The sequence below is a fragment of the Fulmarus glacialis genome, unplaced genomic scaffold (genome assembly GCF_000690835.1).
Source record: "Fulmarus glacialis isolate BGI_N327 unplaced genomic scaffold, ASM69083v1 scaffold11050, whole genome shotgun sequence".
Lineage (NCBI taxonomy): Eukaryota > Metazoa > Chordata > Aves > Procellariiformes > Procellariidae > Fulmarus > Fulmarus glacialis.
Genome location: NW_009188419.1, coordinates 13063 through 76791, shown reverse-complemented (window position 1 = coordinate 76791; position 63729 = coordinate 13063). Strand labels below are relative to the sequence as shown.

General features: G+C 36.3%; 1 protein-coding gene across 1 annotated transcript; it reads left to right on the top strand.

Annotated features, from left to right (window-relative positions):
• Nucleotides 1–4763: 4763 nt before the first annotated feature.
• Nucleotides 4764–56979, top strand: LOC104077373 (A disintegrin and metalloproteinase with thrombospondin motifs 6; the record flags this gene model as incomplete). Its single annotated transcript, XM_009578585.1, has 13 exons — nucleotides 4764–4909; nucleotides 7197–7260; nucleotides 16498–16600; nucleotides 17750–17883; nucleotides 19839–19962; nucleotides 21058–21138; nucleotides 25898–26061; nucleotides 27761–27899; nucleotides 38596–38725; nucleotides 42132–42336; nucleotides 48774–48950; nucleotides 50168–50324; nucleotides 56323–56979. Coding segments are annotated over 13 exons (1734 nt in total), but the record flags the coding sequence as incomplete, so codon positions are not given.
• Nucleotides 56980–63729: the final 6750 nt, after the last annotated feature.

The following is a 63729-nucleotide window of genomic DNA, read 5'->3' as shown; positions in this document are numbered from 1 at the left end:
ATTACATTTATATTACAGTCACGCCTAAAGGCCACAACCAAATTAGGTTCTATTTTGCTGGGCTCTGTCCAAATACATAATAAACGACGTTCCCTGCTCTAAAGGCCTAGCAAGATCTCCGAGTACTTCATCATATTTGGAGGGTCAGTTTCTGCTTTTAGTTACACTAATGTAAATTCGGTGTAACTATTAACTCAAAGCAAAATTTGATGCAATGTACATTAATATGTTATTGGCAGAGTTGGGAGGGATTTCTACAATTAAAATGGACTGACACTCTATTATGAAACCTTCTTTCAGTTGCTTGTATAAACCTGCCAAACTTTTAACTCTTTGGGTTGAAATTTTCCACAGTAGATGTCTGCCTGTGCCTGAAGGTTTTTTGAGTGTTTTCCATAAAAGTTACTCAGCTGTTTTCTGCATACGGGGAAGGAGAGTAGAGTGGTTTCTTGCTACTGATGGAACTTGTACATCTGTTCTGTTTTGAAGCTTTAATATGTTTATGCTTTAGTGAAGGGTTTTACATATTGTCTAGGTTCAAAAAGGTACATTTTTTCCTAATTTGTAATAATAATTTTAAATATACATGAAGTTTCTCTCTGGTATACCCAGAGATGTGTTTGTGAAGGTAAACTAACTGATAGATTTTTAAAAAGACTCTGATGAAGAAATGGTGCATATGAAACAATAAGACAAAACTGATAGGAATGTTTATTTTGTCTTTGAATTTAAAGTAATAAAAAAAGTAACCTTTTCTAACGTCATTGTTTAGATCCATGCTAGGGATGTAAATGAGGAGCAAATATGCAGAAAGTGAAAACACAGTGTGCTGAAAGGACAGTTTAAAAAGCTAGATTATGTGATGATTTAGGTTACTATTGGACATTAATATAAGGTAAATTTAGGTTATTTTTGGAGATAAGTTTTCTTGAGAATAATTGTAGAAGCAATGATTGAAAATACATTGTTAAAATTGAGATGGCAAATTTAAATTGAATTAATATTTTTTTCCCCTACAAAAGATGAAATCAATTTTCCTCAATATTAAGAGTACCTGCTGTGTGAGTTTTCTAAAAGCATACTATTGTAAATCTTAGTTCTGTTAAATAGCTGATATTCATATAAAAGTGATCACAAATGTGCCACAATATCATGTTTTATTTTATTGTTAATGATCACTGTAAGAAAAATTTCAGACTGCTTACATTATTCACAGAGTATTTTGCACATTTTATACATATTCAAGTGCATCACCACTGTCTTTCTAATTGAACTAATGGAAAATTATTTATTCAATGTTAGAGAAGAACTAACATTTCAGTTCTAAACCTTTCATGAAGGATTGTTCTTTTAAAATAGCTGTTACCTCTTCTTGTTTCTTCATACTCTTTACTCAATAGTCCTTACCTCATTATAGCAGGTGAGGTTGCTATAATTTGTGAAGGAAGCATATTTCTGTAGTCCCATTAGAAATAATGAAGATTTTGGTCATTTTGAATGTCTCATCTGACAGAGATTCTATGCATCACTGCCTTCTGGTGAAAGATAAATTTTCACTAGAAAAGAAGAGACACCAAAGTGAGCAGTAAGTCCTCAGATTTAACTTCAGTAGAGGAGAAAAAACAGCATTTAAGGATTTTTTACAGGGGAATAAGGCAATGTGGAAGACAATGTTTGCATGACAGAGGAGATTACAGAGTACAGGGATTTTACACAGCTTTGGGAAAATAAAGCAGGTAAAATGCACCTGCTTATTGTATACAGTCATAATAGTATAGAGTTAGGATGGTTTGCATGTTCTGTTTTATGTATGTGATATCTTGTGCATTTAACTCTGAGTGTCTTTCATTTAATTTCATTTCTTGACTTTGATTTTGACATGTAATATATATAATGTATTTTTAATTAAATTTTTAGCATACATTTTTACTCTTAGAAGCGTTTTAATTTTTAGCTTTTGACTTTAGCGTTAGATAACTGCTCATGTACTTGTGTGGCATTTTAAATAGAATGCTGCAAGGAGATTATTGTCTTTAGTTAATAAAATCATTATCACTTAATTTATCACTATAATGAGAAGAAAACCAGAAGATTTTAATCCCTCATGTGTAATTCACATAAATACTTCATCCTCCATCATAATAGTACCATTAGAGACATTGCAAAACACTGTGCCATATGGATGTACCTATCTAGCTAAAAATGTGAGTTACTATATGGACTGCATTATGTGTTATGCAGACATTCAGTGATAGTCTGGATTTAAGAGAAGCTCCATATGAAGGGTACATTCCTCTGATGGATGCCTGCTTGTTGGCATAAACCTCCAGTTTGTAAATTTAGAACTCCCAAGGTGGATAAACTCTCCTTTCCTCAGCACAACTCCATGAAACCTTGTGTCTTTGTATTTTTTTCTGAGGAAGGGTGTGGTGAGTTGACCCCATCCAGCAGCTAGGCCCCCACCCAGTCGCTCGCTCACTGCCCCCCCAGGGATGGGGTAGAGAATCAGAAGGGCAAAAGTGAGGAAAACTCATGGGCTGAGGTAGACCATTTAGTAAGTGAAGGGAAAAGAAAGAAGAAGCGAACAACAGATCAAAGTCACTCACTCACTATTTCCCACCAGCAGACTGTTGCCCAGCCAGTCTCTGGGCAGTGGCTACTTTGGAAACACCCCCACCCCAGTTTTACTGCTTAGTATGATGTTATAGGGTATGGGATATCCCTTTGGTCAATTTGGGTCAGCTGTCCCTGCTGTGTCCCCTCCCAGCCTCTTGCCCACCCCCAGCCTACTCAGTTGGGTGGCAGGTTGAGAAACCAAGAAAGCGTTGATGGTGTGCAAGTACTGTTCAGCTTTTTACTGGCCAGACCTTACAGAAGAGGCAACACATTTTGAACTTGAGATTTAAGATAGCCTATTTTATCTTTTCTGTAGACACATTAATGCTTTTTTTTTGTTTCTCTAACTGATAGAAAATGAGGCTTATAAACAGAAATGTGCTGGATTATAAGAGCTGTGTTTTAAAACAGGTACAGCACATACAGAGAAAAAGAGGTCATGGAGGATAAAAGTGTTTTGAGAGAAGAAACAAGAATGAATGTGGCTAGAAAAATAATGCTACAGGTTACACTTATTAATGCAGAAATAACAAGAAAATAATATAATAAGGAAATATATTAAATGGTAGCATGTGTTTGTATGCAAAGCTATGTTGTGTCTAGATGTATTTGCTGATGATAAGCTACACATTTTAATGTTAATGTATCATTTTAATGTATGTTCTTGAGAGCTACACGCTTAGACTCTGACACGTCTGACAGTCTAGAAGTATCTTTTATTCAAAATGAAATTTCTAACAAAAAAATAAGGATTTTTGCTCATTTTCTTTAACTGACACTCTATACAATCCTTGTTCATATCAAACTCCTGTTAATTCTTTTTTTTTTCCCCTGAGTAATTACTGAAGGTTAAATTCTTTTTTCAGTTGCTTTCAGAAAAATCTGGAGTAATGCAGGTCATTGTGCATGGCTGTATTTACTTGTTTATGTATGTCACACATTACTGGGACTGAGGCTTTAGGTGAGCCTTAGGACTCAGGACAGGGGAAAATTTGGCTTTGCTGTACCTATTAGTATAAATTCAACACTGGGTCTTCCAGTAGTGCTTATGGGTGGACAGGGATATGTCTATCTGTCCATGTCTTCTGTGCATGTCTCAGTGCTTTTTGTCAAATTCAGATGGCTGACTTTAGACACAGAAGTTGTCTGGGTTTCCTTTTAGAAAGGGTCAATACTGTGGCTGATACGGGAATTCTGCTGTTAAACAGCAGATGCCCACCTTTTGGAAGTGAAATGTGCAGATTCAGGTCACAGTAGACCTGAGGCCATGCTCTAGTCTGTCACCTAAGCCGGTGGAAAGAGTTATCTAACTAAGCTACTCCAGATTCTCAGTGATGCAGTAGACACCAGAATGTGGATCAAACTATGAGCTCCAGGGTTATTTCTGAACGGTTTAGAAAAGGTTTCTGACTAAGGAAATGATAAACTTACTTTAACAATTAGCCGTTTGTGCGAATTGTCTGTCATTTTGTATGTCCAATGTAAGTAACAATATTGCAAAGTTTAAGTGTTTGCATGAGTGAAGTACGCGTGTTCATTCTGTCCCTGAACAAGTGGCCAGTCGCTATTATATAATGATTTTCTGTACCATGTCTAATGCTTTGGCACTACTTCTATTATATCTGTACGTTAGTATAAAAGAAGTACTGCAACAAATTCTTCTTCCATTGTCCAGATTTTCATTTTTTAAAGTGTAAGGGAATACTTTCTTAAAAATACTATCAGGGGGAATTTCTCATTTTGCATAATAAAGCCCCTACATGAATCCTATGTGGAGGGTGTTTTACTAAACTAATCTTAGAAATGAATCTTAGTGTTTAAAAGAATGTAAGCAACTTGCAGTTCCTTGAATGTGAAACATTAAGGAGGATGTATGAAGAAAAAAGAAAATCTTTATTTTAAGCTTGCTTTAACTTCTGATGTGTGTTAGGGACCTATAATTCAGGACTTAGTGAAGACAATTAACAAATCACACACACCCTCACCAATGTCTAAACATGGCTAGAAAAAGTAAAATATTAGTCTTGTTATCTATACAGAGAATGCTAATGCCTATAATTGGTCATTGCCTGACCCTTATATTTTTCTGTCCTGATAACTCTGTCAGCCTGGAAGCTAATTTTGTGGTTTTTTGTGAAATCTTTCAGTGGTGTTATCAGGGAGAGTGCGTACCTTTTGGCACTTGGCCCCAGAGCATAGATGGGGATTGGGGTCCGTGGTCAATATGGGGAGAGTGCAGCAGGACCTGCGGGGGAGGAGTCTCCTCATCTATAAGACACTGTGACAGTCCAGCGTAAGTAGCTAAAGTAAGCCGGAGCCAACAAAAAGACACATTTGGAAATTATTCAAAACTGTGGTTTCACATGTTATCTGTAAAAATATTTTGCTAGTTTGCCAACATTTGTCTTCAAAATAGCACACAGAAACACTTAAACAGGAGAAGTTCACTAGACATACTTTTAACATTTTTAATGTATCCTATGTACTGCAAACATAGCTGGATTTATATTTAGCAATAACCAGAATGGTTTTCTTTCTGCAACTTGCTGTTAATGCAAAATATATTTAAATTATGCCTTAGATAGATTGCTTTCTTAAGACATACTACCGCTAATGCTTGTCTAGGATATAAAGTAACTATTGCCAGTTACTTATTAAAAAACCAACACAGTATTTCCAAGCTTTTGCATACAACTGCTTACATATAAAGCACAGTTAGTAATATTATGTTGCATACAATACATTTATATGCTGTCATGTCCAACACTTAGTTGTGACTTCCCACTGACTCTTAAAACAATTCAGCAACTTTTCTCCTTGCCACTATTCCCTATTGGTCCATCTACTCTCTCTCAAGAGGGGGCAGCTTCTCCACTACAGCTTGATCTGTTGTGTGTATCTGTACTGGCCCTGTCATCTGTCTGCTTTCCAATGTCGTGAGCACTGTTCCAGAGGAGGTCGGTCAGGTAAGTCTCTGTCACTCCTCTCTCTGTCACTAACACTTCTCGGATGAGGAATGCGTACTTATTTCCATTGCTGTTCTTTGCTGAATGAATCACTGTTTTTTTCTGTTGCTGCTTGCCCTGTTCTGGTTACCTCCTCAGAGCTATAGGTCTTTGCAGAAGGATAGTTTTATTACTCCATGCTTTGTTCTTGTCATGTCCTATAATCGCTATTTCCATCACCATTACTAGTTTTTAAGACTACTTTTTCTTGAAAACATAAAGATTTTGTGCTTCTTTCATGAAAATCCATTCTGTGGCTTTTGTCACTCCTTCCTTATCTTCTGCTCTCTGTACACTTAGGTTCTATGTTGCTTATACCCATGTTTTGCAAGCCAGGCTGTGTATCAGCTTTCCACTGCGCTCTGTAAGACAGACACCATAATGTCACATTACTGCTGCTTAAGGTGTCTGTTCACCTCCTGTCATTAGCAATAACTATCAAATCTGGCAAACAGCACTACTTACTGAATGGATTAAAAAGCAAAAATTATCCATATGCATCAATAACATGTCAGACTATGTTACTGAGAGAATAATAAATTAAATTTTTTTTTTTCACAGCAGTGTGTAAAAATGCTAGTGAAATGTTTGTTTGGAGCATGAGTAATTTCCTAAGGTTTTTTAACTACTCCTGTCACCACGTATATGGGTTGGTATGTTGAAATGTGATTAAATTTTAAATGCTTAACAGTACAGCAAGCAAGTGTATTTGCGGGGGTGGGGTATGTCTGCATTAGGAGAAAAATTCCTTTTAGTTCAAGGTTAGTGTTGCCTGGTTAAATATCTGTAATGTGAAAAATAGTATTGATTTTCTTTTTAGTTAATTGTAAATTCTTTTATTTCTTTATTATAAAACAAACACCAAGTGTTTTTCCTTTCTGCTTTCAGTTATGAGCCAAAGAGTTGATGTCTGATTAATCTTCCATTTAAGACAATGTTAATTCATTATTTGATCTCTGTGGAAGATAGATAAGGTTCTTGAACACTTTGGGAATTTAAGAGCCAATGTCTTATTCACACTAATTAGAAACTTGCTTACTCTGGAGTTTCCTCAGATTTAATACTGCTTAATTCAAATCAGAATCAGATTCTTGAACTAGAAAACGCAGTCTTTGCTGGCTCCAGTATTTAGCAGGCAGTGTTTCTTCATTTTGTTATATTTTCAAGTGTAATATGAGAAGATTTAAAAAAAAAAAAATCCCATAGGTTGTTTACACATTTCTCATTCTAGTTTTACAAAGCAACCAAATAATTAAAAACAATGCCTTTTTAGTATGTTCAAAATACAGTTAAACTGTATTGCTTGGGATCTCTGCAAACTAGGTGAATACTATGAGAGTGACGATTTTCAAGTACCCAGTATTGTTTTGTATCTGCTCCAATTCAAGTCAATGCTACAATTCTTACTAAAAAAAATATTTTAAAATCTCACCTTAAAAGTTCCATGTACTTTTATTTTTATTTATATAATATATATCTGTTGGACTCATGTTTATACTAATAATGCATTAGTATCTCTCACGAACTTGTGTTTGTAGTAATACATATACTAACACATAAAACATGTTTTTCCAGGCCTTCAGGTGGAGGCAAATACTGTCTTGGAGAAAGGAAGCGGTATCGCTCCTGTAATACTGATGTAAGTAAATTTTGTTCATTGGATGCATTTTTTCTCAGTTCAGAAAAGCTGTGAATTCTCCATTTTATTGGCAAACAGCCCTGTAGGGCACTTCTACATAGCAGGCACCCTACAAGTTCTGCTAAATGTTAGGATCCCTATCTCAATGTGACGCCCAGCTGGTATCTTCGCGTTAAGGAATGAGTTCAACTTGAGCATCCATGTTAAAGATTAACAAGGAGCATTCCACATCGGAGCAAAGGTCTGTCTAGCCCAGTGTCTTGTCTCTCAGCAATGGCCAATTAACAGGTGTTTAGGGAAAAATTATAAACTTTTGGCAGCCAAGGCATGACTTTCCATGGATATACTGTGTGAGTTTCCAGAAGCTGGGTGCCTAAAGATTTCTTGAGCTCCACATCATATCTGTACCACGTTAACTGCCACAAATGGAACTATCCTCCATGAATCCGTTTTTAAAGCCTCTTGCCCTTTTTATACCTTTATAGCTTCCTTACTAATGTGTTACACAATCCTCTTATACATTCTGTGAAAATGTATTTCTTTTGATGTGTTTTAAACCTGCTGTTTTGCCATCAAGTATCCGCTGGTTCTTGTCTTACCAGAATGATCATGCAGTTTTATTTTAGAGCTGAGCCCATCAAATAATGAACTACCACTGAGAGGGTGAGGCAGAGTATAAATGTATAAAATCGAATTATGAACCTAGATTACAAATTCAAGTAAGTTAAAAATTGAACCAGAAAATCATACACACCAATAAAGAATTTCACTAGAAAGTTTCCAAGTCAATAGCACTACAAACATAAACAGGCTTTCATGTTATTCTTCAAATTCGTCTTAATTTTCTTCTTAAATCAAGAAAATTCGTAACAGTGGGAGAGTCTGTACCTAAAGGTGTTGTTTCACTTGTTTATCTTTTGATGTATTTCAAGAAAAAATACAATAGTTAATGTGCTGATGCCTTGAAAAAAACTTGTTTTTATGATTGTTACTAATTATCATAAGTAATAGTTCTGCAAAATTCTCTGTGGAGGTTATTCTCATTATTAGGCAGTATTACAAATTTCCGAATTAAAAATTACTTTCCTACTGCTAATCACAGCAGCTTTGTTCACACAGCCAAAAAGTGTGTTAGGCCTTTTGCCCACAGTGTTGTAAGAGAAACTGAAGCTGCTTGTCCAGTAGGAGCTGTAAAACTTCTCCAGTCATACAACCTTCCAAATTACAGTGCACCGTTCTGAAACTTTGACCATCTTTTTTTTTTCTGTAGATGTGTATCTTTGCGCTTGGCTGTCTTTGTGCAATTTTCATTTGAATGGATCACCTTATCAGATGATCCGCTGTAATTAATTTACCTTCCTCTTTATTTTCACTCAGATGGTCTTTTTGTAATTGGAAGACTACATAAGCAAGAAATTTTTTCATAGTGCCAATTCACAAGTGTAAATATTGAGTAACGCTGAGTGTGTTTCTTATTCTTACAGTTGATAGGAAATTCACCTACGAATTCACTAAGTGATGATTCCTTATTGAAATCTGTCAGTTGAAATCTGTCAGTCAATATTTAATAAATTTAATGTATGCTTTACTGGACTAGTACAGGTTTGTTTCTGTTTTTTTCAGTCAGGATGTTGTGTACTAAGTTAAGTGCCTTATCAAAATCTAAGCATATCCCATTATCCTTTTAGTTTAACCAGGAATTGTAAAAGATTTTAGTTGATGAAAGCTATTCTTATACAAAGTACTGATTTGTATTATTATTTATCATTCTTTTAAACCTGTATCTGCCAACTTTTCTGTGTATTTGGGATTGATATCAGGCAAACTGCAACCTAGAATATTCTATTTGTCCTTTTCAAATAATGACCTTTTTACATTAGCATTGTTTCAGTTTGTACACACAATCTAAGATTTGTTAAAAAATTCACATTGGCACCCTGGAGCCCTTCTCCCTTAACTCTCTGAGGACTCTTGTGAGGTAATTGTCCAGGCATTCTTACTTGAAATGTTTATCTCCAATAGATATTATTTAGCGTCTGCCACAGTAACTAGTATACAAGAAAGTTTACATAATATGTAATGCTGCTCTCTCACAAATATACAACAATTTTTTAATGCTTTTTTATTATTAACAATCATACCATAGCTACCTAGTGATACCGTTGAAATGTTGCTAGGATTTGTTTTACTCTTATCATATTTTCTTTCTTATTGTCAGACACTTTTCAGTCAGTTTTATTCTTAGTTTGTTCCTTATTCTCTCTTTATTTGTTTATTACGGAGAGGAAGCTTATAGGGTCACAGAAGGAACATGTAGAAGGTCTAAGAGGAGGCTGTTCACTGGCTCAAAGGCAGAATTAACTGTCTTTAAACTGTTCTTAATTGATGGTTAGGCAGCTGACCTGTTTTGAAATACTTCCAGTCTGGGAGATATCATTAGGATTCTTCAATATCCTTACAGTCAGGACAGTTTTTATAAAATACAGTGTATGTTTTCCCATCCTTTAAGACTCTTACTTGCTCTTTCCCCAGTAAGAAGACAGCTGATAATATTCCCTCTATGGGAGCCTTTCCTGTATTTGCAGACTACTATCATATCTCTTCTTAGTCTTCTTTACATGAGACAGTCTCTGTGTTAATAGCCTTTGAGATCCCAGTAGCGCACATCTTGAAGCGTGGTGCGCAATCCTCTGGTCAGGATTCTAGCTGAGACCTGTCAGAGATAAGTGTAACTTTGAACTTAGTCTGTCATCTTAGTGATGGGATTCCATTTATTCATTTTAGTATTGTGTTCATTTTTCTTACAGGAGTGACAGTATTCATTTAGTCTGTGTTGTTCCGTAATACCCAAATCCCTTTCCTAAGAGCTGCTGTTTAGGAAGTCATTCCTCAGTTGTGCTTGCACAGTTGATTGTTCCTACTCAAGTGTAGTAATTTGCATCCATTGCTTTATTTCAAATCACTGCTCCAATTTATCAAAATCTTTTAAAATTATAGTCCTCTATTCCAAAATGTTCGTTCCCTACCTATACTCAGATTTCAGTCAATAATTTAAGCAAGAGTATTGGAAAGGAAACTTTGCATTTCATTGTCTAGGTCTTAAAAACAAATCTTGAACAATTGCAGACTCGGGCCAAGCAATTTGGAAATGCCATTCTTACAGTTTGACTGTGAATCTTTTTTTTTTGCATATTTTTTGGGTATGATTTCCAGTATGTAAACATACTGGTACTTACAGAAGTTTAAATTTACTGCCTTAATGGTTTTGATGATTGTAGTCTATTTCTTTTATAGTAATATTTAGGGTTCTACATAACTAAGAGTTGCTGAGACTAGTAGGTTTTGTTTCAAGATTTATGATAGTCCTTAGTGCTTGACATTTTTAATGGAATGGTATGTTTGATTAATGTAGCGTTAAAAGTATGCAAATCTGTCAGTTTTTATGAAAAATGTGTTGTTTGTACATCTTTTCTGTTGAGGTTTATTTTGCCGTGTCAACATCCGTTGCCCATCTCTAATTTTCAACATAGCACTCCCTAAAGCTCCTACTATTCATAAAAAAAAAAAACCCTCCTTTTGACTTCATTTTTCTTTCAGAGATGAGTTAGTTCTGTTGCCCTTTCTTTTGACCATTTTAATTCTTTGGAAACAGTGCACACACTCCTACTAGGCTTATTTCTCATCAAACACTTCCAAAGCCATATATGACTTCTTAATTCAAAAGGCATCTGCTAATGGAAACATTGAGATCAGCAGAAAAGAACATGAGCTAATGAGTTCTGGAAACAAAAGGGTGGTAGGAAGAACACACTCATCAGAAACTTATTTTCTACCACCAACCACACTATCTCTAACGAAAATACATTTTTTTTTCCAACCAAAGTTATTTTAATTTAAAAAAAAATACAAAATGCTAATAGAATTGCAAGGCGCATAATTGCTCAGTTAAAGTAACTCATTGTCTGATTTAAAATACGTATAGGATGTGAAGCTTAATTTGATATAAATTTAAAACTGTAAAAGCCTCCCAATGTTTTATATATGATAAGAAACATGTTTTGCTTACAAGTTCTGTGAATGCTTTATCTATATAAAAGTATGTATGTAAGGTATGTAAAGGTATGTACCTTTACAAGATTCTTGTTCTTCAGTCTTTTCTCTCAATAGAACGTAGGCAAATGGTTTTTTTTGGTTCCTTCCATTATGCATACATTCACAGATATTGTTTGTTGCTTTCATAATTTTAATATTTTCAAGTCTATTTTTTCTCAAATGCATTCATGTGAGGAGCTACGTCTTGGAACAGTACCTGAGTTTCAATTGTCACCCTTCTGGCTGTGTTTCTCATCTTCTGTGAGGTGTAGTATAGCCCTTTGTTAACAGGAAACACAATGAGTTCAATTACTGAAGTCTGCCTGACTTTTAAGCTCCAAGATAAACAGATTTCTGTGAGATAAGATGTTTGGTTTTGCGTCAATGTCGGTTCAATGATTTGTTAATACTCTTTAGGCGATTTATTTTTGCTTCAGTCTTCTTATTTTTTATGTTCTTACTAAAGTCAAGGCTTTTTTTAGCTCAAAATTTTAATTATTTCATCATCTTCTTCTCAGGACCTTCTTCAGACTTGATTTTAAGTTCTTATACATTTGTTAGATTCCTATCTCATGATTTGCAGTCTCCAAAAAGAGCATTTCGAAACACGAGCATCCTGTTGCTTGACAAGAGTTATCCATGTGCTGTAACTGCATGAAAAAGGTGAAATATCTTACCCAATAAAGAGAAGTAGTTATTGCACGTTTGCTTTGGGAAAAGAGTACATACACAAAGAGACAGTGGCAAAGAGCTGACATTTTGTAAATGCGTATTGTAGCTTACCTTGCAGTAACGTTTTCGCATTTCTATACCAATGATTTTCATAGAATCATAGAATACCATATTGGAAGGGACCTCAAGGATCATCTGGTCCAACCTTTCTTGGCAAAAGCACAGTCTAGACAAGATGGCCCAGCACCCTGTCCAGCTGAATCTTAAAAGTGTCCAATGTTGGGGAATCCATCACTTCCCTGGAGAGATTATTCCAATGGCTGATTGTTCTCATTGTGAAAAACTTTCCTCTTGTGTCCAATCCGAATCTCCCCAGGAGTAACTTGTATCCATTACCCCTGGTCTTTTCCATGTGACTCCTTGTAAAAAGGGAGTCTCCATCTTCTTTGTAGCCACCCTTTAAATACTGGAACATGGTTATAAGGTCTCCCCTAAGCCTTCTCTTCTCAAGGCTGAACAAACCCAGTTCTCTCAGCCTTTCCTGATACGGCAGGCTTCCCAGCCCTTGGATCATCTTTGTGGCCCTTCTCTGGACCCTTTCCAGCCTGTCCACGTCTTTTTTGCATAGCGGGGCCCAAAACTGAACACAGTATTCCAGGTGTGGCCTGACAAGGGCTGAGTAGAGTGGGACGACTTCTGTGTCTGTGCCGGTGATGCCCTTGTTGATGCAACCCAGCATCCTGTTGGCTTGCTTTGCTGCAGCAGCACACTATTAGTTCATATTGAGCTTGTTGTCCACCAGGACCCCCAGGTCCCTTTCCACAGAGCTGCCTCCCAGCCAGGTAGATCCCAGCCTGTGCTGCACTCCTGGATTATGTTTTCGCAGGTGCAAGACCTTACACTTGTCCTTGTTGAACTTCATAAGGTTCTTGTTAGCCCACTCTTCCAGCCTATCCAGGTCTTCCTGCAGGGTGGCTCTCGCTTCTGAAGTGTCCACTTCCCCACTCAGTTTGGTATCATCAGCAAACTTCATCAGGATACACTTGATCCCATCATGCAGATCACTTACGAAGATATTAAACAGCTTTGGGCCCAATATCAATCCTTGGGGGAGCCCATTTGGGACAGGTTGCCCGTTTGAAAAGGAGCTATTTATCGCCACCCTGCAACAACAACAACAACAACAAAATTTACAAGTTGCATTTTATGCTTCAGATTACAGAATGTTGCAGGTTTCAGGCTATCATTTGGTAATTGCAGTCTTCAGAAGGACTTCCTTAAACTGAAAACTTCACTAAATCCACCTGAAAGCGGGATTCATACTCATGATTTGGACAAAGAGCAAGATCCTGAGATGAGGGCTAGACTTGTCAGTATTCACTGAGGGGAACTTAGCCACTAAAATGAAACTTATTTTATTGCAAATGTTACCAAATCTGCCTATGGATTGATGGATTTGCACTTTTAGAGCTAAAGGCATGGGGTTATGTAAAAGTTTTGATATCATTGGTATATCAGTTTGTGAAATTAATTTAACAGTACTTGCAGTATAGGAAGCCAGGATTTAATCTGCAGGACTACCAAAATCAGATAAAATATCAAGAAAACAGGAACACTGTATGAGGGGCTTTGCTCCCACAGTTCCTTTAGCTGCTCCCAGGTATTCCCAGCCTTATCTGCTGTTCTTGTTAGCAGTGAGATTGCAGGCTATGCATAGTTGTGTGTAGCTGGTTTTCTGTTAGACTGCCAGAGCTGTGTTCAAGAAGAAAAGAGGGTACAAACAGTGATTTTAGCAGTTTAAATTGTGGCAAAAACTGAATCGGTATTGAATAGGGTAAAAGAAGACCTTTGCTTTGCTTACAAGGGGACCTCTGGACGTCATCTTGTACGGCCCCTCTTGCTCAAACCTCAAACAGGTTGCCCAGGACTGTGTCCAGACGGCCTTTGAATATCTCCAAGGAGGGAGATTCCACCACCTCTTTGGGCAACCTGTACAAGTGCTCGGTCACCCTCACAGTGAAAAAATGTTTCATGATGTTCAGGAGGAACCTGTGTTTCCATTTGTGCCCATTGCCTCTGGTGCCATCACTGGGCACTGCTGGAAAGAGCCTGGCTTCATCCTCTTAACACCCTCCCTTCAAATATTTGGATATATTGATGAGATCCGCCCCCTGAGCCTTCTCTTCTCTAGGCTGAACAGTCCCAGTTCTCTCAGCCTTTCCTCATATGAGAGATGCTCCAGGCCCTTCGTGGCCCTTCGTTGGACTCTATCCAGTATGGCCATATCTGTCTTGCACTGAGGCACCAATGCTGAGTAGAGGGGAGGGATCACCTCCCTGGACTTGCTGTTGACACACCTATTGCAGCCCAGGATACAATTAGCCGCCTTTGCCGCAAGAGCACATTGCTGGCTGATGTTCAACTTGGTGTCCACCAGGGCACCCGGAGCCTTTTCTGCAAAGTTCCTTTCCAGCTGGTTGGCCCCCAGCATGTATTGGGGCATGGGGTTGTTCCTCCCCAGGTGCAGGACTTTGCCCTTCTCCTTGTTGAACTTCATGAGGTTCTTGTGGGCCCATTTTTCCAACCTGTCAAGGTCCCTTGGACGGCAACACAACCCTCTGGCGTATCAATCACTCCTCCCTGTTTTGTGTTATCAGCAAAATTGTTGAGGGCATACTCTTCCCCGTTATCTAGATCGTTTATGAAGTGATATTGTTGCCTCAAAATACATCCAAGATCACCATCAAACAAGGGAAGTAAGACCTACATCTCAAAGATCAGATTGCGAGAATTTTTTTTAAGAGTATAAATATGGAATTCTTGATCCTTCTTTACTAAAAAGGATTTCATTGCGGGGGGTGATTTAATTAATTTGTAAGGGGAACTTGGTGTAGTTAAAATACCAGCCATATAAATTAGTACCTAAGCAAGTGAAGAATAAGGTGTAGTGACCAGTATCAGAGAGATTCGGACTCAAGCTTTGAGATGGATCAAGACTGATCCTTCTACTGCTTGAAGAATACGATGCAGAGAGGCAAATTTAATTTGTGTAACTTTTAAAAAATCTTTTAAACAGTCTTATTTTATTTACATAGTTATTTTTTATTCTCACTGTTATCATCTGAAGGATTATTGAGTTAAAGTAGTTACACTATTTTTTTTCACCAGTAAATGTATTATATTCAAAAATGTATTTTTAGTTAGAAGGAGGTAATAGAATGATTTATAGAGAAAATTTAAAATTTAAATACTGTCTAATGTCCACTATTTTAATTTATATCACAACAGCTTCAAAATTGGAGAAAAAATTTCTGGTTTCTGAATCATAGTGCAATGGGCTGGCTGTTATAAGAGCTTGATTAATGTATACTGAGAAGAATAATTATTATGTTAATATTTGCAGTAAATTTTTATCATCCAGGTTTATAGAGACCGTTTCACTTGAATGCATTTCAGATTCCTGAACAGTGCTAACTGGCTTAGGTACATAGGATGACAAGCAAAACTGCCATAAAATGGACTGTTCTGTTGCTCATATAATAGTAATATTTATTAACACCTCTGATTTCTGTCAAACAAATTCTTTTCTCTTTCAGTCTAAAAATTATTTTAATCTGTATTTCAAATACTTTGTCTGATGAAGCTTGCAACTTCAGCAGGTACTTAAACACTGATAACAATGTTTAATGTGCTATCTAAATTCTGGGTGTATTCAAGATTAGTTGTCATTATTATTTTGAACCTGCTGTTGAAAAATGTGAAATAGCAAAGAATTCTGTTTTTCCTATAATTCTTTCCAAGATTAATTTCACTTACATCTACCCTTATTCCAAGTAAAAAAGATACTTTACAGTTTTGTAATTGGTAATGCAAAGTAATGAAAATTTAGATGAAAGCATTTTTTATTTCTTCATGCTTGGAGACTGGTAAAAATCAGAGCCAAACATGGTATCTTCTCATTCTCAGCCTTAACACAATGCTTTTGTCAAGGCTACAAGTGAGCAGAGGTGATACAGCTCTCTAGAAAGTGCTTTAATTTTTTTCTTGATGTCTTAATAACATGCCTCAGTACAGCTGCTTAGTACAGTGTAACTGAGCCTACACCTCTTACCAAAATGATTTTGTTTTAATTTTTTCAAGTGTTTTTAATGTGTGTTTATAAGGAGGTAGCTGATAGGTTGATTATGAAGCATAGTTTGATGTGATTCTGATTGTCCAGTTTTATGGAAACTGTTATGTAACACTTAACCTTTGTTTAAATCACTTCAGTTACTTCCTGCCAGCCTAAGATTGCAAAATAGACACTTCAAGTGTAAAGCAATAAAGCAAGTTTCAGAATTAGAGCCACAAGATAAAGCAGGGAACCACCTTCTAGTCTCTTGCATGATTATGTTTGCAATATAAGTATATAAGCATTTATTTTTATGTTGGTATTTGAAAGAAATTAACCTTTTTTTGTCTTTATTCTTTTAGCCATGTCCTTCAGGGGCCCGTGATTTTCGGGAAAAGCAATGTGCGGATTTTGACAATATGCCTTTCCGGGGAAAGTATTATAACTGGAAACCCTACACTGGAGGTAATGGTTAGCTTTGCAAAAGTGTTATTATATGTGAAGTCTTCAAAATTATATAAATGTTTTATAGGGAGTAATGTTTGTAAATATAATGTTTTGATTAAAATATAATGAGCTAAGTTTGCTTAGCTTGTAGTTTTGTCTATTGCTAAAAATGTTGCAGAAGAGCCATCTCTATTCTGGTAGAGTTTTGTTTTATTGTGAAGGGGAGTAAGCATCGTTGTAGGGACCCCACTTCAAAAATATGGAGCCCTTCTCCACCTGCAGTTGCAATAGAATTAGAGATTCCGTAGATGATCTGTAAGTGCCTTTTATGCTACATTGATGAGTTCAGAATAAAAAAAACTCACAGTAAGTTTTCTTTTCTTAAGGTTAGAATATTAGGAAAAGGAGAAACAAGTAAAAGCATTTATAAGAGTCTCTAAAGACTACTTCAATAATTGAATTATAAATAATTGCACTGTGCAATAAAAGGGTATTTTGCAGCAGGGAAGAGGGTTGTAATTTCTTTTTCCTTTTAAGACAGTTTAATCAAGTTTAGTTATGTTTCTGTTGTAGTTCAAAGTTTGTAGGTTGCCCTTTTATTGTTTTGTTTTTTCCTGTTTTAAACCCTGAGTGAATAAGTCCATGTTCCCCCTTGTGTTTTGGTATTTTATTGACTTGAATGGTTTTAGTCTTAGTTTTTTAGATTAAAAACCTTAAAAGGATCATTGTGATCACATGGGCTGAGCTGTAATGTAATTCAATAGGACTAAATTCCTGATTGAAATAGTCTGATCTTGGTTTTGAAATTTATCCTGATATACTTTTAGCAATACGTTCTTTTGTTATTCTTGTTTTTCAAATGGTGAAGTGGTATCCTTATTGTTTTGAATTGTTCAATAATCATTAGGGTTGTATTAACATAATGGAATCATTATGGAGCCAGCCAACCTTGCCATATCTTACTATGCGAAATAATCTTTTTTGCAAGAAAGAAGAGTCAAGTAGAGCAATCAATAAAGGGAAGTTAAATAAAGTGTATACATTATATACGTCAGGTATGAGATAAGATTATATATTTCAGATCTGCTTATGCATATAAATTTTTAACTAATTGTTAACTTTTCAAGATTTCTGTTGGTTTTTTTTCCATTCATTTTTATTGTCCAGGTGGGGTTAAACCATGTGCATTAAACTGCTTGGCTGAAGGTTATAATTTTTATACTGAACGTGCTCCTGCAGTAATAGATGGGACTCAGTGCAATGCTGATTCACTGGATATCTGTATCAATGGAGAATGCAAGGTTACAAATGTTTTATAAAGTACTTATGGATTACTTTGTTGTGTCTGATATCTCCTACATTTAATTATGGTACTTGTTTGTTACTTACATGAAATGGGAGTGTTGACAGATCAAGTTGTTAATGAAGGAGTAAGATTGAGACAAGAAGATAAAAAACGTATTGCATAAATTAGACAAATTGTTTGAATTTCAGTAGCTTCTCACAGACATTCACAGATCCTTCGTTTTGTCTTCTTTTTTCTTACTTTATGGTTTTTGTTGAAGAATCAGTAGAAAGGGCAATAGGAGATGAACAGATTCCTTGCACTGTTCCAAGGCCTGTTCCATCATTCCAATTAGAATACCACTCTGGCTGAAAAACAGTAAATGTGAACATATTAATCTGTTTCTCTCTAACCAGTTCATCCTGTTGCAAACAATTCTGCTCTTAATGTAATTGAAACAGAAAGTTGTCAGTATTGCGCTGTAGTTGTAGGAAAAAGTCTATAATGATGCGAGGATTTGCCATTTACTAAAAATCTGATTATCTTGTAAGATTCCTGTAGAACTGCATTACATGAATTTGAATAGAATTGGAGGTCTGTGCCATATTTTCGGTTATATACATCCCACTGCTTCTTCAGTTTAGCAAAGCGCTTAATTATGTACTTAAGTCTGGACATCTGAACAGTGCTGGTAACTCTAAAAATTATTTGATTTCACTGAAACCACTAACATAACTAAAACTTAACCCGATGCTTAAGTTCTTTGCTAAAGTGAGGGCTGAAGATGTATATTTATTGAATAATGTGATGAGATCAAAAGCATTTGCCATGTATTAGTAAACTAACAAAAAAAAAGCACAAGAAATAACCTATGGAATTCTGGTGTACTTTATACATAAGATTTTAGTAGTTCTGAGAAATCTTTTGAAACTGATAATCAGACTAAATCTCAAGTTGAGAATGAGCTATGTAATAAAGTTGGGCCTCTGTCTTGATGAATCAGAAAGTCGAAATGTAAATGGTTAGAATAATACTATTCTGTCAATTATTTAAAATGTTATAACTTCTCTTCTGACCTATGTATACCTGTTTACAAGGTGGTAGATAATATTGCTAGGCAGTAAACAAAGTTATGTAGCTGCCTCCTTTTTTGTATAAATCCTGGAAAGAATTGGCAAGATGCAATGTCCATTCTGTTTACATCCTACTTGTTCATTCTCTTTTTTTTTTCCTTAAGAATCTAGCTGTCTCTATTCTCATTAGCTTTGTAATAATGTTGAATCAGTAAGTTATAAGGAGTTAATAATTGTTCACTGTACCTAGATTTCTCAAGTAGATAATCGGAAATGTAATGTACTTTTTATGATCAGTTATAGACACCTCTTTTTTTCCAAAGGCTTTTGAATCCTAATACAGCATGTAATTCAGCCTTTCACTATGTTTCATTCTGCATTAATTCTTACAGTGAAGTCATTTACAGTTTACATTCAAACTTCTGAAAAGAGGATATGGAAATATGGTCTATGAAGCGGTAAATGCCTTTGGGAACAATAAAACTATTTATGCTGCATAAATGTTTAAGGAACACACAGCAAATGTTTACCTTAACAAAGCAATATAGGTCGAACATAGTTAGCTGTTGTAATATTAAATAAAAACATCACTAATCATTTATTGTTAACTGTAATAATTACATTGTTTGTAAAAAGCTGTGAGATCCCTTCCTGAAAGTCACAGTAGAAATGCAAAGTACTTATTAATCAAGATTTGGTAACAACCCAAAATTTCTCCTTTTTAATTTTCTTTTTCTGGTAAGTGAAAACCCACTTAACGGTAACAGGTATCAAAAACAGAGTAGATAAAATGAAGCACAGAATATCTCAAACTTCAGAGAAACACTTCAAAAAAACTATGAAGATAGTGCTGCAAGACCATCATCCTGTTAAAATACTTGTTCTTATCTGTTCTCAGCATGTAGGTTGTGATAATATTTTGGGGTCTGATGCTAAGGAAGATAGATGTCGTGTTTGTGGAGGAGATGGGAGTACATGTGAAGCCATTGAAGGCTTCTTCAATGATTCATTGCCCAGAGGAGGTATGCATATATTTGTCCATTCTATTGCACAATGCATTTAGATGACGCTCTAGCAAATACCGGTGCTGCATTGATTTCCAGCATGGCATTGCTGCTGGTCGTTCAGTTTGACTCTTTTGCCTTGTTGTTTCCTTTTTCTGTATTAGTTTGGATTTATGTCAAATACAACAATATGTTTCATTACTTAGCTCTCATGCTCTTTAATGCCCTTAAAAAGAAATGGGTGGGGGTTTTGGTGAGGGTTTTTTATTATTATTTAGTTATGGTGGCATAGTAAGAGTAGTGTTGTGTATGATTTTAATGTGTATGGTAAAATCTGATATATTGTCGTACATGAAATTTTAGAATAGAAAGAATCCAGAAGTGTCTCTTAAATTCATCTTATTAAGAACTCGGGAAATGTGTATGGGCTATTAATTTAAAACTTAGCTCAAAAAAGACAACATTAGTGTTGCAGTCTTAGTGTTATCAGTTTTGGGCTCCCGAATACAGGAAAAGGATTGATGAACCGGAGTTAAGTGCAGTTCAGTGCGTACATGGTGGGAGAAGAGACAATGGCTATAAATTGAAACAAGACAGGTGCTGACCGAATGGAAGCAAAACTTTTTCGCCAGGAGGACAGTCCAGCAGTGGATCAGGTTGCCCAGAAAGGTGGTACAGTTTCCATCTTTGGAGTTTTTCATGACCCAGCAGGAAAAAGCGCTAAGTAACTTGGTCTGATCTCCTAGCTGACCCTGCTTGTAGCAGGAAGTTGAACTAAATGACTGTCTGAGGTCCTCTCTAACCTGAATTACCCTATGATCCCAAGGTCATTTTATATATTAATTACTTGTGATACACTGTTAAAAAGACTTTATTAGCATTTTAAAAAGGAATTTCTGACTCCATGGTAAGTTCTTGCTATCCCTTTCAAATTTTTGTGTGAAATGTAAAGAGTTTTCTTTTACATCACATGAAGAAAATGTTCCAAGTACCTTTGAGTCTCATAGTATCTGACTGTAATTTTTAGTAGTAAATAATTTATTAATGGTTAGTTTCATGACTAATATTGATTAATGTAAACAACTACAAATAAAATTTACCTTTGTCATATAGGCTATATGGAAGTGATTCAAATTCCAAGAGGTTCTGTGCACATTGAAATAAGAGAAGTGGCCATGTCAAAGAACTACATTGGTAAGAGCCTTGTTTAAATAGCAGTCTGTTACTAATTCAGAGTTTGTGTTGTGATTTGAAGGTACATTTTCTGGTTTGGCAAACTATACACGTAGTAGAAGCAGCAGGAGGAATTATTAACTGTTAATGTTGGGTTGTGATCAGACAGTTGCAGCAGTTGGTTAGGATGTATTCTCTTGAATGGTGCTAATGAAATACATCATGTGATTCCTCCTTGTCCACTCAGTGCAAAATCAGGTCAACTTCACTATAGTTATAGTTATAGACTTGAGCTGAAGTGGATGAGGAACACTCAAATGATCTATTGTCCCACTCTGAGGTAGTGTCTTCCATCTGGGAATTCTCTGATCTTGGGGGATTATACCATTTTAAAAAACGATTTTATTCTTGGAATGATTATTCGTCAACAGCCATACTTACGTAAACGCTAACAATACTGTCTCCTTATCTTACGGCAATTTAATGTATTAATTCCACAGTGTTTCTGTGTTGCTGTGTTGTAGGGACTAGATGCCATCCCTGATTTATGGATAAAGAAAATGAGATGCAGAAAAACTAGGTGCTTAATTGAGATCATTCAGGAAGTCTGTTGTAAAGCACAGAATTAAATTCAAATGCCCAGATTATTACTCCTTTCTTTAAAGACTTTAAAGAAATTTGCTTTCTGTTTTTTTAGTACTGATATGTACAAATCTGGCTTTGTCAAACTCAAGACAACATGCATTTCTGAAAGTCTCTGTACCCTGATTTGCATAGCAGTCAGTTCACAGTAGTGCAAGAACACCCATTTCTTAGTCAAAAATAGATGAGAGAGCTGGTTAGTTGTACAGCAAACTAGCAGATTAACACAACCAAAAGCTATTACCTGCTTAGGCTGAACAGCAGCTGACGAGGCTACTTTTGTCAGTCTGTACTCCATGTAGTTGATATATATATAACACTAACATGTTGGAAAGGATTATGATGCCTTTAAGTGTGAGTTAGAAGGGCAGTTATCCTCCTAGGTACATTAATTCCTAAATTGATTATATTGATAATAATGGTACCTTTTACTGCTGGATGCCTACTTTTCTTTCTGCCTATCCCCACCCTTCTTTAATGCAGCAGATAATCAATTTCCCTCCATTCTGCAGGAATAATAACACCACAACTCCAGCAGTAGAGTGCTTATTATTCTTTCAGCATCACAATCCCCGTGGCCCCTCCCCCATATCAAAATACACTGTGGGTAAGGTTGCTCATATATCCTATACTGACGTTTCAAACAGAGATGGTGGAAGAGAGGCATACAATGCATCCTATCATGGTCGTTTTCTGCTAAGAACTATTCCATGGGCAGCTGAAAACCAGAACAAACTCTTAGCTACTACAATTAAGTTCGTTATTCCTCTATTTTATAAGCACAGGAAGGTGATCTGGAAAAGCATTTACATTGGCACCATCCGTATAAAATGAATGAAAAATGTAAATTTTTTGGCTTAAATAAAAAATACAGACAACTGCATTGGTATTTAATCTGGCCACAGATCTAAAAATGTAAAGTGGTACATAAACACTTTTTTTATGTGCTTGCCACAATTTCAAGGGGTTTCCTGAGTTTCAGGCTCTCTCTTCACTACCTTGCTTCATGCCACAGAAGCCTTGACTACACAAATGGGGGATTCCTCTCCTTCACTAGTTTCTTGTGTTTCCAGCTTTTAAAGGTGCCATTATATCCTAATGAAAGATAACCTTACTAAGTCGCAGGGGCTATTTCATTTTGTGATGGGATATTTTGTTCTGTGAGTGTGAACCAGATCACTATTTTAGGATCACCAATTTCTGGGGAAAGGAAGGCTTCTAATTTGTCTGCTCCCTTAAAAGAACTATACAAGCACAATGGTTGTTAAAAATGAGTTTATTATGTTAAAACTACGTATTGTTTTATGGATATTTCTTTAGTGGCAGTGTCAACTTCACAAATCCTTCCCTGTCTTTATGGAGTTCCTTCTATTTTTCCAGGACAGCTGTTCGTGAGGCCACACCATGAACCAGATTAGAGAATTGATTCATCTGAAAATAGCCATTTACACATATTACTATATTTTGTTTTATGTGCACTGCTGCCAAATATGTAACCACAGTCTAAGAAATCAATTTCTCTATTTGGAAGTGTACAAAAAAAAGAAAATGTAAACCCCTCTTCCTCTGTAGCTGCCACACTGGCTTCAGAGTTTCTTCTTTGTTCATTTCAGTTAGGAGGATTTCAAACTAACTTGCAATAAACATCCCATGGTTCCTTAAACTTAAGATCCCGTTCTTTTACAAGCCATGGCCTCAGATTTAGGCTGCAGTTAAACATTTGGCAATTCGGTTAGCTCAGTCAGCACCTGACCTCCCTCCCCCTGTCTCTGGCTGATCATTTCTGCACCGATATCCCTCCTAGTGTTGTGACAACAAAAGCATGTTTCTGCAGCTGCATAAATAATACAGTATTTTAAACTGATCTGTCCAACAAATACCCCAGCAACAACAAAATTGCCTGTTTTCAGAGCTGCTGAAGAAATGTGGGTTTAGTAGTGCTGTTATTTTCCCTTAAATGGCTTGATCCGGGGTGACATATTCCCTTATATTCCTGTTATGCAACAGGATGTTGTGTGCTAATTTTCTGTGGGCTTCCTGCACTCTCAAATTCTCATAAATGATTTGATTAGGACATTAACTTGTTCCTTCTGTCTTATATTCTAATAGTATTATGCCACTGCGTCATCATTGTCACATAATTATATTACTGGAATGCTATTCACAACTGTGTGGCCTTCACCTATACTTAACAACTGATAGTAGGTAAATCTATTTACAGAATGCAAATGAGTTTTTCTTTGGTAGTCAGGTAAAAAATGAACTGCTTTGCTTCTGGATATCCATTAGTTTAAGTGTGTATAGCATACATATAATTGATAACATATAATTTCAGAATTATTAATTATGTAAACATGTATGAGAACGTTTGTTCTCTTATGTTCATTCATATGTCTCATTCGTTGTTGTTTGTATGTCTCACTAGAAATAAAGAATTCAGTTCGTTATTTGCTCTTAGTAGATACTAGACGTTCTAACAAGAAAATGTTTGGGATTGAGTGGCACAGTAAGAGAGACTTATTAATATGTCTCGGTAGCTTTGTGACCTTCTTTTAATTAAGCTAGATTTTGTAAAAGCAGGATGGGTAGAAATTTTGGCTATGTGGAAATAGGACCACTGATAAAACAAAATACTAATGTTCAGCTGTAACGTAGTTATTTCATACACCCATGTATAATAGATAGTGAAGTACTGTTCCTTTCTTTTGGTACAGTACTGCTTGCAGTTTGTCTTGTTCTCCTATACTCACTGTTTTACCATCTCCTTCCTGTACTACAAAATCGATATAGACAATAAGGAATCTGAATTACTTTGGGAATTCCAGATAAGTGAATGTGTCCGAACTCGTTTCTTCACTCAACGCACATGAGTGTTTCCAAAGTAAATCCAGGGAAGTCAATGGAATAAGATTTATGCTATGGGAAGACATTTCTTTTCAAACCTTATGGTGTTGGTAGAAATGGTTACTAATCCCTGCTGAATATGGCTGTCACCAGCAGAACATTACTGCCTCTCCAGCTATCTTCTGCTTATATGAATGCTCTCTGATCTCTTTTAGAAAATTTGAGCATCATTGAGACATTTTCCCTAACTGTTTAAGGTAAACCATCTGTCCACACAGATGTAGTTGAGAATAAAACTTGATCATAAGTTGTCTTATTCCTTATGATTGTGATGTGAGTTTGTTCCCTATCTAGTAAAATCAGTTATTTGTCTCAACAAAAAATGACATGGCTGTTTGATCATGTATTTCCAACCATCATTTTGCCTTTAAGAACATGTTTTATTTTAAGTAAATATGAATGCTGAGTAACTTGCTAATCTTCACCTTAAATCAAGAAGTCAATATCTAATTAACAGAATGTTCACCTTAAGATACAAAGTCAGTTTCATATTTAGAAACTTAATCTAATATTATTGATAAAATATCAAAGATAAATCCCTGAATAATATGTGCTTGTCCAGCCTAATTGGTTGGTTAGCTAAGAAATTTATGTTTTATCTACAGTACTTTTATGGTTTAAGGCTTTAAATTAGTCATAATAAAATATCTTACCAGATTAACTAGCTAGTATTTGGGTTTGTAGTAGAAATATCTTGGATTTATGCTTTAAGAAGGCAAAAAACAACAGTGGACAAAGGCAACAAAGCAAGAGCTGATTGGCACCATATGTCAGACTCAATGTTCCTTCTCTTTTTTTTTGACTCTGCACATTATCTGAGGTACCTATCTCATGCCCCAACATCTTAATCTAAAGATTAGATTGCTAATTGATTATACATTTGAGATCTACGTATATCTTACATAGAACAGCATACATTACACATGGGCTTGGTTTTAAAGTTGAAGATACATTGCAAGTTCCATGAAGCATTCTGTTTTGTTCCATATAGCATCTGCATGTTGAAATCTGCAAAGTATACCTGCACATTGAAGATCATTGCTGGGGCAATATTGTCAAACTGCGTGAGGGATATTTTGACGAGGGCTAAAGAAAAGGCTTTATATTGCTTGAAAAAATAGTGATATTGAGCTGAAGTTCACATACTTCTAACAGATTAGTAGACTAATTTGCAATGGCTTCTCCATTATAAATGCTGCTTCCAATTTTTAGGTGGCTTGTATTTTTTTTTAAGCTTTAAAATCTGAAGAGGATGACTACTATATTAATGGTGCCTGGACTATTGACTGGCCAAGAAAGTTTGATGTTGCTGGAACAGCTTTCCATTACAAGAGGCCAACAGATGAACCAGAGTCTTTGGAAGCACTAGGCCCTACTTCAGAAAATCTCATAGTCATGGTAAAGTTATAATTAATATATTTCTGAAATTTGAAATATGTATTTGTGTTCTGAGAAAAGACAAGGTCATGAATGAAATCAAAATAGGTTGTGTTTTCAGAGAGTATACAGCTTTTCTAGCTGGGACTTTGCATTTAACACAGCTTTCTTACTTTTCAAAACTGACTGGCATAAAGTCAGAAGAGCCCCAGGAAATCTCACAGAAAATGCCCCATCTCTGTTAAATGTTGTTCAGAATAATGGTAGCTGAAATGGTAAATGGGGTGTATATTGTACCTCTGCATACTGCTGATACATGGAAGTGTTGCAATATAGCATGACAGTTCCTGACAGTTCTGTAGATGCCAGTGGTTTTAAGCCTGGCCTGAGCATGAAGTATACTCTTACCACAGCAAGGGTATCATGATTTGACCCGTGTTAAAGTATGTTGCTGTGAGACACATTGCTCTGAGCAGATTGTACAAAATATGAGAATGTGACGGAAGATGTGACCAGGATCCTGATACCCTGTCTCTGACAGCAGGCAATAGCCTACTGTTGCGCTACTACGTTGAGGAGGAGTACAACAACAAGGTGATACTTGCCCAGTATATTCTGTCAGCTGCCAGGTTTGCAGTTCAGGGGTTGCTTGAGCCAGACAGGATATTTTTGTGTATAGAATGATTGTTGCCTGGATATTCACATTTTAGGCAGCATTTTCAAACACCTGAATCCTGGTTTTTCTACTGTAGATGTGGATAAGCGAGAGAGTCCATATAGAATAAGTTACACAATTATTATAGTGCCTTTTCTCATTCAATCAGTGCCACTGACCTTCTTACTGGAAGTTCTCTGCTCCTTTGTCCGATGGAGATAGGCAGGTATGCCCTGCAAAATATCACAGACGGTATAAGGGATGAGAAGTAGCACTAAGATGTGTCAAATTGCTGCATCTGACATGATATATATTATTAGCAACAGAAAGAAAAAGTTTGATAGAGAGTGAAAGGCTAGTGTTGGACAGGTGGTATGTGGAAGTGCAGTTCAACAGTGAGGGTAGACATAAACTCATCGTGATTGTTCCACTTCCCTCTATATCACCTGCAGTGATATGGCTGCAGCGAGAGTTTTGATATTCCTTTGAAGGAGTCACAGGTGTGATTCCACCAGGCTAATGCAGTTGGCTGTTGCATTAGGGGAAGACAATGACCTCAGCAACAGTCTGTTGCTGTTACTATTATTGCTATTATTGTTGTCATGAGAAGTGTAAACAAGGGCAGACCTAGGTTCATGACTGCTATGTGGGTACCTCCTCACAAGATTTCAGTGAGGACTGCTCCATGTTTGCACAGTAATGTCCTTAACCAACTTTGACCTCACATAATTATTCAGCTGTCAAGTTAATTTCCATTAAGACATTAATTTTATGAAAACTGTCTTTTTACAAAAATTATGTCAAGAATTAAGAACTGACAGAGGTTATAAAGTTGTGTTAAGCGGGAAAAAAAGACAAAGCTCACCTTAGACAATAATACTTTTCTTTTGTATATGTTTTAAAAGTTAGTCCAGATTCTTTTGGGAATACCTAAAAGAACTACTATGGCTTCCTTTATTACTTTTTTCCCTTCCACAGGACATAACACATACCTAGATTAAAAGTCACTGTAGTTGCCCTCTGCTTGCCTGTTTTAATGGTATAACCAGTTGTTTTCAACTACAGATTCTGCTACAGGAACAAAATTTGGGTATAAGGTATAAATTCAATGTTCCCATCTCTCGCACTGGCAGTGGAGACAATGAAGTTGGCTTTGCATGGAATCACCTGCCTTGGTCAGAATGTTCTGCCACTTGTGCCGGAGGTAAGACACTAGGCAGTTAAGCTACAGGGTAAACTGAATTGCAAGATACACTTTACTACGTAATTATCTAGGTAACTAATTGAAAACATTTCTTTCAGACATGCCTCAAACCTTAATTTAGTGAAAGAACATTTATCACAATGCATTTTGTTGTTTTCAAGTACATTTACTGTGTTCAGATGTTTTTGTTAAATACAGTGTATCTTGGCATAGTCCCTCTCTGCTGATGCTTTTTCTGAGATTCTCTTGAAGCTGGTACGTTTGCTTTTCACAGGAGCTTTCTTGATAAAGGACATCAGAAGTTTTAAGTAAGGAGATTAAAAACCAGAAGGCAAATAAGGCAACTGTAATAAAGGGGTGTGTCTGTGTGTAATTGTAGGTGTGCTTCACATGATCCTAGTCAGCCCTCCTATCCTCCAGCCACCAAAGTTTGAGAAGCATACTGGCAGCTCCTCTGTAGCAGATGATAACAACTGGATTATATTCCCAGCCCATAGCAGCATCTGAGAATTGTTGCCCTTTGGCAGCGGTGGGGAATTTGTAGGTTGTCCCATGTGATTCATCATGGGTGCCTTTTGCCCACAATTTACTATATTCCTAATCCTCCCTCTAGTGGCCACCAATGCAATTCTTTACCTCTGGCTGGGAGAGCAGGACAGTTGGCTTCCTTCGAAGCCAACACCTTTGCTGCTGCAAGGACTGGTGAGTAGAAGTGCTGTGTGAACAGTATCTTTCTTCTCTCTGGAGACTGAATGCATCATCCCCCAGCATACCTCAGTTTCAGAAGATGTCGGAGAGGGCTTTTAGTCCTTGTCAGAATTTCAGTTTTCTACTGCACTGTGCATTGCCCATAGCAACAGGAAGAGACTATATTTTTTTAAAGAACCTTTGGACCAAATATTTGTCCTTTTCTTTTTTTTCTGCCTACTGGAGATATTCATGTTTAGAACCATCTTGACTCATCTTTCTGATGGAACCTGCTGTGGCTGTTACTAGTTGTTTGCTGTTTAAATACAGCTGTTTGCCTAGCCATATGTAACACACAAAGGACAGCAGAAATTCTCTTCTGTGCCGCTAAATAGAGAAAATCTTGAAACAAAATAGAGGAAGGTGCCAACTTTATCCAATATTTTTATCGTTGATTTGTTGGATTCCTGGGTGACAGATTGCTACAGAGTGACAGTTAACTACTATTTTAGTAATGGCGAGTCTGATAGGAAAAGGAACATTTTAAAGAAGAAGTATAAAGAGAGGAAGTGCCTAGCTCATAGCAAAAGACAATTCCAAGTATCAGAACCTTACTGCCAAATCCTATTTTTATGATGGCAATGAGTTAATGATCTTTTTGAAGTCATGGGAAAACAAACTCCCACTGTTTAGGTAGAGACAAGATTAGCCATGGATCTTCTGTCACGCAGGTTGTTGTCATTTCACAGATTTGACAATATACAATGGAAAAAATAATTGGCTCTGAAGGAGTAGGCACTTTTCTAGATTAAAATATTTTTACTTAAGTAATTAACTTTTAAGGGAAGATTTGTGAATCCCTGAAAACTGCATACATTTATTCATTTGAAACTTTTTTTGGGAGGAAAGATTTTCTTCAGTAGCTTATAGTGGCTAAACCAGGCACTTTTCCCTCCTTCCTTTCAGATTAGTATGAAGACCTACTATGGTCACTTATTTTCACTGAGCTCTGTGCTCAGGGAATAAATTATAGGTATAATTCATGTTAAAAACTGTATCTGCTTTCTCCATATTAGTGCCTGCTCTTCCCCCCCAGTTTATGAAACACCTTTTGCCATATGCCAAAAGAAGACACAATTCTAAAAAGGAGCTGAGTCAGGGAAAAAGAAAAGGGAGACAAAGGTTGTAGAGACAGAGACTGTAATTGGAAAATTTGGCTAATACAAATACAAAGTGTTGAGAAAACTTAGAAATTAAACCACTGCATGGCTTTGTTTATTTCTATAGGATTCATAATGAAGTCCATTATTGAAGTTCTATTTATTTGAACTCTGCCTTTAGAAGAGACATTTTGCTCTACATCAAAGGGTAACAAAATACTAAGCAGTTAAAGAATTTCTCTCAAAAGTAAAAAAAGGACAATAAACATGTGTGAAGAATATTAGTATGGAAATTATTTTTTATTTATGAGGTTAAAAAATTATATAGTGACTTTGGGACAGACTGTGAACAAGTTAAAGGCATCAACATTTTCCTGCCTCTTACTGTAGTTGGTGTAGCTCACCTGTGGTGCATGAACTGATCAAGGTTTGATCATATGATATTCCATCTTGATCCAGGAAAGCTCTAGATGATGTAGAGCCAGACTTTTATATCAAAGCTGTAGGCAAATCTAAATTCTAATCAACACACTTAACTTCTGTCCATCTCTGAACATGTCTGTATTTTAATGTTATGTCTTTTTGTCTAGGTATATGTAACACTTAAAAAGCTGTCTTAAAAGAACATCAAATTTGCAAGTGTTTAGAAGCCAAGAAATGTCAGAATTAAGGATGACTATGAAATCTTAAGTTGTTTCCTGTAGTTGTGGCTGTTCTATGAAACAGGGACCAGTTGAGCAGGCACCATTCTCTGAGGCTGTGTAACAGGCTAGCTCATGTTCACTCCACACTACTTAAGTCTAGTTCTCTCTGAATCAGACTGACTGTATCTGCATTACATACCAGTTGACCAAATCTGTGACTCTTAAAACATAGTTATTACTTGACGTATGTTTTTTAATTCAAAGAATCTAAAAAATAAAAGGTGAGAACTGCATTACAGCCCACCAAAGTGATGTTTCTGTATTGTGAACTTGAGGCTATGTGTTGAATGTCATGAAGTAGAGCACGAAGGCTGGAGCAGCATTTTGGCAGTGCAACGTTTAAATCGTTTTGGAGTATTGTATATTGTAGAAGTGTCTGATCTTTGTGCAGTCTCTTCTTCATAGTGTTTTGAGAACAATCTACTGCATTCAGCTGTTCCTAGAGCTGCTTGTAGGCCTGGTTTTGGAGATGGATAACTAGAGCAGTCAGGAGCCAACGAGCAAACTAAGAGCAAGCTAGGAGCAACCTACAATCTTTAATTAGATGGTAATGTGCTGTCTTTTCCACTGGACTTCTATATTATGTTCATCTCTGCTGTGCTGATGAGTCATATCTGAACAGTAAAAGTGCTTTAACTTTTCAAACAGGATCTCTGTTCTCGGGCCTGTCTCAGTTTTGCAGAATAGGAAGAGCATGGTAAACGGAACGGTAGGAAGGAGGAGGAGGGTTTCCTGCTTACGACAGCTCAATGTGCCAGAGCTCTGGATTCCATTCTTGCCTCCCTTGTGTGGTTCTCCTGTGATACTGAGCAACTCAAAGCACACATTACGGTCTTACTTGCTAATTATCAGTTCATCATTATATGGGTACCTCTCTGGAATGTCCAACCTCCGAAGCACGCAATGAATTTCATCATTGCATGAAGTGTGTGTAAAGCAAAGTATTCTGAAAACTCAGCCAGGCACCTGAAATTAATGGACTCTTTCCAGAGTAGACATTATACCTCCTCTCTTCCTGTATTCTTCATAGAGTGGTCTAGGAGATAAATTAAAGTTTGTGAAACAAACAGTTACATGTTTAGATTGCCTCTAAAAAGCAGAATGAAGTTAGTCTTTCTTTCATGAGAGATTGTAAACTGTGTATTTAGCAGTGTCATTCATGTTAAAGGAGAAAAGAACAAAATACTGCATCGTTTCTTTGCCAGTGAGCATCATGTTCTGTACGGTGAACCAAGCAGAAATCAAGTCTTCAATGTCTGAGGTGTATTTTGGTGTTTTCAAGTTTTTCTAAAAATAGGTTCTTCAGATTTAGCAGGTAGTTAAAAAGGCTTGCCTGGTAACAGACAACTCTTTTATTTTCCTGGATTAACATACTCATATGTAGGATGAGAATATAATTTCATTCATTTTTAATATCTCTTAGTATCTGTTTTTAGGCTTGGAAATCCAGAATTGCAGCTTTTCATTTTGTACACTAAAACCAATATTTTCTATTATGAAAAACTTCTCTTTAAAATACAAATTTTTAGTATCTGAGCTAGTTCTTCCTCTCTGGGAACATTATGTAAAACTGAGCTACATGCATTCTCCATATTAATTCACTTTTTTCCTGAAAGTTCACTGATAACTGTTCTAGTCTGATTCAAGAGTTTTCAGAAGGAAAGTTTGTTACTATTTCATATAGGTCTTTATAACTGGTGGCAGGCTTGAACAAGACTACAGGAAGACAATGCCAGAGAATACGAGAATGTTCAGTGCAAGAGTGGGAGAGGAGAGAACACGGGGAATTCAGAAGGAATGGATGGATAAACAGTTCGCTGGAATTCAGAAAAAATTGATGACAACAACAGAAGATTTTTTTTAAGGACCTGATTACTTTATTATTTAATGAGAAAATCTGAGAAAGGGAAAACTAGAATACGTGGAAATAGAAAATAAAACAATAAAATGAGGGCTGGAAAGAGAAGAGGAAAGTGCTAAAATAGGAAAGGGTGATATATATCAATTATAGATCACAGAACTGTAATTTATTTACTCTCGTGCCTGTCTGTCTTTATATGTTATCTTGTAGCTCTCCAAGGGCAAGTGTATGACTTTTTCCAGATCCATAAGTATTCTTAATAAGGAATTGAACTGCTGGTGGTGGTGTTTAAAAAAATCCAACAAAGGAAAAAAAAATCCTTCTGTGTGTTTTTACTTTTGTATACATTTAATAATAAACTTCAGTAAGTGCATACCCCCCTTTTTTAAATGTCTTCCATGCTTAATAAATTCTAGCAGTAAATGGCAACAAATGACAGCATTTATTATCTGGAATTTACCAGGTATCCTAAGGTATTGGTTTTGATTTCATTCATTCTATTAGAGTTCATCTCCAGATGAGTTAAGTGTCTTAGATATTCCTGGCTTTTTATGAAATAGTCAGTCAGTATACTATTATAAGTAAATTGATAGCTGTCCAGTTTTCTTCGCTGCTCATCACTCTTGTAGAGTGGTGCCTATTATGTTTTTCTTTCATGCCCTCAGATGAATTATGAAACTGTCTTTAGACAAATAAAACATACTTGTCCTCATCAAGAAAAATGTAAGTTTGGCTCTGTGATGAACATCTTGTGATCTGATGAGTGAGCTCAGAAAGTATGTCTGGGTTAACCAGCATGCACTAGTTTTAGTGATGCAGGATTCACTATGTATTGGTACTGGCATCTTTATAATTAACTGTTGCAATTGCAAACCACAATTTTTGGGATTGCTTTTAAAAATAGATATAGCATTTACATGCCTGCAATTTTAATTTAAGAATAAAATGTGCTCTATGTAATTTAAAATTTGGCTGCTGAAAGTCATGCAGACTATTTGTGAATTGAAATCTGCAAGACATCTCAGTTCTCTGGAGATTATGGTCACTAAACCACTGGAGTTTGTTTTCTATTGGAATTGCATTGACCAGTCATGAGGACATTTTATGTCTTTTATTATAAACTATAAATCTGTAGATTTGAAAGCAGAGTGTTTCTGTCTAACTGCTTGTAATTATTCCCCCAAGAACTTAAATGAACTTGTTTAACTGTGCTTTTTAGATTATTTTAAGAGAGACCATATACTCAGGAAAGAGTTGATAATTTAAAAGGATTTTTTTAAGGCCCACAGGGCTTAACCAAGTTGTAGCTGTTGTCTGGGTAAAAACTGCACTTCTAGCTTTTTCCATTTCTTTTTCTTATCTTAAAGTTAGAATCTGAATTTTGTTTCTGAGATTTTATTTTAATTAGCAATGTAATTAGACAGCAATGATGTAAAGTTTACAGATGTGTGGCAAGATGCTGCAGAACATTTTAAAACTGGGTTAATATATCTACTGGCATGGATTAAAGATTCTTCACTGTGGGTGCGAATAGGGGTGAATACTGTTTTACGGGTGATATGCTACCTGACCAATGTTTAATAAATAACGTCTGACACAGATTTTTTTGAAAACTGAGCACAATGATAGTTTGTGTTTATAATACGTCAGAATACTTTCATATTACATAGCTCCTCAGAAATGAATTTACTGAGGCTGACAATTTTTAGCCAAAGCCTAGAAGGAAATGTGTCTGATGCCAGTAGGAAATTCAGTGTAAGCATAACATTACTATCTATGCTATCCCATAAATATATTTGTGAGAACAGTATGCGTCATTAAAATGCTTAATTCTAAAGCGTGTATAAATTATTATTTTTAAGCAATTACATTTGAGGTAAATATCATTATGAAGGCAATATTCAGCCTATTTTATCAGCCACCAACAGAATTAAGGCAGCTTGTGATAGAAAGGATAAATGATTATTCATCAGTTGGAGCTGAACATAAGTTCTGTATCAACTAGCAGCACCATGTTACTAGCATTGCTGTTTGGCTAGACCTTTTAAATACTATTTCTTGTCATGGTGGCATTTGAGTAGAAGATTGCAAAAGAAATACTCCTACTCAGGTTGTCAGATCTGATTTTAATTATTCTCATGTGTTGGCAGTATTTGCATAGATTATAGAATTTAAAGTGAATCATCTTGTCACAGCTTCTCAAATATTTAGATCTTCCACTTACTTGTCAAGAACCGAAGGAATCTGGTAAACATTTTTCTGTCTCTTTCATGCTGCAATTGATGTCTTTTCTCTACTAAAATAATACTAAAGGAGTAGAGAACTTGAAGAAAATAATCTCTCACTCTCTGTGTGTGTATATATGTGTATATATATAGAAAAAAAAAATAACAACAACATTGAACTACTAACTGACTTGAAATTTTGAAGAAAAGTATAGAGATCTAGAAATAAGTGACAAATGGGGCAAAGCGTAACGTGATAGGTCATCCTTGACTAGCCAGATATATTTTAATATAAAACTAATTTTCTAGATCAAGGAAATGTAGTAGATTCTTTTGTTGTCTTTTGTTGTCACCTAACCTAAAAAAGAATTAGGAAAGATTCGTAGACAGGAGCCGCGCTTAAAATGTAAATTACGGGGCCAAAAGCAGTGAGCCTAGTGGGCTTCTTAAATGACTCATGAGACTTCAGTTTTTCTTGTTCTGATGGGAGCATAAAAAGTAGAAAGCTCTGATGAAATTTGCTGACAGTGCAGCGCTAGGAAACATATGGGGAAGACTGGGACATGTTGTAGTCATGATAAAGGCAGATTTGATTTTAGGATGTATTTATTTAAAAGTATTAATGACACTGGACAAGGCACTAGTAAAATCCCTCTGGAGTATCAGGCACAGTTTGCATTGTGGCTGTAATAAACTCAGGTGTGAGCAGCTGCACGGAAGGGTTGTGAGGTTGACCAAAGGAATGGTGTATCTAACAACACAGAGACTGCAAGAGTTGACTTGTTTAACACAATAGTTACTTAAACTGAAAGACCATTTTGACTTTAAAATACTAAATTGGCAATAAATGCATCTAGAATAGAAATTGGAATGCTTATAGTAGTCACAGGTGTGAAGTTCAGAGAAGAAAAATGTACCAGGGCTTAGAGTGGAGCTTGATCAGTTTTTGAAAGGGGTTATGTGGAGTGGTTCCCAGCAATAGAAGGGTGTTGCTTCTAGTTGTATGTTCCAAGTTCCTGTGTTCCAAGGTTATTTAATTGCCCTTATAGTGCAAGATCTCACTGACTTTCAGCATTATATCATTTCATGTAGTTGAAATACTAGGTGCTGAGAATGCTATAAATGGAACGTCTTTATGTGAAGCTCTGAAATCTTCGATACCTGATGGATGAATATCTGAAAGAGAGCATTTGTATGTTAACACAATCAGCCAATAGCTGTGGAGGCATGTACGTCAGGCCCTTGAGGGTCCCCCATGCTAATGATTTGAGTTGTTGCTCAATTCCAGCTGCACCTAACTATCTAGCAAAATGATTCTTTTCCAACATGTAAAGACATAAATTGAAAATTAGAAAAAAAATGGAGGTTGAATACTGTTCAAAAATGGTATTTTCTTTTTAGCTTCATGTAGATTTGTGTATGTAGGATACACTTGGAAAACAGTCTGGCAGCCTTCTGCGCCGTTTAGTGGTACCTACCATTGTCTAATGCGGCATCCAGATACATGTAGAAAGACGAGTTAATGGAAGAAGCTGATTGGTTTACCTGGCTCACCTGTAGGACATACGTCTCATATTAATCAGTACCTTTTTCATAAATAAAGCTTACTTTAAAATGATTGTGATCTTTATGGACAACCTGAGATGCCAGACATGTGTGAAATGATTTACAACCTGATTTAAAGTGCCTACTTTGTGAAGGTTATGTATAGCTGTAATCAAAAAGGAGATATCCCAGCAACAAAGCTCCGGGCTCTGGATTTAGATACTGCAGTAGAGTGAAGACTCCAGCATTAGGCATCTTTGGTCTCAACATGGTTAATGATTTTGAGGTGAGGTGAGGAGGCAAGTGATTTTGAGGGTTGATAGGGTCCTCACGTGCTAAACAGGCATCCCATAAGAAACAGTATGTTGAGTGATGAATCTAATTCCTCTCCTGCTTGTCAGGAACATGAAATTAGAGTTGAGGACACATGGAACATTTTTGTGTGCTTAGGATCCGAACTGCTGGGTTTTCCTGAGAGTATTTGAATTAACAAGGCTCTGTTTTTACGTGAGGGATAATACGCTATTTTGCAGGATGCCATGACAGTTATCTGTTAAATGGCAATTCCCTGGTTGCAGAGTGAAGAGATTTCAGCTGGGAGTACATCTGCAGAAGAGTACTCTTAACTGTGTGCAATAGAAAGTTGAGGCGTCTAAGAGGGTAGCCAAAGGGAAGATTTTTTTAATAAGCATTCTGGGCCACAGTGCAGCCAGGGATTCAAGATTCATGGGGCCCATGTCAGAAAGACAAAAAAGGGGGTTAATCTATAACCAGAAAATAAGACATTCGTCTAGGCAGGTGTGGATTTTCATCCGTGCTCTCAAGATGGTTTAGACATTTTATATCAGACTGTAGTGGAATTAAAACTAGAAACAATCTACAGAGTAGAAACGACAGTCTTGCCACCTTAGCTAAATTAACCACTAAGTCACAGAAGTTATGGTGTGCTCATGGGAATTAGAAATCCCCTCAGCGTGAGAAGGGATCATACCTACTCCTGCATGTGCAGCCTCATGGAGGGGTACATGCCATCCTCAAGACGCATGAAAAAGGAGGTTACCATTTTCCCCATGTCCTTCGCACATAACGTCATGAAGACATTTCACATGCCTCTGTGTATAGACTGGGAGACTTCTGTTCATAGCCAAGCAGGATGCTTTGTGGGCCAAACTTCAGGCATTTCAAGGCTACGCTTGACTCACTGTTGGAATTAAATACCTGAACTCTGTATAGGTTACATTTTAGGAACCAAAGTAGGAGATTTGATTCTTGTCCGTAATGAATAACAAAACAAGCAATTGCAAGGTAAGTTGTTTAGATTGTTTAAAATGACTGAAACTACAGATACTTGGTGAAAGAAATCCCATGTTTTTAGTGGGATGTTTAGTGTCTGAAAAACACATTTATATAATTAATTTTATTACCGCACATCTACCTCCTATAAAAAGCTTGTCTTAAAATGAAGAGAGGGCTGTAAAGTAAAGTTGGCAGATATTTGAAGCCAGGATGTTTTAATGTGTATTTAATTGTATGCATTTCCCGTTTTGGAAGAAGTTAAATAATTGCTTCTGTTTTTAAGAAGGATTCAGGGTTTTTTGCAACTTTATCATACAAATAATCCTATTATTTCAGTATTATGACTACTCATGTTCAGTAAGAACTGTATGTGCATTGTAGATCCACAGTCTTTTTATGCTAGCAAACACCATACAGCTTGCTCTAAAAAGAGAGGAGGAGGCTGTGTGTACTACTCTTCACAACAATATTCTGAGCTGCACTGTTGTCATATCAATGGTTCTTTAATGCCTTTCTTTAGATCCTGTTTTTTAAAAATCAGAAAATCTGCTTAACCGCTACTTTATAATGTTGCCTTGGCAGTGATATGTCATTATGTTTTGGGAATAATAATCAGTTATAAACTGCCCTGTTGATGGTTAACCGTGAAAGAGGAGCTGGGAGTGCCAGACAAAATGAGCATTCAGAGAGACAAACTGCATCTTTCAGAATGAATAATACTTGTATTATTTTAATGAAGAAAATGTTTATAGGATGACATGTATAAAAATGCAACACTGTTTCCCAGTATTGCTGGTTTATTTTAAACCAGAGCACATAAACAATAATTCTGCATTGAAGTGTGACCACATTCTATTTGGTGATGTTTTCTTTGGAAACTTAAGTGTCTTTTACTAGGAGAGGAGGGTAGACGGAAAATGGATTTTGTGCAATATACAAATAAAAACAATCTGTTAGTAAATCTATAAATATATTCCCTTTGTTTTAGAAAACAACAGCAATTTAAAATACTCTCTCAGTGGGGTGGCCTAAAATGGAAGGAAAATAAAAGATTTATTGTGGTCAGGGGGCATTCAGTCAATTGGAATTGACACCCCTGCAGCATTCAGCCAATTAAAGTGGGATGGGAGGATTAATAATCAATAGGTGAAATACACTTTTACTCAACAAGTAGATGAGCAAGAATGATTAATTAATGGTGTTTCATTTCATCCCAAGGTGTGCAGAAACAAGAGGTGGTGTGTAAAAGGCTGGATGACAACTCCATTGTACAAAACAATTACTGTGACCCTGACAGTAAGCCTCCAGAAAACCAAAGAGCCTGCAACACTGAGCCTTGCCCACCTGAGTAAGTCACTAATGTGTTTTGCATAGATAGAAAAGTCTTTGTAATCTATAATAAATCCTGTTGACCAAATGTGTATACAATTCTGATCTAGTGTTGGGGTCCTGTCTTACCAGACAGGATATTTGGTTTTGGTTTTTGGTTATGGTTTCTTGTTTCTCTGTAATCAGTTGTGGAAAATACATACTTTGACCTAGAGGAGGCCTGATTTGACTGAGGAACATTGGTGTTTAAACTACACAAAGCAGCTCAAACATTGTAAGTAAAAAGATACTAGCAAAGCAGTTCCTTAGGGTGTAAGTGTCAGATGTGGTGAACAGTGCTCAGAGTAGAACTTTGGGTTGAAGTGTTCACATGAGAAATGGCAAACACAGAAACTGCGTAGTAGACCAAACCATTTACTGATAATAGTTTTGTCAAACATCTTTCTTTCCAGGATACTCAGTGGTGTAAAGTAATGCTGTGTGCCTTTAGGATTAGGTGCCTACTTGGTTACGTCTATTTAGTTTTATTTTTAAAGATAGCTGTATGCTATATATTGAAAAGATAATTAAAAACACAGCAGCTCATTTGTTCAAAAATGAAATTTGGCAAGGACCTATAGCATAGCATAATCTTACTACAAAAGCTGTTTAGAAACAGTTGTAATATTTTGCAGTAGAAAATAATTTCAGCATATGCACAACAGCTCCTTATGTTTTGAGATAAATAAAACTTGTGGAAAAAATGTGGAAACAACAATTTATTGATTCACAAGCTCTGGTTAGTTTAAGTTTGGTGATAATCTGTAGCTATAGCTGTAGCAAATCTAATTGGACACGAAAATCATTAATGCTGATTAAAAAATGTAGATATTGCACAATAAAGAAATACTGTGGTGTCTTTTAAATGTCTCTTAGAAACTGTAAAATTGTAGCATGAAGGACACTGGGAGGAATGAGACAAGACTGTAATGCATTAAAATCCCAACAGGTCTTCATGAAGCCAGTTTCTTCCTAGAGTATCAGCTGCTTCCCTGGTGTGGTGACTGGTTGCAGGATGGCAGAGCAATGTCTTCTACACTTACTCCCCCTGTGTCATGTACCATACTCATTTGACATAAACAGAAGTGAAGCCATTACACTGCTCTCACCTTGATTGTGTTTGAATGTGAATGTGCTGTCTCACAAACAGGTCTAAAGTAGGTCTAAATCATTGTCCCCACAGTCTATGTGTAAATATATGTTTACCCTGCAAGGATGTGCACTTGGATTCTGTTTGGATAACACTGTTTAGCATGGCTATAAGTGCACTAACTAAACTCTCACACCATGTACCCGAGAGCAGAACTTGGGAAGTGGTCATGTTTGGTCAGTTCCTTTTTACCAAACACATCCCTATCTCTTCCTTTGTGTGGCTTAACTATTAACGAACTAGCACTTTAAAAAGTAGTGTTTACATAGTTATTCAAAACTAGTTTTTTTATTTTTTGCACTGACATTATTTAAAAAACAAAACGAAGAAAAAACCCCCAACCCACAAAGCGGGACACTTCTGGATTCTCCGTCCAGTACAGCAGGGACATTGATGAACATGGTGAAACTCAAATCATCAAGATCCAGAAAGTGGGTAGTGTGTGTTAATCAGCATCTGCTTGAATATGTCAGAGCAGTTCAGCCCACATCTGCCTCCATTCTGATGTTCCTCACAGGGTGAATACAAAATGCCAAACTCCTAAGGAAGGGTTCTTGATTCCTGATCCTGTAAGTAGTCTGGAAGAAGGCTGTTCAAATAACAGATAGTTACCCAAAGAAGTTTGACCCTTTTGGCTGGAAGATTTATCACCCAGGAAGACTTACTCTTTACATAGAGTAAGCCAAGTATTTCCTTTTTTAATTAACACAATTCCGCTTTCCTTGTGGTGTATACCAAAAGTTATGAAAATGTTACTCTTTCTAACTGAATGCCAGTTACATTATATTTGATGTCACTGAGCAGCAGCAAAGACTGTATTTATTCACAATATTTTGTTTGTTATTACAATAAGTAACTCTTAAAGTTCCAGATTTCAAGAAATGGTACAGGTAACTGTCATAGTTCTCATGAATTATGAATAGTACTGTCTTGTCATACAGTATAAACATAAAGGTACCTGAGAATGCATTTGAGCAAATCACACTGCCCACTAAAAATTAACACTTCAGCCTCTCCAAAGCAGCTTCTAATTCTCCCTACTGTGGTAAAAGTGTAAGTTTGGTGGTGAAGAATCATGAATTAATTCTCTTTTGCTGGGAAATTAATGACGGAATATGGCATATTTGTTTGCATCTCTGCATTGATCTAGGTTCATATTAGGATATATTACACATTCTGTAACACAAGACAGGACAGCAGTACATTTATTTTGACAGAGGCTTCAGAAAATGACAAATCTTATGACGCAGCTCCAAGCATACCTCCAGGAACATCCACAGTGACTGACATGCCTGGCATTTTTGGCATGTTGGCAACATGTGATAGCATACTAAACTTCACCTTCATCCTTTGCAAGGATGATTCAGGCAAGTGTATCTAATCAACATATGAAATATTGAAGACCAAATGTGCTCGAGATTTCCAGTCAATTGAGCTGCATTAACCATTCATCAGTGGGGGTGTGGGGGGGAACATTACAGCCAGATTAACAGCTGCTTTAATCTCTGCAGCAACACAAAGTAATCTAAATATACTGTACAACTCCTGACTTTTACTATATACACGCAAACACTCAGAAGTTCCTCCTAGCAGCTGTCATGCAGTACTTTAAATTTTTTAAATATTTGTTGAGGTCATTATTTTATGTGATGAATTCATGTTTTACTAGTGTTAGCTTTACTTACTCTAATAAATAAGAATATTTTGCTTTTCAGTATAGCCTTTTATAAAAAAGTTTAGAAATGTTTCATAATCAGATGTGAACTCTCAGAAAGCTCAATTTTGAGATAAAATTATTTTACTGTAATGGACCTAGAGAGACAACCATCTTGGCTTTTAACTTGTGCTGTAACTTACAGCAGTGGTTCCCAAACATTTCCAGTTGCAAACCACTTTCGGAGAAATAATTTCAGGCAAGTCCAGTACAAATCTACTTAAATAGCTGCAGTTTTGTCAGGGTCAACACTCCTTTCTAACTGCTATAGCCTCGGCTGGAAATTGCTGCTCTAGAAAAATACAAAGTAGTATTATTATTGGAAGATATGATTGCAGTGAGACATAAATTAAAATGTTCAGTAAAAAGACCCATAAGTTTCTACTTTATTTCACCATGAATACATGTATTGTTAACAATGAGTTAGGTTTAGTAATTTAAATTATTTGGATTCTGGGTTTGTGCAATTTCTACTCTGTTTTTGAAATGCATTAACTGAGTCTTCTAACTTTTTCTATCCAGATGGTTTATAGGAGATTGGTCAGAATGCAGTAAGACCTGTGATGGAGGAATGCGTTCACGAACAGTTCTTTGTATCAGAAAGATTGGACCTTCTGAGGAGGAGACACTGGACAATACCAACTGTTTAACGCACCGGCCTATTGAAAAAGAGCCCTGTAACAATCAGTCCTGTCCCCCACAGTGGGTTACTTTGGACTGGTCAGAAGTAAGGAAATTTTGCTATGTTAGCTCATTGGTAATGGTGGAGACAAGAGCTCTGATCACTGAATATTAGTACATTTTCTATTGCTGCTTGCTAAGTAAAGGATTAATAAGAAATTCAAAACCTCATAAATTTAGTATTGAAGCAGCTTTTTCTTTTTTCTTTTCTTCTATGTTGTCAGTTCTGTTGTTTTGTTGAACATTTGAACAATTATGACCTTGTTTTATTAATCGTAGTAGGAAAATACTAAAATACGAAATAGAATAGTAAAGTCGTAAAAAAACCCCAATGAAGCAAAAAAACCCTAGAATAGCCATTTGGTATGAGATAATTGTCTTAAAGAAAAAAGCAATTTCCATTTCCATTGTTTTTTGAACAGGCAAGTAGCTGGATAGTAGAGATAGTGGGTTTACAATATCAGAAGCCAGAATAAACTGCTTTTTTTTTTTTTCTGAAGTAACCATGCTGATTAAAGCATCACCTTTCTTAGCAACATGCCTCCAGAGGCATGAAAGTTGATACTCTCTTTATTAAAGAAAGAACATCTTTCATTAAGTATCTGTTATATTATAAGCCAAGTTTATACTATACCTTGTTCTGATTGAAGTATTAAATTTGAAGAATGGGAACCAGTGCAGCTGAAAGGAAAGGCAGATACATTTGAATGGGACTGCATCATAGGCATATCAGAGTGCAAAAATGTCTGTATACTTTTTCAGATCCTTGCTCTCCGGGACTCCCATCTCACCCCATTTTTTATCTCAAAGTACCCTTTGGAGTACTTACGAGTTAGGATTTCCTGAATTTCCATGTCTGTGTCCTTGCTGTCAAATGCAGCCGTATTATATAATTGCTTTCATAAATTGATTAAACTATGTTTTAAAATGAGTTAATTTGGTGGTTTGTCCCACTGCTTCTTGGAGAACTATTCCAGAACTTCAATCTTTGAATTGCAGGAAGTGTTCTAATGTTCTAGGTCCATTCCAGTTTATGCCTGTTTGCTTTTGTTACCTGAAACAGCTATTGTTCCTATCTTCCTTTCCAGCTATTGTTCATCAGAAATGAATAAATCTTGATCACATTCTGCTTTCATGTTTCAGTTTGAAGTCGTCTTTTTGGGAATGGATAGCTCGAGTTAAAAGTATTTATTATCCCTGAGGAGGTTTCACATATGCCTCATTCTTTTGTTTCCTGCCTCTACTGAAAATACCCATAACCTACAGTGTATCAGTAGACCCTAAATAAGCTTCTTCTGTTCCACAGCTATCACACATTGATTACGTAAAGTCATCTTACACTCTCTTAATATATCCAGATCTTTATCCTCCTTTTTTCATTTCTTGGTTGGTTGTTTTTTTTTTTTTCTTTTTTCTTGAAATGCGTGCTCTTGCATGTCAATCTGCCAAAATTCACTTCCTTTCAATTATTAGTGTCTTCCTGGTTGTCCAGCTCTTTCTGTAGAGCATACCTCTGTAGCATCAAGGTCAGTTAGTTACCTGTGCTGTCTGCTAGTTTCAATAATTTCAGAAACACTGAACAACTGAAACTACTTTTGTATGAAGTAGACTGAAAAGAAATATGAATCAGGTCAGTCCTATGACTGATCCTAGAAAGTCTTTGCCGGTAACATCTCTGAAATCCTAAACTTTACCCAGTTGTCATTCCCCTTTCAAATACTTTACTGAAGCCCAGGTAGGTTAGGGCTGTTGCACTTCTTTTGTCTAAAAAAACGAAAGGAGACTCTATTAGAATAAACTGGAGAGATTTACCAATGATACACCCATGATTCATTGTATCCCATTGTCTGTGTACTTGCTTGCCTTTAAACAGTCTTTCATTCAAAGTGAGTGATAAATCTCTGGATACTATAAAAAAGGTTGATATGCCTGTCGTTGCACAGATCTCTTCTATGCAGATACTTTTAGCTCCAAAAGTTGTTACAGTTTCTGGAAATTCAAAGCATAAAGAAGGAAGCCTACTAGCAGCACTATGAGCACTCGCAGCAGTGGTACAGAACAGCTGTTACCATAATTTGTTAATACAGGTAATATAATTCACTAAATCACAGAATGGTTGAGGGTGGAAGGGACCTCTGGAGGTCATCTTGTCCAATCCCCTCTGCTCAAGCTTTTATTATTATTATTATTATACACATTATTTTTCTTTGAACAAAAGAAAAAGGTGTCATTTTGCTGTACTGTTCAACTGGTTTTGTTCTGTAAGGAATTATGAATGAAATGCAATTTAAGTGAGCTTTTACATCAAAGAAAAATCTTCTAAAATATAATGTGAACTTCTGAAATTTTTTTGTTCTCATTAATTTATCAGACAGATGCTTTTGCTTATATTCTGAGTCTCCTGTTATTTGTACCAGGTTTTGTTAATATTCCACTATCGTAAAACAGATAAGTCATTCCCAGACTGTACCTCAATCTGTCTCTAGTTTATTCAGTTTAAGATAACAGGTATTTTTTTGAATCAGTTGTATAAAAAGCTGTAGCTTTATACCCTGAAACCTGTAGAAAAGTGGTTTCTTTCAGCAGCTTTTCTCAGTGTAGATCAGGACCTCAAGAAACCTAGAAATGGCACAGTGAATCTTAAAGTGTGTGTCGTTCTACATGCAGAACAATATTTTTTTACCCCACTGTTAGCCAGCATTTCACACAAGAAGTAGGGCATCAAAATCAAGGCAGAAAAGGTATTAAATAGTCCTTGTCCCTACCTGAAAAGGTGTATTCCAGCCCTTTGAAAATGAATCTGACCTAGAGCAGCAAGGAAAGGAGTGAGAAGGAAAGAATGGATAAGTGGGAGGGGATGTTCAGTTGAAGACTCTATCATACCACATCTGTGGCATTGATAGTTTGTAAGCTCTTTGCATCCATTATCACAGTACTTTATTTCCAATTGGAGTATATAGGCATCATCTCAGTACTAACAAATAATAGTATCCATATGACAAGTTACAGAGCCATAGGTATATGTCGCCTATATACTATTGCCCTTTAACTACCTCCTCGGGACATTGCTCACTAATACATCATCCTTAGAGCTATCAACATTGCCACCCTCATAGGAAGCTTGAACAACTTTTCAAGGCCTTCATATCCAGCCTTTTATACAGCAGGAGCATGTTAGAATTTTGAATAAAATCATTCTAATGTAAAGATTCAAGCTCTGCTGAGATTCTGGTTGTGATGGTATTTAATCAGGATTGTGAAAAAGTGCCGACTTCTTTCTGGTATGAATTCTGCTTGCTGTAGCTTGGCAAACTGTCTTGACTGATGACACCATTTGAATATACTGAGATTCTCAAATAGCTTTTTTTTTCTGTTCAGGGTTCCCAGAAATAGAATGTATTAAAATCCCTATAGTATATACATACAAACATTTATACATACGTATTTATATGATTTTCTGACAGAAGCATGAAAAATGAAAACGAGTGAACTCAAAAAGTGAAGAGTTGAATACTGCTTCCACTGAAACCAATGGCAAACCTTGCTACTTTTCTCTGGAATGCAAGTTCTAAAGTTTTATTTTCATAATCAAAACTAGCAATATGTGATACAAATTAAACAATTATAGAACTCTCATATGCTAAGGCACTTGTTGAGCATCAATATAGTTACACATTTTTTTAGTCTTCAATGATATTAATAAGAAATTCTGTATCTTTATGGTCAGAGAAACAAAAACATTTTGTAAACATAGAGATTAAATTAAGTCCTTAGGAGAATGTAAAAGTGCTTTTATCAAATAGTAATTAAAGCTAACAGTATCTTGCCCAGTGGAATGTAGTCATTCTTGGGTAACGTCAGTTTTGCCATAAAATTTTTCACGCTTTGCGATAGTTGAGCTTTGACTGAAATTATTCTGTCCACTGTAAATTACTTCTTTTCTATTTTTCCAGATAGTAAAATAAACTGGCAGAAAATAATCTAAGGATTTCTTGGGAAGAGCTTTACCAGACAAGCACACTTACTTTGCATTCATATTACCGTTAGTCATGACTTCCACTGAGTGAGTCAAAAATTCTAGAAGCATTTAATAATGGAAGACATTTCTTCCTGTTTTTGTTTGTCTGGGTATTTTGTCTTGTATTTGCTTTGGAGACATACATTCTTTGTTGAATTCTATTGATGCTTTCTATTTTTGGTCATTCAGTATTGTTGTAGGCAACCTATTTCCTTACTTCACTTTCATTTCTGGGGACAGGGTGTAGTCCGTCTTATTTAGTGGCTTAGACATAGATAAAAGAACGTGTCTTCAAGCAGGACTAGAAAATGGACGCACCTAAACTCAAATTTTGATCCTCAAACTCTTGCTTATTTGCTAACACATTTTAGAGATTATGAAACAGCATAGGCACATTGGGTTTTGACATTTTTGACAAGGTCCTTTCAACTTAATCTCTTTTCTGTTTGTTTTTGACAGAATGCTTAGTCACTGAGAAGAAAAGGTTGAGTGCAAGTCATTTTTAAGCACTCAGCTAGGAAGGGGCACTTGCTTCTGGTTCCTGCTTAAATGTCATGCATTTTACATGAAATATTTGTGGGAGAAAGTACATGCAACATTCCATGGAATTTGGACCAGAACTGAGGAGTCATGATCATGATGCTGAAGACCTCACATATTCGTTGTCATTCTTTTTTGGTCTCTATTTAGCATTAATACTCTTTTTGCAGTTCAGCCAGAGAGATTGAGATCTTTCTTCTCTTACTTCCCTCCTTCCCCTAGTTTTCTAGTAGGCAGGTACTTAGGCTACACAAGATTTGGGGTTAAAGCCCCTTCAATATGAGGACGATTGAACCTGGCTATTCTGTATCAGAATTCTAAATGCTGAACTACTGTAGATAAAGAGGCAGTACCTTGATAGGAAAGGATAGAATAGGATAGGAATGGAAAGGTTAAATTTTAAGGAACGGTTAAATTTTAAGGAAAGTGATTATATACCCAGTTCTGGATAATAAACTCCAAATGCAGGACCCATCTCTTTGCAGTCCAGTTTAAGAATCTAAATCTAAGCAGAGATAATATTTAGGATAAACCTGTCCCTTCTGTATTGACTAGTTTAGGTGGCTCCCACTGAGAAATTTTCTTAAAGATCTTGTTTTGAGGTATATATATACTGGGAATATCGATACCTTACATAGCACTGTGGAACTGTTTTAAAATTTCTTTAAGTTATGCAGAGATAGTTCAGGGTTAGGCATAAAACAGTAAAGTTTGGATCACTGTAGTAATTTTTTTGAAAATGAATCTTAGGGGTTTTTCTTTTTTCCCCAGTAATACACTGACTTGTTTTGGATGTGTAGAAGGCCTTTGGTGTGCGACCTTCAGTTCCACATAGTATTATTTCCCAGATAATGTTTTGTCCCTACAGCTGCTTTCTTATGAAAGGCAGTTCTACTCTTGACAGGTTTAGCATGATCTGTATGTAAGGTTTATGCTATCAGAAACTGATTCTGGTCCAAATACTGCAGATATGCTTATGGGGTAAGGGTTAACATGCCCATAGAGAATTCTAAAACTGTGCTTGCAAGATCTCCTGGTCAGATATTAAAGAGGGACTGATTTAGGGAGGTTTTTGAGTTTTAATTTTGTTAGCACTTCTCTATTCCCCATTCTGCAGTTGTGCTAATGTAAATGACAGTTAATAGTCAGTAGCAAAAAGGAAGGAGAAAGAGGGGGGACAGATGAAGAAAGAGGAGGAAAAGCAGAGGTCATCAGACCTGCTTCTTTTCAAATTACTGTTTTATTATCTGCTTGCTGTTAGAAATGAGCAGAGTAGTGATAAAAGGAGGAAAAACAAGAACTGTGTGAAAACAGAATTAAAATCTAATTAGGAAAGGAGAGAAAAGCATACATTGTAGGAGAGGGCACAGTATTTCTATCTGAATAGTCTGGTTTCTATGGAGTCCAGTAAAGCATTTATCTTCCCATATGTTTATTGAGGAAAAAAAGTGTTCATTGTAGCTCAGTAGTCTGTAAGTGAGGTGGCGAAAGACTGTACTAAGGTTATATTAAGAACAGAGGGTTCTAATTTCTGAAATGCACATTCAAATTCGTTTCGTAACAGTGCTACCTGTGGCAGACCTTTCTACTTTGCTAAGTGCTTTTCTTAAACCTAACTTCAAGGCTCTTATATATAAAAGTAAATACCAAAAAGTAACACCATAGCCTAAATATAAATAGCAAAGGAAATCTACTTTTATCAATTTAAAACTTACAAAACTTGACCTTAATAAAGCAATCATCAGTCAACTTGTTTGTGTTTCTAAACATTTTAAAATTATCATTATCCTCTTGGGAAAATGGTGATTATAGTTTAATTGTAAGACCATGAATATATTCTCCTGTTTTCCATAATAACATTTCTGACACTTCTACCAGCTTTTTAATGAGATTTTCATTATTTATTTATATCAATATTTTTTCAGTGCACACCGAAGTGCGGCCCAGGATTCAAACACCGAATTGTTCTGTGCAAAAGCAGCGATCTTTTAAAAACTTTTCCAGCTGCTCAATGCCAAGAGGAAAGCAAGCCGCCAGTCCGCATCCGCTGTAGTTTAGGCCGGTGTCCTCCTCCTCGCTGGGTTACTGGAGACTGGGGACAGGTAAGATGGTTCATATATGTATTTATTGCTGTTAATCTCCTACGCATTAGCACCTTCTAAGGATAAGATGTTGCTGGAAATGGGTAAGAGATGTTCCCATGATTGAAACAAAAGCTTCTCCCCTGTTTGTCTCAGATTGAAATGTGATTCTGAATGATAGTTGTCTGCTGAACTATAAAGGATTTGCTGACAGCAATCTAGTTTCTGTATGCATTTTTTAAAAAATTAAATAGTCCTTATTACAGTTTGTTTGGAAGGGGATTTTGGGATGCAGCAACGTTACAAGGTGTAGTATTTTTAAAACACATTTAACTTCCTTGAGAAACATGACAGAAATACAAAGCCAGTTGCTATTTTATATAAGATATATATCTATAGCCACCAAAAAAACTTTGAGATCTGTATAATTTTACATAAAATACACTGAATTATGAGACAGGGAGCTAAATTGTTACAGGACAGGCTGAATAGTGCTGCCATTATGCAGCGTTTCTAATTACGATATACTATACTGACTTTGTTCTTTCTTTATGTTTTTGCATCTCAATTGTGATCAATGGCCTGTTTTTAAAGTAATAATGTTTCAGTTTCTAAGTTTGCTGAGTCGTTTGCCACTAAGGAAAATAAAACACTTTAGCTTAACTAACCAGGGGACAATCATTTGTGGTATTACAGTCGAATCAGCTTAGCTTTTATAGTAGTTGTTCAGATGCGCGTTTATCTTAAATTGATATTGTACTAATACCTCTGCTTAGTTACAGAAATTAAAAAATGTTTTGAGACAGCAAAGCTGAAAGATAGTTTCCTCTTTCCTTAAAAAAATGTCCTCTAGGAGATTTGAATTTTTGTTCTCCTTGTTTTTCTTCTTTATTCTAAAGTGATTATTTCTCTCTTGAAAACATGCACTTAAACTCAGACATGGTATATGAAGTAGTGTAAATTATATTCTTATACCTCAGATCTGAACTGTTCAGGGAGCCAACATTGCATTGTGTTTTATTTTCTTTGAAAGACAAGTGCTCGCATATAGTGTCAAAAAAGAAAAATTCTAAACTATTTTATGAAAATTATTTTCTGTATTAACCAAATCTCTTCAGACACCTGTCGTCTTTAAAATTTGTGCATGTGTACTATTCCTGATTGCTTTCCTGTTATCTTGTTTTATATTTAAAAATTGGATCCAAATTGTTTTACTTTTTTATCTTTCTTATTTTTAGTGTTCTGCACAGTGTGGTCTTGGGCAACAGATGAGAACAGTACAGTGCCTCTCATACACCGGACAAGCATCCAGCGAGTGTCCAGAAACACTTAGACCTCCATCAATGCAGCAGTGTGAAAGTAAATGTGACAGTACTCCCATTTCCAACACAGAAGGTAAGTTTGCCATCTTAATATAATTATTCTGGAAAGAGTAAAGTGACATGGTCAGTATTACTGCATTAATTTATTAGTAGAAGTCTACATGACATCATTTCTCAGACTGTGAATGAATTTTTTATAATTATTTTCTAATTAGTCATTGTAGTTCAAAGGTGAAGTCAATAAAAACCTAAATACAGGTTCTTTGTTTAAAAAAAACACTCTTAAAAATATATAGCCTAAGTCATGGACAAAATACTATTGTTTTGTGTCATTAATTTTCCAGTCTCTTTATTGGTTCAATGGAAATGTCCATAATAGCAGAGGGAACATGATATACTTCTCATCCACTGACCTTCTACCAGCTCCATCAGTGGTTAACATAACAATATAGTGGCAAAAATAGTTAATTACATGTTAATTGAAAGACTGGGACCACTGATTTAATGCTACATGGTGCTACAAGCCTGTTCTTATACTTTGACTTACTTGTCAGCTTCTAATTAATTTTTCATTTCTTGAATTTATAATGTCTGTTTGAAATAATTACAGTATTTTTTACATGATACAGTCTAATTTAATCAGACTATTAACTAGTTCATCATAACATATTTCTGCTAGAGGATATATTAGATAATAGTGGTTCCAGATCTGAACTCATAAATTGTCCATGCCAACATTTGCGGAAATGCTGTCTTCAAAGTAGAATTGGAGTGCTAGGCAGTAAAAAAAAAAAACTTTCCTCATTGATTGTAAAAATTTAGGGTAGTTGCTCACCACTCTACTCTATATTTTATTTTGTGTGGAAGGGGAAAAGGAATGAAAAATTACCAAAACACACATGTCCAAAAATCAAGAAAGATTGCACAGCAGTAGTAGTTCTTTTAAAACAGTTATTCCCTAAATTTTGATATTCCCTAAGTTTCGAGTACTTGACCACAATGTCACTAACACTGCTCCTTTTAATAAAATAATCTCTATGCAGTATATAATGGAATATCTTTTACACAGGTTCTCCAACTGCATTAGAGTTTAATATTCTATTTATATGGAACAAATAACTCTGATTTTAAATTTAAAAAAAAGGCAAATTTATGCCACAGTGTGCCCTGTTTGGTGTTCATTCAATACCTACTGTATCCAGGTTCACACCATAGATTCAAAGTTATCATAAAAGTCTGTCAAAGATGTCTGTGATGAAGAAGGAGCATACTAAAATCTTCCCAGAAATACACTGATGATTCGGTGTATAATCACCGTAATTTACTGCTTGGAAGTTTTAATTTTAAATAGAGGCTTATCATTCCATGTTGTCATTTGAAAAACATCTTCATAATAGAATTTTCTTTGGTTATTTTAATTCCCATTTTTATGTTTAGTGCTCTCAAGTAATCTTTACATGATGATTATCAATCTAGGAAACTTTATGCCCTTTAAAGCTCAAAGGCTAAATGATATTTTATTTCCAAACACAGATGTTGACTTTTTCCAAAGTGAGGAAGGTAATAAAGTACTTGTAAGTGGGCATGATTTAGTCCCAGTCTTCTCTTAATTTCAGGATGACAAGGTTGTATTGTTACTTATAGTCATTACATTAGTAATGCTTCAATATTTTCAGGAAAATATGCTAATCTCCTATAGATGAATACTATCAGGGGTTTTCTGTGTGTGATCTATGTACATTGGGTAGCAGTGGAACTGTGCAGGGTAACTATGAAAAGTAAACATGTTGGTAATAGTGTTTTTCAGGGACCTACACCTTCACTGGAAAATTTTTGGGATCCACAAATAGAAAATGTTGAAAATCACTTACATAGTATTCCAGATGGACTTCAGCTCTTTGGCCTGTACTCTGAATGCGCCAGGCGTGAGCCAGCTCCTTACTGACAGCCATGTAGCCTCATTAGCGCAGTTAGGAAGAATCAACGGGAAAAAAATACAGCACAATCTCTTCCAGCAGATACAGTTCCCAACACGTTGCTACTTAGCATCCCATTTTTGCCTATGTTTATACTTACATTGAAGGTATTTACTGGAAACCACTGATTATTTGTAAGTGATTAAGTGGCTCAAATGGCTCAAAAGTCAATGTAATCTCAAAGTTCATTTAACACTGAAAAATACCTACATCCTTTCAGAAGAATCTTGCAGCAATCCATGAAATGCTAAGGGTGCCCTATCCCAAAACTAGACAAAAATTTTGTCTTCAAGGTATTTTTTCATTACAAGAAGGACAAACTGAGGGTTTGCAGAGTAATGTGCATGTATTGCACATTTTCTGCCTTAAAAAAGTCCTCAGACACAAAAGGAGGTGACATCTCTTGTGTTAGTAAAGCGTTAGCCTTTAAACAGAGAGGCATACCTTTTTCAGCATACTAGAGATGATGGAAAGCTTGTAAGATTTCAAGAACTAATTAATCCTAAAGAGCACAACTGTTTTTGGAAAGATACTACTTTCTGAGAAAGAAATATTTGAGTTCTGGTATTTGCTTGTGAATGTATTTGTGAGAGGGGCATACTGTGCCTGTGCACTCACTTCTGTCTCTCTCCGGGTGCAGTGGGATGTGAACTGCGTATCAGTATTTGGGTTTCAGGGAAGGAGTCGGGTCTCTCTGAGGGAGGGTTCTGTCCCTTGGGAGTGCATGTGCGTAGCAGAGCATATCTGCTCGCTCGTGGAGACTTTGTCCGCATGGCGCCTAGCAGCACTGCCTCGTGCTTTGGGCCCCACTGCAGGGCAAAAGCAACTTCAGCAACAGGTCGTTGGTTTGCAGCAGGGTCAGACTAGCTGAGGGGATTCCCTTCCTGCGTCAAACCCCAGCAAACCTCCTGATTCCCTTCACTTGCCAAACTCCAGAACTTGCAGCCTACAGAACCCATTCAGCCATTTCTGGACAATTTAATTTTGCTAACCCAAGATAAGAACATACATGTTTTTGAGGAAGCTTGAGACACTCTGGAGTATAATGATCACGTTGGTAAAGCTTGGAAGCACTTTCCTGGGGAAAGTACGGGTTGTTTACGTAAAACGAGTCAAAATTTTGGGGATACAGAAACATTAAAAGAAAGTTGTGATATATCTTGTTACATTTTACACTGCTTTAGCTCTTTGTTTTCTTTAAACTCTTCATTGGTGATTTAGGATATTGTAGATGGGATTTTGATGTACTGCCACTGATAAGGTAACATTGCATTTGCTGCTGGAAGTGAACTACAGGCAGCATGTACCACACGATTTGAAATGTATTCAGAATTATTTTTTGCTCTTAAGTATATATATGTCTGCTGAATCTAGACTGCTAAAGGCCATCTGAACTTTTCCTGAAAAACTATTTTATCTATTTTTATATCATTTCAGTTTTCCTTGTATTTTGTGTGATATGTCTTTGCAGTCTCTTTAGCTGAAGGCATAGTAGCATTCTGTGATTTTATTACTGTAACATGATACTTAATATTGTAATATTGTCTGATCTAGCGACAAAGTTCAGGAAGGGAGAGTTTAATACATGTAGCTTACTGAAACTTATTAACAGTAGTTACTAGGAACAAAAAGGGCTCTGCTAAACCTCTTCCATTCAACCACAGTCCTATGAAGAATAGGCTACTTCATCAGCCACCATATCTATTTCAAAACTGATTTTTAAAGCAGAAGTTGTGGGCAACTTCCAGAATACTGTCTCACTGCTGTCCAAATGGCATTGGCTGAGCAGGGTCCAGTTTTAGTCAAGAGGAAGAATAATTTAAAGAAACATGAAATAGGATAATTTCAAATCCTACTTTTAGCAAAAATGCAGTTAGTGGCTTTACCCGTATTTAAGTAAATACAATGTGCATGAGGGTTATTTTTGGGATTGAGTGAATTTTTTACATCGCTCAAGATCAAGTAAACCTTTTTATTCCTCACTTCATTTATAATTCACCATCTGTCTCTCCTATATTCCCAGTCTTCATAAACACAAGGACCTGAACTATTTCTGGAAAATATTTGACCTCTTTTGGGAAGAGTTTTTGAAACTCAGTGAAACACAGTGACCATGTGTGGTTGCTGATAGAGAAATATGTCTGTTTCAACCAGCTACCCCCAATGTCTTTTCTCCTGCCATCCAACTCTGTTTCCAAATTGAGAATTAAAAAATCAGAAAAGTAGTACATAAAACATGAGGTAGGTGGAGTAAAAAAATTACAATAAAAGCACTATACCTGTGTTAATGAAATGACAGTTTAAATCATTTCATGACCTCTACTTATCTAGCTAAAAGCATGCACATTGCCATTATCAGAAATACTGTTCAGTACAGACCCTGAAGTTCAGCCTCACTAATGCTTTCCTAGGTTCAAATACTGAAAATTCTTATCTCCATTTAACTTGTTACTACAGTATGCTTGCAGTGTGAACACACTGTCCATAACTACCTGTTCCAGAGAAAAAATAATGTACTAGGAGATTGTATGTAGAAGGAAGACAAATGGGAGTAGCTGAATGATTGTACGTGCTGATTGTGTTTGTTTCACTTGTACATTTTTTTTTCTTACCTGTTTGGTGTGTCTATTGTCTCTTTCATATTTGGCTTACAGACATCTTGCAGTCAAGGACTGTTGTTCTGTCAGGCCTTGGAGCAACAGTGTCCTGGCCTCCAGTCTTCACTTCTAGATATCAAACCAATACAAAATACAATAATGGTCAAAGTACTGCTACTTCATCTCCTTTTTGTTCACATTTTCTTTATAGCTGTTGTAATTTGAGAAAGATTGTAGGAAGAAGCCAGTTTGAAATACAACCTTAAAAGAGTAAAAACTTGCAGCATTCTTTTGAGACAAATAATTTTCTGAGAAATTAATCTAACTTCATTCTTCCCATCACTTAATTTTTGTAATTCAAACTTGTGTGTTTTACTTTTTCTTCAAATACATCTCTTCCATCTTCCTACATGTGAGGCAAAGCTCCTTGCCAAAGTCCTATCTTAGTATCAGTCTGGAAGGAACTGTGCAAATGTTTTAAACTAAAAATCCCCTATCAGGCATCTATCGCAATATTCACTCCAGTGCAAAGGAAATCTGCAGCAGCCATATCTGAGCTATAGAACCTGAGTGTACCCCTGAGCTTTCAGATTCAGCTGTATCTCCAGCTATATCACAATAAGAACTGAGTGTGGACCAAACTATTCCATTCCCTATTCCCACCTTCTTTCTGCAGAAAGGAAATTGAGCCAGAGGAGAACCACAGCATATTCCTGTAGTGTGCTCCTGTAATGTACCCCTACAAGTCACATTAGATACAACCTGTGTGGTATGGAAAAGAAGGAATCCTTTCTCTGCGTGTTTGAGCTCGTTCTCCCTTCCTGGGAGAGTTACGTGCCAGTATGACAAGGGCTGCTGAGGCAGTAAGCTCAGCATATAGGGAAGACAAAACTATGAAAAAAAGCTCTTACATGTCTATCACAGGCATAAAAATGGCTTTTCCTCCTGCATAAAGGAAATTGTGGATGTGTGGAACCAAGCCTAAAGTATAATCCACCATTCAGTCTAGTCACTGAGCTCACACTGTTGGTGCCTTTATTCATAACACTTGTTGTTTTCTCCATCCCTGTTTGCTGCAATGCACATTCTATTTCAAGGATTCTTATAAATGCGGAGGCATGGTACCAAATAGCGCAAATCGTGTTAGGTTTTGGATAACCTCTCATGGATGGATAAAATAACTCCTGAGAAAGAAGCTATAAAAGTATTGTAAGAAAAATGACTTACATTTTCTAGCTGTGTAAAGTGATCATTTATCCCAATAAATGATAATTCTTCCAAGACAAAGTGGGCACATTTCTAAATGTCTGGGAGAGAAGCCCTGCAAACATTTTTATGGCTTTTTAAAATATATTGTGTGCACTAGGCGGGACTAGAAAGAGTAGTTAACAAAGAGGGCAAGGTGGATAGATTGAGAAGCAGCATGTTAAATGTAAAATTTTCTTTGTACTTTAATTTTTATTTCTGATTTTTCCTCTTTAATTCTCTTAATTATTAGAGTGCAAAGATGTGAATAAAGTGGCATATTGCCCACTGGTGCTGAAGTTCAAGTTCTGCAGTCGAGCATACTTCAGGCAGATGTGCTGCAAGACCTGCCAAGGACACTGACCCACAGAAAGCATAAGAATGTGCCTTGTTATTACCATTGTGGAAAAGTGTCCATCGAAGAGGACCACACAGCGGAATGAGATTGACGTCCTTGCAAATGCATTACCCTGTGGAAAACGTAACCACTGGTCAGCCCCAGCTGACAGGATATCAATATTATTTTAACTTCTGTGAAGTGGGATTTATTAATCCAAAGTGCTGGACACAGTATAAGGAGGGCATGCCAAATTGGAAAGATCCACACAACACATATAGAATAGCTTACTGTGGAACATTTGTGTTCTTTTGACTAAATCAAATAGTCTGTTTACCTCCTTGGACCATTAAAATAATTTTTATTATGGACTTAGCAATGACACTGAATCCATTTGTATTTAAAACTGTTTAAAATGTAGCTGTTATGACTTGGTCTACTATGGAAGTAAAAAAGAATCAAAAAAATGTTAAGTCATACATTAAAAATGTTAACTATTTTATCTCACGACACAGCACCACAATTTAAATTATAAAATGATCTTGGAAATGTTATTTAAGGAGCAGAAATTAAAAAAAAAAAAAAAAAAAGTATTTTTCCTTCATTCCACCTAATTCCCTTTGGAGTAATCCATATTTCCTGAACACTGCTGTGAGCCATGTATAAAGCTATACTAAATAGAACTACCATGAGGGACTTAGTTTTAAGAGGTGCAACAGTTATTGCAGTGGTGCATGAAATACAAGTGTGCTCTGAAATGAAATGAAATCTGTGTTGCAGGTTTAGAGCCATCTTATCATTGTACAAGTGAAGCTGAGATTTCCTCTGAAAGGGAACATATTTCAGTATCATGGAGGAGGCAGACTCCAACAGTGGTGAAGACTGTATTGCCAGCTCCTTCACTACTACCGTACAGGTTGCTTAGAACTTACACTTTGACTCCAGCTCACTTTTGTTTACAACACCAGCCACAAAGAAGAAACAACTTTGTGGGCATCTAGATCTGGTTTACATGTTACTTTTGATTCTCCATAACTAAGGAATTCCAGTGCAAAAGATAAGCCTACTGTGTAATAGCAACCATCCTTTGCAAAGCTGAAAGTTAAAATGAATTCCAGATGTTCCCTTCTTTGATACCACAGCAAGAGGACATTTGTTTATGAGAAAGAATATGTGAATGTGTAGTTCAGGGGACCACATTCGAGTGGGCAAGGATTACAGCCAAAGAATAAATGACTCATGGAGGTATCTAGGTTCTGTTCAAATGAGAAGTCAAAAGTGTGCTTGAGCCAAGAGGCCTGTTGGACTATCAGGAGTAAGGCACACTGGAAGAGGGGTGGCTAGAATGAAGTCTGGCCACCTTCACCTAAATGGCCAGGTACATATTTAAAGCTGGACCATATTTAAAGCTAGGGGCAGCTTTCAGCATGAGACTGGATTAGTAGCTAGATGCCTTAACTATTCTGCTGCCATACTTCACTTATTTCATATTACCATATTTTTAATATTCACCAAATACTTTGCATTTTTAAATGTGAAACCAAACTACTTAGGCAAGTCACATTCAAGAATCTACCATAAAAAAGTTAGTTGTCCTGCTCCTTTTCCCCTTCACTTTTCAGTAACAGACTCAACAAGGAGATAAGGAAAGTAGATACTTGTTTATATTAATATATTGTACTTGAACACTTGCATTTTGCAGCAGGTACTTGATGAATGTGCTTTTGTGTCCAACTATGCCTCCTTTGTTGTAGTGCAATTAAAATTATGTGAACAATAACATGTTACAAATTCTAACTCAAATAGCACTTTTTTTAAAAAGTACTCTTTTCAGTGAAAAATAATTTCAAAATATCATGAGATTGAAATGTACCGGTGTATTTTACGAATAACAAGCCAAATGTGTTGCATGCTATTTACTAATGTGAATTAACATGGAACAATAGATATTGTTAACAGGACTCATATTATGAAATGCCCCCAACATACTGACAATCTGTCCATGGGGTTTTGTGTAGCCCACATATTCATGACCATCAGATTCCTGTCATCTGCTACCTCTTGCCAGTATTTCCACTTCCGTATGCCTGTGACCAGTGGAATTCATTTTCAGTTGGCTTGCGTGTATTCACATATGCTTATCTGCTGCTCTCATCACCATGTAAACAACTCCTGTTAAAACTGATACCAGCTGGTAAAAAAACCCAATCTTTGGGAGTTACTCATAGGGATTAAGGGCAGTATGTAGTCCTTCTCTGTTATTGACTTTCTGTATCCTTTTAACAAAACACCTTGGTGCTAGCATGCCCTGGCTAGGTCAAAAATAGGATGAAAGGGAAAGGGTTGCTACGGCATTCCCTAAGCAAGAGGCCTCTTTCTATCAGGGTCCAGTTTTCTCCAGGGCATGATTTTGTTTATCAGCTAATGTGTCTTTTCAGCTAACAAGAAAAGGGTTTTCTATGTATTCAGAAGAAACCTTTTTTTTTTTACCTCACTTAGGACATTAAAATTGTAAGGAGTATTTCCAAAGACACATTTCGCTCTCTTACTGGTGCTAGAACACTAGGGAGTCCGATGTTTACTCTGCAACATAACAGCACTGAGGTTGGAATTTAAAGAACCCCCTGGAGCAATGTTGAATTTTATTGTTAAAGGGAACAAAACACAGAATGTATGTGGATTTACAAACTAAGCAACGCTTCAGAGTAAGACCGAAAAATGAAACCTAATTCAAAGAAAAATGATTGGTTTCCACAGCACAGTTCATTGCTGCTGCTACACTGTAGCCATCTATATAATCTAAGCTAAATAGTGTTATATTCTTAAATAGTGACAAAAGAACTATTTGTATAGGCTGTAAATATGACACGCCTAAAATCAAATAGTAGAATACAAAATGCAGAAATCAATCTGGTGCCAGTACTTCCAGTGAGCAATACTATCAGCTGACAAAGATCAAAACAGAAAGAAAAATCTAGAGATTAACCCCTCAAGGTGTATACACCCCAAAATAGTCCATTTCATTAGAAACTTTGTAATGGAGTGAATGTCACATAGATATCCTTAATAATACAGACTGAAATTACCTTTGTATTATTGTGATTAGTTGCTTATTATTTTATACTCAGTATTAATGTGGTACACTGTTACTTTATTATTATTATTTTTGCTTTTGTAAATTATATTCTAATTTATTGTCATGTTTCTTAACACTTGTTCTACATGCATTCTCCTGCTTGTAATGAAAACAAAAATATTGTAACACTTGATGCAGTGAAATTCCACACCAGGCACAGATTTGTTTTTAACATAGATAATTTAGTAAAATAAAACTGCAGCTTTTAAGAATGATACCCATGGTACAGGTTGTCTGTTCCCTGACTTACAGTTACTAGAATTCTGTATGCTTAACGTTCGCTTTGTCAGATGCATCAAAATATATATTAGATGTTTTCTTTCAAGTAACATCTATATGTTACACTCGAATCCTGTCCTTGGCAGCAGCGATGTTTGTCATATATAAGCAAAACAATAAGGAAAAGGAAAAGTCAAAAACATGGTCATGTACATTATTAGATAATGTTTTAGCCTAAGCAATAATGTAGATCCAGAATGAAATTAATGGCAGCAAAAATATCCTGTACTTCTTGGTATGATTTCATTAACAGCCAGTCAATAATAACAATAACAATAAAATGTCCTTCTTGCATTGAGCTTTTAAGGTTTTATCTGAAGTTTATCTGAAGCCATGATGTTTTTAAATATAAAGAAGAAAGTAATTTCAGAAGACTTGGTGCTTAGGTCACTGTTGCTGAGAGATGCTTCTTTTCTTACCTGGTACAGTAGAAATATCTTGTACGGAAATCTCTGATCAAGTCCTATGAAATATTTCTTGTTTCTCAGTTAAAATCTAGTTTCTGGTTTTATGAAAATAATGACTCTGCTACTATGAGTGAGATGTTAAAGTACAAAGAATCTTAAACATTTTGATAAGGCGTTTACTAATTTTGGTTATTCTTTTTTATTCTATTTACAAATGAGGATTCAAAAAACAATTACCTGTTTTAAAGGTATGGGTATTTCTACCTCCGCTCTATCACAAAGTTTTATTGCCCTACAGATCAGAAGTTAAAGATGGAGTGGTCTTAGTAAATAACACAGTCTAATAACAGTTTTCTCTGTTATTCCAAAACCCTGTTGACTTTCCTCCCATACATTCATAGTTATTACCTGATAGGTTTCCCACTATTGTTCAGTTTTGAGTACTATTCTTCCCCCCTGGAGCGTTTGAGTTTTGGATTATAATGACAAACTGGGTACACTGAAACAGATGCTGTTGTGTGTCCCTCTCTTTTTCTCTTCCTGCTACCTTAAACCTAACATCACCCATGCTGACTATAGAATTCCTGGCACACAAAATTCCCTTCAGTCTTCTTAAAATGCAGTCTTCCTGTGTCTGAACTTCCTTCTGGAGCCAACCCTGCTATCATAATTCTCTGTTACACTTTTTCAATTTATTTCTTGAGGAAATGGACACCATTTTTACCTGAGATACTTGCTTTTCCTTTCTCTGATTTCCCTTGCTATATCCCACAACTGTTCCTTCATCAGTAAACTCCCTATTCTCTCTGAAGCTATCTGATCTACAAGAAGGACTTTTAAATATCCTCTGTAGAATGCTGAACTGGCCTTGGTTATTTTGCTGACTTTTTTTTTTTTTTTTTTTTTTAAATTTTATTACTAGGAACTAAGATCCAGGACTCTTCTATGGAGGTTTACTGCAATAGACTTTGGATGAGTCCTGTGAGCCTCATCTGGAATCAGTCATCAATCTGAGAGTCTTAAGAGAAGGCCATTACTAAGCTGCGGCTGTCATTCTGCGAGAAGTGACACCCTATCTGGCCGTCTTCCCTTCACCACAAACAACAATTAGGTGGAAGGAATGCTTCTGTGTGGTCCCTCCAATCTTTGTCTTAGACAGAATGGTGTAAGAGCGTTTGTGTGCAGTGATCAGGATGGAATCCCAAACAGATTTATAAGGGCTCAGTCAGCCACAGAACAAGGTTCACTGCAGCACTAGCAACTTGGTAGTTTCCCAAGTGTATTTGGCCCAGCTAAAGGGGGAATTCACGTCCAGTTTAGGAAACTGAGCCACTCAGAATGCGGCGTGGTGTGCATTTAAGGATACTGCGTCCCTTAAACTTGCATATCACCTAAGCACCACATGTCATTTATTTTTTTCTATTTCTGCACAGGACTGACATTTTCATTGAGCTGGGCAGGCTACAGGACACATAGTTTATGCTCAGAGGTTGTATAGCTGCCAGTCAGAAAATTACTGAAATCTGACCTGGATAGGATATAAGTATGTATTTCTGTATTAAGAGTGGGAGGATGCCATTTCTATAAACAGGAAGGCCTTTGCAGAGAAGACTAGATAAATAGTCTCACTTCTTTAGTAATCCTGTTTGGAACAAATTCATTGGATCACAGCTTGAGATAGAGAAGGAAGCGTTTTGGAAGCTAGAAGTGAAGGCTCAGCCAGAGAGTGCTCCACACTTCGGTTGCTATGACCACCCAGAGGGATCAGATTTGGCCTGGCTGATAAGGGATAAGCCATGGCTTTCGGAAATTGGATTTCTTCAATGCTAAGCACATCAAAATCCGTGTATTTACTCTTCTTCCCACCCCTCCTTGACATCAAAGTCTTTATAACTGTACACACTCTTGCAATGTTCAAAATTATTGTTCATATTGTTTGAAAACCCATCTCACAATATGATTTATCTTTTGCAATGATGATCAGTCTTCTGTGTAGGATTCAAGATCTCCCCTTGGAAGCAGATTGGTACTGAGTAAAGCTTCATGTGCAAGTAAGCTGAGGTAACAGTCTTGCACGTGTGGGAATGTCTTCCAGCTATATCTTTATGGAAAAACACGGACCCTCGAGTTAACTGGAATTTCAGGAGACAAACTTAGGTTGAGAGTGCATTTTAAGTTGTTATTGCCACATTTGGTCAGCTATGCTTTATAAAGCAAATAATTTTACAGACGTGCAGTGCACTTAATAGGGTCACTGCCTTCTAACATCTTTGAATACTGATCAGAGACAGGGTCAGAGCCTCACACACACACGACAAGATGTGTTTGAAAAGTTTGCCTTCCATTTCCAGGACGGTCACTTTCATTCCTCAGAATTGACACACTGGGACAGGACTTCTCTTCCCTCCATCATCTTCTCCCCCCTGGGGACTGCTTCTCCTCTTTCTCACATGTCTCTGGATCTCATACTCGGTGTACTTAGATGTGATATTTTGATCTGTCTTTGATATTTTAACATAAATGTTACTAAGAGTTTTCACATCTGTAACTTAGCACTGTTGTATGTTAAAAATGCTAATTTTAGGCTGGTTTTGTGAATTATTTATTGAAGTGTACAAACGAATATAAAAATCTAAATAAGAATTTAAAAAAAAAATGCTAGAGATGCATTAAAATTTTTTTTTTCAAATAAGATACCAGATAAAGATAATTTTTCACATTTTTTTCTACTGCAATAATTAAAGACCTCCTTAAGATGCTTTTTCCTATTATGAAAAACGCTGAGTTAGGAGCAAATATAAACAGAGGGAACTGAGCCTCTCTTTTGGTCTCTCAGATTCTCTTTCACATTTAGCCTTTGCTATTGAAATGCACTATGAAAACAAGACCTTCTGCACCAAAAAGGAATCTCAAACATCTCATTTGGCCTTTCTGGCTCAAAGTTTCCTTAGAAGTTTATTTACCTAAGATAAGGTTACATTGTTGAAACCATCCTGTCAATTAGCAGATAACATTTGACTTCAGATGTATTATTCTTCACAAGCATTTTGTCAAGGATAGGGCTGGTAACTGAGTTTCTAGGGAAGAGGGGAGGTGTGATGGCTATAATTAGACATATCAATTAACTATGTCTTGCTCAGAGTCCTTGTGAAATAGAGTGCAGAACAGCCTATTTAAATAAAAGGGGAAAAGAATTTAAGTTGCATTTTGCACCAGCCGCAAAGGAAAAATACAAGGGAAGAATATCCCATCAGGATTTTCAGTGAGGTTTAAGAAGTTGGTTCAGCTTTGGTTGCTCACTGCAATCCTTGGTAAAATGTTTGTAAAGCTAAAGGAGGATGGCCTGAATTCTATTAACATGGATTTTTTTTTTTTTCCAAACTTTCTTATCCTAATCAGCCTAAGAAAGGTTCTCAAGCGTTAAGACAAACACCCTTCTGTAAAGTATCCCCCCTCCTGATTTATGAAGTTGCTGTTTTTGCCACTTCTTGCAGTCATGAT